This window comes from Vigna unguiculata, chromosome 11 (assembly GCF_037176805.1).
Source record: "Vigna unguiculata cultivar grain cowpea cultivar isolate G323 ecotype 2 chromosome 11, ASM3717680v1, whole genome shotgun sequence".
Classification (NCBI taxonomy): domain Eukaryota; kingdom Viridiplantae; phylum Streptophyta; class Magnoliopsida; order Fabales; family Fabaceae; genus Vigna; species Vigna unguiculata.
In genome coordinates, this window is record NC_140802.1 from 36,668,740 (window position 1) to 36,729,284 (window position 60,545).

At 31.1% G+C, this 60,545-nt stretch overlaps 4 protein-coding genes across 19 annotated transcripts; 1 reads left to right on the plus strand and 3 right to left on the minus strand.

Annotated features, from left to right (window-relative positions):
* Window positions 1-1,520: 1,520 nt before the first annotated feature.
* Window positions 1,521-3,767, minus strand: LOC114168344 (epoxide hydrolase 2-like). Its single transcript, XM_028053125.2, has 5 exons — window positions 3,539-3,767; window positions 3,237-3,451; window positions 2,720-2,893; window positions 2,299-2,534; window positions 1,521-2,013 (listed from the first exon to the last, which is right to left on the minus strand). Exons 1-5 carry the CDS (start codon window positions 3,609-3,611, stop codon window positions 1,764-1,766), a joined length of 948 nt encoding a protein of 315 aa, XP_027908926.1. The 5' UTR covers window positions 3,612-3,767; the 3' UTR covers window positions 1,521-1,763.
* A 940-nt stretch (window positions 3,768-4,707) lies between these two features.
* Window positions 4,708-7,392, minus strand: LOC114170197 (putative polyol transporter 4). The gene is made up of 2 exons (XM_028055681.2): window positions 6,899-7,392; window positions 4,708-6,469 (listed from the first exon to the last, which is right to left on the minus strand). Exons 1-2 carry the CDS (start codon window positions 7,113-7,115, stop codon window positions 5,091-5,093), a joined length of 1,596 nt encoding a protein of 531 aa, XP_027911482.1. The 5' UTR covers window positions 7,116-7,392; the 3' UTR covers window positions 4,708-5,090.
* A 16,005-nt stretch (window positions 7,393-23,397) lies between these two features.
* On the plus strand, window positions 23,398-35,225 carry LOC114168620 (uncharacterized). 16 transcript variants are annotated; one of them, XR_014986188.1, is made up of 6 exons: window positions 23,419-23,746; window positions 23,881-24,104; window positions 24,196-24,519; window positions 33,519-33,597; window positions 34,195-34,284; window positions 34,909-35,225. XR_014986188.1 is itself a non-coding variant. In XM_085668476.1 (4 exons), the coding sequence occupies exons 3-4, from the start codon at window positions 24,481-24,483 to the stop codon at window positions 29,932-29,934; spliced, it is 582 nt and encodes a 193-aa protein (XP_085524602.1). In that variant the 5' UTR covers window positions 23,398-23,765; window positions 23,881-24,104; window positions 24,196-24,480; the 3' UTR covers window positions 29,935-33,509. The 16 variants fall into 16 exon arrangements, 2 of the variants coding, with proteins under 2 accessions (XP_085524602.1, XP_085524601.1); XR_014986186.1 differs by having other exon boundaries at window positions 23,420-23,746; window positions 33,516-33,601; XR_003600720.2 differs by having other exon boundaries at window positions 23,421-23,746; window positions 33,516-33,601; window positions 34,225-34,284.
* A 9,361-nt stretch (window positions 35,226-44,586) lies between these two features.
* On the minus strand, window positions 44,587-46,740 carry LOC114169124 (ethylene-responsive transcription factor ERF054-like). The gene has a single exon (XM_028054157.2). The coding sequence runs from the start codon at window positions 46,405-46,407 to the stop codon at window positions 45,139-45,141; it is 1,269 nt and encodes a 422-aa protein (XP_027909958.1). The 5' UTR covers window positions 46,408-46,740; the 3' UTR covers window positions 44,587-45,138.
* Window positions 46,741-60,545: the final 13,805 nt, after the last annotated feature.

Here is a 60,545-nt window from a genome sequence, read left to right on the forward strand (position 1 = left end):
TTCGGACACTCCTCTAATGACACATATTAGATTAGTTATAACCATTTAGATGATTTGGAAGATGAAAAACTATACCAGATTTCAACAAAATATTTTTATTCAAACAATAAAATTGGTTATCAGGTTGGCACGAAATGCCCTCAAGAATACTATGTGTAATGATATGGTTGATTTTTTGGTTTTGAAATCTTTTATTGATGTTGGTTGGGTCAAAATAAACATGGACAATGTATTGTGCTGGTTTGGTCAAAGGAAGTAGGGATGAATACATTGGGAACTTATCTTCTTTTATTGGGGTTCAAAACTCCTTGTATGTTGATATAATGGGAGATGTTATTGCTATTGAAGTTGTTTGGTTTGTTAGTATTTGATTAGAGAGTAACTCTTTCTTGTTATGTAAAATGTTTCTTTTAAACAAATTGTTCTTTGGTCTCTTAGAAGAAGATAGAAAAAGTGCATGAAGTTTTGTAAAGAAATAGAATTTAAGTGTTCTCATACTTTTAGAGAAGATAATTATTGTGCTGATAAGTTGACTTCTATAAGTTTAAGATTGAATATATATATATATATATATATATATATATATATATATATATATATATATATATATATATATATATATATATATATATATATAGTATTAATCTATGTCATTTAAGATAACTCTTGATATGTTTCAACTTCCTATGTCTAGAGTTGCTTACTTCTTTGCACTACAAGAACTTTTGTATTTACCCATAAAAATAAATCTGTTAGTAAACTCAAATTTGCTGACATATCTTACCAACGAATTTTAGAACTTCACTTATAGACAAATATTTTCTTCAATAACTAATCCGTCAATAAAATTCTTAATTTATGAGTCAAGTTTACATATGAGTTTAAGATTAGTTGATAAATTCAAATTTGTACTATTGACGAATATTTCTATTGGTAATGGTAATGTATGTTTGGGAGATGAATGTGAATAAAATAGATGAATGTGTGTGCGAGAGATGAGTGTAGATAAAAGATATAAGTGTGAGAAAATTTATGAATGTAAATAAAGAAGATGAGTGTGATGAGATTTATATAGAAAGTAACAGAAAAAAAATATAAATAAAAAAATGTATCATCTTTAAATCTAGACCACTATATTAGAATCACTAACATATAAAGTAAAATTTGTGCACTTTTCTTATATATATATATATATATATATATATATATATATTAATTATGATTTGAGAATATTTATAATTAATGTGAGATCTCCTGCACTTACAACTTTCAGTCAACTGTCGTTACAAGTTTATGTATATATACCATAACTAATTTTCATAAATCGTGTCTAAAGAAACGTCACTGAGGTAGTTCCACTAGACGCACTACTCTAACATTCTTTTGAGACTATTATCCATACAACGCAGGTCTTCTACCAAAACACTATGAGGAAATTAGACGGACTAGGAACTGTCATTAATTTTATTGAACTAATATATTCACAATTCTTATAATATACTCCTTTCATAAGAAGAAAGTTTAAGAACAGAATATTACCATGTTTGTCATATTAAACACCATTCGAAGAGTCCTGAAATTTCCACATCACAGAAATTCTTTTACACCCGTTATCAAATAGACCCTCTCATAACATGTCAAATAATTTACCACAACACAAGGTGCAAGGGATACAAAGAACAATAACGTAATCAAACTTTATTATTCTCCTAGATATTGCAACAAACTCATGGAAATTGCTTTTAGCCTGAAAGCAAACTTTATTAGACACTTTGTTTGTCAAGGAACTCAATGATGAGCTGGTTCACCTTCTCTGGCATTTGTTCATGCACAAAATGGTTTCCTTCTGGAATATATGTGATTTCCAAGTCAGGAACAAAGCTTTTCACTGCCCCACTTCGAACATAGTCCTCCATGCCTGGAAACTTGAGCACATAATCTTTCTCACCAACAATCAGAAGTGATGGAACAGTAACTTTTACATCACTTAAGCCAGCATCCGCATTGATACTCCTGAATGCATCATAAACACTCATCTTAACCCTCAACACTATTTATAACAGTTTTAAGGAGTCAGGAAAATGCTAGGTTTCACAAAGGTTAAAACTCCATACATCATATTTCTCTTTTGACAAAAAAGCAAATTTGATCAGTTAATGTAGTTTTTCACATTGTAAAAAAGCAACTAGTCCTTGATTCTGTCTTAGTCTTCTATCAATCAATTTGTTTCAAAAGTTAGTGTATAACACATGGCAGCTAACATTGTGTCCTAAATTGATTGCTATGTGTTTTGTTTACCTATAAGGAACCTGCAATGCATATCTGAATCCAGATTTTTCATATAAAGATGCATAGGTTTCAAGATCTTCCTCAGAGAACCATGGAGGTAAGGGAGTAGATGGATCAAACAAGTCCATGATTTCTTGATCATCAGCAGCAATTGGAATCTCACTTTTGGAGAAGAGAGTGTAGATGTTTCTTATCACAGATTTCACAGGAAAGCGGCCAAAATCTGCTTCTGCCCTCCCAGGCTCCTGAATTGGAATTGGAATCAATCAACAAATTACTACTAAACATTCCAATGAATATAAAAACACTGCTCTTTATACTTTCACAATCTCTGTATATATGTAAAGATTATGATGAACAGTTTCTAAATATAGAGAACAAAAGACTAAGTAAACTATACAAAAACTATGATGCAAGATAGAATTTGTACCCGCCACCTAGTAATATAAAACCCTTTGGGGAGCAGAAGGTGACCCTCCACTGCAGAGGGACCTGGAAGCATAAAAGGAATGCCTAAACTTATGATACCAGCAACTCTTTCTGGGTGCACTACAGTTGTAAGATGTCCTGGGATAGCACCAAAGTCCTTACCAACTAGAAAAGCCTGCTTTAAACAACGAAATTCATATCCAATTAGGGATAAATATTAGACTCAGACTCAATTGCTCTCTGCAAAAATTATTTATATTATCAATTGAATGCAGGTATTATACTTTCTAGTTTTGTTCATTCTAGCATAATATATATAACCCATTTTACAATTTCAAAGTTTTTAAAATGATTTATGATTAAGGTAAGCAATTTCTACATATTAGATCTGCATACAAACGATCTAAACCCAAGAGGGTGTCATTTCTAGAATTGATTCACATATACTTCTTCACTCTAGAAACCTATACACATTGACAAAGTCATGAAAGTGTACTGCAACATATTCATCTCCTTACCTTGGTGATGCTTAAAGCATCCAAAAGACCCACAATTTCATGAACTAAATCAAACATGGTTTCCTTTTCTGGCTCAGCTGGTTGCTGAGAGAGTCCATAGCCTCTGAAATCAAAGGCAATAGCCCTATAACCAGCGTTTGCCACAGCAATCATCTGGTGCCTCCACGTGTACCAGATCTCTGGGAATCCATGTAAGAATAGCACTGCCTTGGACCCTTCACACACACAAAAATGATTAATATGAAGTAGATGCAAATGAGTATTAGACAGTATTCAAGAGGGTGTTGAAGGAATTAGCGTACCAGTTCCAATCTCTGCCACGTGTAGCTTCAGTCCCTTCACTTCCACCTCACTGTGCTTGATCTTCTCCATCATACAAGGAGGGGTTTACTGCAACTCGACAACACTGTCTCAGAAAAACGAGTGGAACATCAAAGTGAAGAGTGTCTCAGAGATACAGTGAAAGAGTGAGGAAACGGATGAAAAAAGAAACACAATGAAGTGTCGAATATAAAGATCATCAGATAGTTTAGTTGAGGAAAATTTATACGAGTTATTATACATTTAATTTTTCATCTACCTTATTTGAATTTCCTTTTTGTTTTTTTACTTTTTTATTGTTTTATCACATTGTTTATATCTATCAGATTTTATTTGTCTCTTCCCTCTTATCCATCTATACTTTGTATTCATCATTTTCCAGTTTGAAATGAGAATATTATTGTAAGAGAAAGGATGCACATAATCTTAGAATAAACAGAATGAATTTTATAACTCCAATAGATAAATAGATAAGATAGGAATTTAGATGTTTAATTCAATCATAATTATTACAAACAGATATATTCCTCTGAATGGTGTGGATTGAAATAAGGATTTTGTAGAAAGAAATGTAAAATTGTATCGCATGTTTTCATATTTAGAGGTTAGTTGGAAGAAGATAAAGTTCAATATAAAAGAAAAACATGGAAGGTGTAAGTAGGTGAGATTTATATACAAATAGCACAACATTTAATATGTGTTGTAGCAATTTAGAGAATAAAAAATGGGATGTTATTTGGTGCAAAGTTGTATTGGACAGAGTTTGGTGAACTTTTTAATAAGGAAAGTCTGAGGCAGGACATTGTCCAGTGTTGAAAAAATATTTTGAATGTTCATTGCTCATTATTTTATTCAACTCTGTAAAAAAAATATCATCGTCACTTACTGAATCTTTTGTTAGCTTCTTTTTCTAAATCTTGTTCTGTTTTTTGTTTGTTTAATGATTATCCGTATCCACTCATACACCCACCTTCAAGTTATTTTAGAACTTACCTGTGGTTTTGTCCAATTGCAGAGAACTAATTACCACAATTATCCTTAATTACTAAACCGTAAGTAATTATTCATAATGACGAAACTGAAGCATAAATGCTCTTTGATATCTTAAGATTATCACAATTCAGAGACCAGAGTTGAATACAATACAATCTGTCAAAGAATCATCTTAATTACATCCCTCGTCGATACATTGTAATAATATAGGCACTATAAATGTCTCAGAACATACATTTGGAGACATGATCATCTCCACCAAAAATCTTTTTCAGTATACAATGCTATAATTGACTTTAATGTAAATTAAAAAAAAAAAAAAACAAGAATAATTGTACAACTAGGAAAACTTTGGAATGCATTATATCTTCATCACTTCATACTCCTTGTGTTCCCTACTCACATATCTCAATTTTTCTGGTAGCAAAAGATTATATTCAAATCTGTTATGTCCTCCCGATAACAGCAAGTAGCATGTCATGCATAGAGCCTTAGACATAACAGGTGGAAGAAGAGAGTAACGATGGAATAATTAATCAATTAATTTGTTAAATCAGTTTTGTTCTGCACAAGTTGTTCAACATCTCCTAGCTCCATTTCTTTCCCTTGAATCTCATACTCATTCTGAAACATCATCTCAATCTGCTCCAACGACTTCCCTTTGGTTTCAGGAACCAATGTGATGACAAAGGCAATGGCAAGAGCAGAAATAGCAGAAAACAGAAAGAATGTTCCAGCAACACTGATTGCCTCAGACACTGAAAGAAAAGACATGGCCACAAGGCCACTGCAGACTCTATTAGCGACAGCTCCAAGTGCAGATGCTTGAGCACGCACGCGCAAAGGGAAGATTTCAGATGTCAAAACCCAGCACACAGGGCCTAATCCAACAGAAAAGAATGCCACATTCCCACAAACAAAAAGAATAGCCAATGCAATCACAAATGAACCTTTTCCAAAGAGAGCAAGTGTAGCCCCCATGCAGAACAAACAAACTGTCATCCCAATTGTGCTTATCATGAGAAGGGGCCTCCTACCTAGTTTGTCTATGAGAATTATTGCTACCAAAATGAAAATAGTCTTTGTTATGCCTACAGCAACAGTAGCAGCTAGAAGTTTTGAATTGTCTTCAATCCCAGCTGCTTGGAAAATTTCAGGACTGTAATACACGGTTGCATCAATTCCTGAGATCTGTTGGAAACACTGAATTCCAAGTCCAGTGATCAGCATTCGGCGGAGAGGAGGAGGTGGAAATAGGAGTTCACGCCACACAGGTTTCTGCTCATACTTTTCAGAATTGGAAAATCCTGCAGCTTGTTGTATTTCTGCAAGCCTCTCTTCCACTTCTTTCTCATCTTCATTTGTTTTCAACAGCACTGATCTTGCTTCTTCAACTCGGTTCTGCATTACCAACCATCTTGGTGACTCGGGAATAACGAAAAGCGCAAAGCCAATGAACACTGAAGGCAGAATCCCCACTGCAAGCATTACTCTCCAGCTTGTGTGCACTGAAAGGCCAGAAAACGCATAATTTGACACATAACCAAGCATAATTCCTACATTTATAAAAATCTCTGGGAAGGTAGTGAGAGAGCCTCTATTCAGGTTTGGTGATATCTCAGCAATGTATATTGGGGAGATCATAACTCCAAATCCTATTCCAATCCCAGCTAGAAATCTTCCAATCATTAGAATTGCATATGAAGGAGCAAGAGTCATTGTGAGTCCACCCATTTGGAAGACAACTGCAGCTAAGGCCATCGTCCATTTTCTACCAATAATATCTGATGTTCTTCCACCACCAAGGCTACCAAATAGAGAAATAATGCTAAGAATACCAACCAAAAACTCTACTTGAACCTCAGATATCTTCAGATCTTCTTTTATAAATATTACGGCTCCACTCATGACACCTACATCTGCAAAAACAAACATTCTCAAAATGAATCACATAAACTTCGAGATTTTCCAAAATAGCCCGGAATTAGAATTCAAGTTCAAATTATTTGCCACAGAAAAACACCCATAATAGACTGGTTGAATATTCTTGCACTAATGCTGCCATCAATCAATCATAGTCAGAAACTGTCTTCTGTAGTGTTTGTTAATTAAAACGATAAAAATATACAGTTGACTTCTCACAATTGCCAGCTTTGAACCCAAAGTTTGGTAGATCTGTTTCATAGATACTAGAAATGCAAAGGTAAATCACAGAACAAAGATGGGGATTGAATGGATTATCTAAAAGCCATCACCGACACAGTAAACAGAATAGTCAAAGGAAAATGCAGCAACGAAATCAAACCGTTTCCACAATACTGACCAAAATAGATGATTTTCAATCATACCATAGCCAAGAAGGACATTGTTGAGAGAAGCAAAGATGGCACACGCAAGAACATATTTCCTGGTACTTCTCCTTCTTTCTTCTTGTTGTTGCTGTTGCAGCAAAACATCATCGTTGTCCTCAGGAAGCTCAGAGTTCATCCTCTTATACTTGTTCTTTGCTCCCAAGGGGATTGCAGACAACCCCATTTCTCCATTCCCGTTTTCTTGGAACCCCATCTCCTTGATTCGGATCCCAATTGGACCGTGTGCGTTATTTGATGTTCAAACTTGAAAACTGTCTCAAGTTGGTAGCTTTAAGTTAGAGGGGTGCTGTTTTTGGTTGGACTGTCATAAGACATATTGGGGTCTCACCAAAGTCATGACCATGGATTTGGCCTTTGGATCTGAAGCTCAAACTGAAACTGAAAGAACAAAAGAATAAACTCCCGAAATTGAAGGGTAGGACTAGCTATTCGACAACAGGAACCAAACCCTTTTTGTCACGCAAGCAACTTCAAATCTCAAGCAACCCAACTTGCAAAGTTTCTTCTATATTTTTATTCCATGCATCACACTTCACAACGATTCAGGATTTGACCCCCCACTTTATCAATCTTAAATGGCGCTTTCAGCGCAACAAATATGTTTGTAACTTTCTGTGATGTACTCAAGTTTATTACTTTTATTTTAGAAAAAAAACTATAAATATATTTTAGAGTTTTAATGCTTATTTTTGGTTATTTTTAAAGAAAATTGACAAAAAAGAATACTTTAGATGTAGAAACCTGACATGTGCTGATTTTGGCATCATCGTATACTTTTACAGAAACTATGTCGGTCTGAACGCTTGTTCCTTGATAGCATATACTTTTGCATTATATAAATTATAAGAATTAAAATATGATAAAATAAAAATAAAGTTCACAATTAGAGCCGAAATGACAAATTGAACTATTTTGTGATAGTTGGAAGAGGAAGAAGAAATCGCCTTAATTTTGAAGCTGTCGTGGAATCTATTCATTAAATATAGGGTATGGCTTTCATCAAGGAGAAAAAAAGATGATGAAAGGTCGAGTAGTATTATGCATACATATAATAATTGCTGATTAAATTGAAGAATGATAATTAACAAGATATTTTTAATAATATTTGTATTGGTTAAATTTTATTAAGAATTGTAAGTTATGAAAAGTACTAATAAATTGTGAGATTCTAAATTTTTATAATTTTAATAAATTTATTAATAATAAATTATTAAAAAAAAATTGACAAGAATGATTTCAAAATATTTCTGTTATTGATTTTGTTGTGAAGAAACTTTCTCTAACAAAGCACGCGTGGTTTCAAATATACTGCTTTGAACAATTCTAACAATATCAAAAGGAGGAAAATATGGTTTGATTGAAGATTTTTTGTTTTTCAAGATAGGTTTCTAGGCTTCTAAGTCTAGATGAAGATATTTGACTTTTTGCTAGAATAAATAATCTTGAAGAAAATTTCTGAGTTATGAGAACTCAAGACTTGTAGAATATTTTTGGTCAATTTTTTCGGCTAAAGAAATTATTTTGTGAGATGTTAAGGTTCTAATGTAATGATAGGACCCCATTCCTAACAATCTGGCAAAGTTTTTTGATTCAATTAGTGACTTTGCGCAAATTTATTTATTCATTCTAAAGTATGGTTGGTAACTAATAGTACACATCAACAATATGAAACTATAGAATTAGGCCAATTAGCATATACCAAGTATTGTTGACTTCACTAGACAGCTTAATTTATATAGGATAATATTTCTTTTAAATTGTCATCCCATCACCAAATCAAAACTCTATATAACTAATAAAAAATATCAAAACTATATATTTAGTTATTTACATATCTTAAGAATTCATTTGGGGAACATGATATAATAAAAGAATAAGATAAAATAAAATAACAACGTCATAAGATAATAAGATATTAGTATATAATTATATTTAATGTTTGATACACAAAATAATAAGCTGAAAATATTAAGATATAATATAAATTATATATAATTTAAAAAAATTAAAATTTTATAAATCATGAAAATTATTGAAAAATAAATTTTAAATAAACTATATAATATTATATTTTATTTATATAACTTTTTTAAATTATAAAAATAGAAGATTTTAAAATTATAATTAGAATTATAAATAGGTTTAATTCCTCGTTTCCCCACTTTGGTCGCAAAGTTTGAAGTTGATCCCCACTTAGTTTTTTGATTCAATTATGTTTCAATTTTTTTTAAAATGCTTCTATCTATAGGAACTATGCACACATATAGAAGAATGAATGGAAGTCTGTATATTATGTGAAATGAATGAACGTATTTATACACAGTACAAAAGCAAAAAATGAAAGCAACTATCATATAACAATACTAACTGTTTTAACTAATTAAGGTTCAGTTTTGACTTATTCCTAACACACCCCCTTAAGTCAAAACAGGTTTTACAACTCCAATAGATTGTCTCAAATACCTAAACCTCTCCCCTTTTAAGGCTTTGGTAAAGATATCTGCCAACTGAACCTCAGATTTACAGTAAACAATTTCAAGCTTCTCTTGATTGACTTGTTCCCTCAAAAAATGGAACCTAGTTTCAATGTGCTTGCTCCTACCATGAGCAGCAGGATGTTTTGCTAGGTCTATAGCAGATTTATTGTCCACCATTAATTTTGGACAGTTATTCATCTTCACCTTTAACTCTTCCAAGAGCATTGCTAACCATGCAGCTTGGCACGCAGCTTGAGAAGCAGAAATGTATTCTGCTTCACAAGAGGAAAGAGCTACAACAGGTTCTTTCACGGAATGCCATGAGACAGGTGACCCACAGAGGAAAAATATGTAACCAGCAGTGGACTTCCTATCAATCTGATCTCCGCACCAATCAGCATCTGCGTACCCCTTCAGTTCAACACTTCCTTCGCACCCTTTATTTGGAAACAGCAAGCCAAGGTTCTTTGTCCCTTGCACATAACGCATGATACATTTCACAACATTCATGTGGGTTTGTTTAGGTTCCTGCATGAATCTACTCACTATTCCAACTGAAAAACTCAGGTCAGGTCTTGTACAACATAAATACCTCAAGCACCCAACCATTTTCCTGAATTCTGATTCATCCACAGGTTCCTCATCTTCATTCTTTCCCAACTTCAACCCTGTTTCCATCGGTGTAGCTGCTATGTTGCAGTCTTGAAGCTTGAACCTGCTCAATAGGTCTTTCGCATACTTCGCCTGGTGCATTAACATTCCATGATCTGTCTGCATGAACTCAATTCCCAAAAAATAATTGAGTTCCCCCAAGTCACTCATTTCAAACTCAGTGGTCATCTGATGTTTGAACTGATTGATATATTCCGCTTTACTTCCTGTGACAAGCATGTCATCCACGTAGAGGCATACGAGCAACTTTTCTTCTTGACCATTGTTGATCCAATACTTCACGTATAATCCTTGCTCCGTGGTGCATCTTTCAAAGCCAATCTGATGCATAAACTGATCAATTCTTTTGTTCCAAGCCCGCGGGGCTTGTTTCAAGCCATAAAGAGCTTTGATTAACTTGTAAACTTTCAGTTTATCATCCTTAACCTCAAATCCTGGCGGTTGAGTTACGTATACCTCCTCTTCAAGCAACCCATTTAGAAAAGCTGCTTTTACATCTAGCTGATGCATTCTCCACTTATTTAATGTTGCAATAGCTATAATTACTCGGATTGAATCAAGCCTAGCAACGGGTGCATATATTTCTCCAAAATCAGTTCCACCCTTTTGCAAATATCCTTTAGCCACTAACCTGGCTTTATGCCTTATCACTTCTCCCTTGGGATTGACTTTAACCTTGAATACCCACTTCAGTGCTATGGGCCTTTTATGCGGTGGGAGATTAACCAATCTCCACGTTCCATTACGTTCAATGGACTCTATCTCCTCACACATCGCTTTTCTCCATTTTTCATCCCGCACAGCATCCTCAAATTCCACGGGCTCCGCCTCTGCTGCCAATGCAAAATGCACTGGGTTTCCTTCTTTAGTAACAACACCAAACAGTTCATAATCTCTGAAACGAGTTGGTTGTTGTCCTTGACGCTGGGATCTTCGAAGCTGCTGAACATCTTCTTCGGGTTCAATCTCGCCAGAATCTGCTACATCATCAGGTTCTAGCGCAATAACTGGGACCACCTCTGCTGCCTCATTCACCTTATTTTTCTCCCACTCCCAACTAGAGGCTTCATCAAAAACTACATTTCTGCTGATAGTTACACTCTTGGTTTCTAGGTCAAACAGCTTATACCCTCCAGTAGTGTGATAACCAATCATCACCATAGGCTTTCCTTTGTCGTCTAATTTGGTTCGCTGCACTTCAGGCACTTTATGGAAACACAGGGAACCAAAAACTCTCAGATGCTTGACATCTGGCTTCTGTTTTGACCAGGCTTCTTCTGGTGTAACTCCCTCCAACCTCTTCGTAGGTGTGCGATTTAGAATATAGGTTGCTGTTGCAATTGCTTCTCCCCACATATACATAGGCACGTTTTTACTTTTGAGCATACATCGAACCATGTTGAGGAGAGTTCTATTTCTCTTCTCAGCGGTTCCGTTATGTTGCGGTGTGTGAGGCGGTGTAACCTCGTGTGTGATTCCCATTTCAGCCAGGAAGTTTTGAAACTCCAGTGATTTGTACTCACCTCCTCCATCAGACCGTAGTCGCTGTATCATGCAACCACTCTGTTTTTCAGCGAGAGTCTTGAACCTCCTGAATGTGTCAAAGACCTCGTTTTTGCGCTTTAGGCAAAACGTCCACAACTTCCTGGTGTAGTCGTCCGTGAAGGTCACAAAGTATCGACTGCCCCCAGGTGTTTCCACAGGCAATGGTCCGCAAAGATCAGAATATACCAGTTCTAACTCCTTTGTTGTTTTGGTGGCAACGAATTTGCTGAACTTGCTCTTCGTTTGCTTGCATTGCACACAGTCATGACACGCTTCTTCTGGCACAGACACGCGAGGCATCCCTTCAACCATTCCTTTAACGCTCAGTTCACTCAAATTTCTGAAGTTCAGGTGACCAAAGCGTAGGTGCCACAGCCACTCTTCTCTGTTCACTGCAGCTACAAAACACTTATGGTTTAACGTAGTCATTTTTACCTTAAACGTACGATTGGATGATAGTGCAGCACAAATGGCAAGCTTCTTTGTTTGATCATAGACCCGAAGGGAATTCTCCTCCAGAACCATCTTGAACCCTTTCTGCATTAACTGGCCAAGACTCAGCAAATTGGTTCGTAACCCAGGGACATACAGGACGTCGTCGACTATGACTTCTTCTCCGTCGAAGCTTCTTAGCACGACTCGTCCATTCCCTTCTGCATGCAAACAGCCGTCGTCTGCAAATCGCACCCGTTCTTGAGTCTCATTACTCAATTTCACAAACCACTCCCTCCGGCCAGTCATATGGGTAGAACACCCAGAATCAAGATACCATGCGTCATCATCATTGTCTTCGTTCTTGGTCTGAACCATGAGTAAGACAGCTTCAGAATCGAACGACTCTTCTTGCGCGAGATTTGCCTGGGACTGAGGCTTGGGTTTGTTTTTCGCTCCATCACCATGCCAGCAGTCGCGTGCGAAGTGGCCATACTTTTGGCAGTTATAGCATTTCACTCGCTTTTTGTCAAACACCTTGTCTTTACTCTCATTCCCGCCTTGCTTTGATTCACCATCTTTCGACTCTGGATCAGTCTTTTTCTTGGATTTGTGACCCTTCTTGGTATCTTTCTTTGGCTTCGATGAAGTTCTTGCTTGAAGAACCAACTCCTGATACGATTTACGATCACTCATGCGTAGTTCGTGAGCCTCCAACGAGTGCTGCAATTCTTGAATACTCAGCTTGTCGATGTCCTTTGTTTCTTCAATTGTGATAACAAGATGATCGAACTTTGGATGCAAAGAACGAAGAATCTTGTTTACCACGTGTTCTTGAGACAATGTCTCGTTACAGCTTTTCATGGCGTTAACCACACTCTGAACTTTGTTGAAGTAACTCGCCACAGATTCGTTGTCCTCCATTATCAAGAACTCAAAGCTTCTACGTAGGGCCTGCAACTTCACTCGCTTGTGCTTGTCACTATCTCTGTAAGTCTTGATGAGAATCTCCCATATTTCTTTAGCCGTTTTAGCCATTGAAATTTTGTTAAAGATCTCAGAATTCACACATTGATATAGCAAATACCTGGCTTTGCTATCCATCTTCTGCATGTGTTTGTAATTCCTCTTCTCTTCGTCTGATGCCTTGCTACCGGGATCGACGACGCCAACTTCGATCACCTCGGCCACATCTTGGAATCCAAACACCGCACGCATTTTTATCTTCCAATCATCAAAACAGCTTCCATCGAACATGGGCAACCCTCCAGGAATGAATCCACCAAGTCCAGCCATGATTCTTGAACATTTCTTGAAGAATCACTATAGGTTTCTTGAACCTCACACGTGCTTCACAAAGAGCACCCTGAATCGTCAAGACACGCCACACACAGTCTGGCAGAATCACAGACAAAAGAACCACTTCTCAACTCACGTACTGGAAGACCCCCCCCCTGAACCAACCTTGCTCTTGATACCATATAGGAACTATGCACACATATAGAAGAATGAATGGAAGTCTGTATATTATGTGAAATGAATGAACGTATTTATACACAGTACAGAAGCAAAAAATGAAAGCAACTATCATATAACAGTACTAACTGTTTTAACTAACTAAGGTTCAGTTTTGACTTATTCCTAACACTATCAACTCCTTTCCATTAGATTTAAAAAAAATACATTAAGAGGGTGGTGATGTGGCAAAGTGTAATATATACTTGTCATATTTTTAAAATTTGACGTGCTACGTGTCAACTTTTGCCTTTTATAAAGAAGATGATGTTTGCTCTAATGAATGTTGTAGGCTCTTTCTTCTTCCTTGTTATACAAATGACACAACAACGAGACACAAATGGCTTCGTGCTTCCTCAACCACAATGTCGCCTTGGCCCAACCAGAATTGTCATTGCTAACATTGGTCATAATCGGAAGCTTCGCTAGCATCACGAGTGCTCCTTTGTTCTTCTTGTCTTCCATTTTCTTCCATTGGAGTTTTCTCTTTTCCTCCTCATTTATCCTATCTTCTTCTCTCTTTTTTTTTCTAATTTGCTTTCATGAGGGATTTTTGGTTGTAATTGAATGGTTGCTAGTAATTCCTAAAAGTTAGAGTTTTTCTTGATCCAAAGATAAGAAAAGCTAGTAATTCCTAAAAGTTAGAGTTTTTCTTGATCCAAAGATAAGAAAAGATAATAGTATCCAATTTTTGTTTTTCCCCCATAAGCATGATCATTCATATTAACAGAGGATTCATACAAACATGAAATAATATTAATCAAAATACATAAATAAAAAAAGGGGACCACTGAAAAGGTAGAAACTTTTTCCTTAAAGCATCAATGAGAGGAACTGCCATTGTTGTCACGAGCAAGAACATAATGGTGTCTACTAGTTTGAACACAACACCCATTTATTGATTTAAGGATTTGAAGGGGCACAGATCGAAGAGTGAAGGATGAAGGAGAAATGAGAGGAGATGGAGTGTTGTCTACGTGGGAGGAGTTTCAATTTTTGAGTTCTATATCAGTAAATAAGTGTACCATGTCTGCATTATTTGCAAAATAAGCATGCCTACTACTCATGCAATCGTTAATAATTTTAATGATGTTAACAAAAAAGGACTTAAGCATTTTAATAAATTTTGAGATGCAATTGAAATAAAAAGTTAAGTGAGAACCAAATTGAAACTTTTCGATCAAAGTGGATATCAAACTAATAATTAAGCCTTATTATATATATATATATATATATATATATATATATATATATATATATAAACTAATGTTATTATTTCATAATTTCATCTGCGTTCTATAAGAAATGTTGTTGTATAAATCATTCCATTCCTTTGATTTTTTTTATTAATTTAGAAATATTTCATTAGGAATCTAGAACTTTTAGTGTATTTTTTAACTTTTTGTTTCTATGGCTTGTGACAAAAAAAAAAATACTAGGTAAAGGGAACTATTTTTGAATTATAAGTGAATTTGTTATTATGTAGTAGAAATTTATTGAATACTATAACTGTTAAAATGGTCGACATGGTCAAATTTAGAGTGAGTAACCGTTTAATGATGTTATGTATATAAATATGAAAATTATTAGAACAAAAGTTAACACTATGATTTTAATTAGGTGTTAAAACAATCAAGTATGAAAAACGTTCATGTTTTGTCTCAAAGATGGTAGTTTAGCTCAACAATAGATTATGAATGCCACCAATGTTTCATCTAATATATGACATGACATTGTGCATGTTGTGACCCATTTAAGGGTTAACTTTTCTAGCAAGTGCATTGGGTCAATTGTAGCACAACAAAGTCAAATTTACAGGGATTTGGTTTGATAAAATAGTAATCTATGATCCATTCAAGTTTATAATAATAAAGTGATAAAGGTTTGATAGTTTTAAATATAAGTATTAATAATAATAAATATAAGCAATATTGGTTAAGGTGCTGGGATTAAACTTGGCTTCTTTTACTCAACTACACTACTCTTGATTCTCTATAAGTTATGTACTTTATTTTAGTGTTCCTAGAAGTATGCGCTTACGTGTAGATCTAACCACATGTTTGTTCATTAGAACCTAAGGGTGTTAGACGCAGGATTTCCCAATCTAGTGGAGGAACCATTGCTTTAAGAACAAGACTCTTTAAACCAACTAATCCCGCATATCCATGTTTACTATATGCTAAGGGTCAGGAGACTTGATTGGATCTAAATAATAGACCAGATGTCTCTGCATCTAGTGTTGATGAGGTATGTTGATTGGCCAAATCACCATGAAGTCAAATACAAATCAAGTAACCAACACATAAAACAAAAACATAATATATTAAGTAAAGTATAGTACAAAGAGTTTAGAAGTTACATCCAATCTCAGCTAGGAAGAAGTCAGTTACTTATAATGATGTTTACAATAAGCACAAGGAGCCACTTCCTTCCTCTCGCTGTTCTCTTTTAAATATATTATAATAAGTGCCTAAGAACCTAGAACAGGACTACTATATTGGTTCCTAAAACTAGCATACAAATGACAAAGGCATGTGCTATTTTTATAGAAAAATAGTGTGCAACTTGAGCTCCAACTTTTGTACTTGAATCGTAGATGTGTCATTCTAGATCTTTCCAAACCACCTTTCTTAGGACTTAAGCTGCACATTTTGGGCTCGGGATATTCCAAATCTTTCCTCCTCATGAGGGTTTCCTTAACCGCCTTTGTGACACTTAGCCCCATTTCTGCAACTCAGTCGCATCAGTTACAACTTCCTTCATTTAACATGCAAAAACAACACAAACACATCAATTTCCACTTTTTATAACTTCTCTACTCCTCATTCTATAATTAAAGGTAAATGGGGTTGTTTTTCTAAGATTTATAATCAAATCATGCAAGATAAGTGTCTAAATGATATGCAATTTTTTTAAAACTAGTAAAATTACATGTTAAACGAAGAGTTTCTAAGTGTTTTTGTGAACTGTGTTATCTAATTGAGTTGTGAATTGCAAAGGTTTTCATGTATTGCATAAGTCTCTATGGAAAGAGTGATATCTATTACTTACTACGTGCGACTGGTGCACTTGCCAATTTCCACTAATAGCGATGTGGTCACCATACTTGTTTTGATTTTAATCAAGATAATTTGTAATGGGTGAATATCGGTTAATTTTGAACATGAATGGATTTTTTTATGTAAAGGCTTTATGTTGTGTGTGTGTATGTAGTTGAATGAGTAGGATATATCAATTGAGTCAAATTGGTTCGGTTGGATGCTATTTTAGAACTAAACATATCATATTAGGTATGAGAAATGAAGAGAAAACCTAGTAAAAACCAATTTGATGTTGTCATATGTGATTTTTGGTTTTTGAATTATGCAGACTCTTTGGATGAATCATCCTATTGTTGATAAAATTTTATTTATTTAAAATCCAAATAGTAGCTTAAAAAGCAATGCTCATTAGATGAGGCAAAACTCGTTGGACGAACCTTTAAATAAGACTCTTAGTGTTTTGGTTTGTTAGGCGAGCCAATCTCTCGTTCGGTGAAATTAGATTAGTGAAATACTTGAAGACTCAAAAAAGATTGTTTATTATAAGAGTCAAGTTTCATTAGACGAATCAAGTTTTGTTGGACAAACCTCTTCTAATGTTTGAAGTTGTTGGGTGAACCATTTTCTTGCTCAAGAAACTAGATTTATAAAATCCCTTAATGATCATTTGTTTAGCAAAGCAAATTTTTCCTTAGGTAAACTAAAATTCACTTCTTGTGCCGAAGTCTTTGGCTAAGCGAGGGAATTTTGATCGAGTGAATTTCTAAGTCAAATACTAAATAAGTGAGAGAGTTTTTTTTTTTTATGAAATATAAAAGATAAAAATGTTTTGAAATTTAAAAAACTGAGGTAAAACGCATATACCAGATTGTCGGCGAACTGTAATCTAATAAGCACCGACAACATTGTTGTTCTCTACCTGGGCACTGTTACTGCAAATTGCCAGCTAATTTATTTATGTAATTTTTAATGACAAAAAAGAAGAAGTTATCATCAAAGGTTGAGTTGATAGCCATCCAAGTTTATGCCTGCCTCGAACATGAATTGCAAGATAAAAATAAATAAATAAATTATTTAATTAAATTTATAATAAAATTGTAGAATTAATTCTATCAGCATTTAATTTGGAATCATATTTATCACGCAATGTTAAAATAACATAAGTTCAAGCCCACAACAATTAAAAAATAATTGAACTTAAGTTTGGTCTTTCGGATTCTCATAAGACCAGGATCAGATTATGGTTAATGTCAAAATTAATATTTATGCATTATTAATTAATATGTTACTTTCTTTTACTCGTATATATATATATATATATAACATCCAATCTTAATAGTTTAAAATTAATAAAATAGAATGTTTTATTTTAGTGTTCAAAATAGATAAATAAATATATAAAGTATATTAATACAGTCTTATAAATGATATGATTGTATAATATATCAATTATACAAACCAAACATTTTTGACTTCTAGACACGATTAACCACTTACAACAACTTTTCACTGAAACCTTTTTTCGACCTAATGGCTCTTCAACCTCCAGAGGTGCCTCTGAAACCGCAACCACCGTTGCTTCCACTGAATAGATGATCATCGCAAAAAGAAAACAAACAACACAAGATAGAAACACGAAAGAATAGTAAACTAATGACGTTTAAATAGTTGTCTCAAACCATAATATATATATATATATATATATATATATATATATATATGTATATATATATATATACATATATATATATATACATATATATAAACTATGACTTAACTAAAATGGATACATGCTTTGATGTCGGATCCAATCAGTTTTGTACTTGTAGTGGCATCTCATGCTTTGTAGAGCGATAGATTAAGAGTGATAACTCTACCACATACAAGGTCAGTCTATTAACACCTATAGTTAAGCAAAAAATCCCTAGGCTAGGACCTTCTACTCCTCTCACCACATACCCTATTCCTTTCTAATTGAGGATTTGAATGGTTATTAGAGCGTCAGGATAACTACTAAGATAATCCTTACTTCAATGCATACACTACCACAACCACTACTAATCCTCCTTAGATTAGCATCAACCAATCTCAACTCCGTCTCATATAAACAATCTCATACCATATACTCATCATTCATAATAGTTACAAAGCTTCTATAATAACTAAAATATCATCCAATTTAACTCAAGAATACAAGTTTCAGGTTCTGACTTACTCGCCCAACGAGCACATCTTCTCGTTGGGCGAGAGGTGAAAGTCCCCCCTTCTTGACCGGCGATCGAATGGCTCACCCATTGAATTTGTCACTAGAGCTATAGTGGAAAGAATCTTCACATAAAGTGCCCAGCAAGAAATACTCGCCCAACAACTTCCCAAGTCTAGAAGTCCATAACATGGAAATTTTCCCAGCAAGTAATGACTCGTCCAACGAGTAATTACTTGCCCAACGAGTAATGACTCACCCAACGTGTTTGTGAATCTACATAATTCTGGAGATCAGTATTTTGCATAATTTTGTAGATCAACTCACTCGCCCAGCAAGTAATGCTCGCCCAACGAGTCTATAAAATTCTACAAAATTGATCTAAACATAATTATGCATATTCAGGCAGTCTAGACAACTCCAAAACCTTTGCAGAGGCCATTCAAATATCAAACATCAAATCTATCAAAACATTCACACCAATTGAACTCAAACGTGTAACATCCATATTTTTAATAAATTGTATTATTTATTTTAAATAAAACACTTAGAAAATTTTCTATTTTTATTAATGTTTCATATTTTATTATGATGTAGTTTAAACATTAAAAATATATTTTATCATGATGTAGTTTTTACTTATTATGAATAACAATAAGAAGAAAACAAAACAAATAAAATATATATATATATATATATATTAAAAAAATATTAGGCAAAAAAAATATTAATTTAAATTTTATTAAATAGGTGTGTGTAAAAAAAATATAGAAAAGAAGAAGAAGAAGAGATAAGAAGATAAGAAGAAAAGATAAGATGAATATATAAGGATTATCTCTTCATTAACATGGGTAATGATGGCTTTGAAAGAAAAATCTAAATAAGCACATGGCTTGCTTATATATATAGACATGAAGGAAGAAGTTACGGTGAGAAGGTAAGAAACAATGAGAAAGAGAGAAAGAAAGAAAGAAGAGAGAGAAAGAGAGAAGAAAGAAAGGAGAAAGAAAGGAGAGAGAGAAAGAAAGGAGAGAGAAAGAGAAAGAAGAGAGAGAGAAAGTTTAGAGCAAAGATTCAAAGAGATCAAACTCTTCTACAAATATTATTAGTGTGCCCTTCAATCAATAAGGTAAGGGGGAGTAGGGTTAAGCTCTTTTAATATTAATTTTGATAAATTCATGGGTTTTATATTAATCTTTTATTTATTTTGACTCATATATTATTCTATTTACTTTCATTTAACTTATTTTCATTTATTATCCTTTTATATTTATTGTATTTAATCTTCAATCATGCATTGATCCTGTTTATTTATTTTACTTAAATCTCCCGTTACGCACTGATCCTATTTATTTATTTTATTTTATGTTTATCTCTAGTTACGCAATGATTCTATTTATTTATTTAATTTAATTTATCTCCAGTTACACACTAGTCCTATTTATTTATCTCCAGTTACACACTGGTCCTACTTATTTATTTATTTAATTTATCTTCAGTTACGCATTGGCCCTATTTTTTTTATTTATCTCTAGTTACGCACTGGTCCTATTTATTTATTTTTTTTTATCTCCAGTTACGCACTAGTCCTATTTATTTATTTTATTTTTTTTATCTCTAGTTACGCACTGGTCCTATTTAATTATTTTATTTTATTTTATTTATCTCTAGTTATGCATTGGTCCTGTTTATTTATTTCAATTAATATATCTCCAATTACGCACTGGTCCTGTTTAATTTATATTTTTATATTTCGTTCTAATCCTTATCTAATTATTTATTTAAAATTCTTGCTTTGATTCTTATTTTATCATTATTTTATAAAAAAAATGTGAAGTGAAAGAAAATATTATTTTATTCAATGAACTTGGATAGAAGAAAATTGCATGTACATTTTATCGATGTTTTATATTCTTTGTGTATAGTTTATACAATGACATGAATTGATAGTTATAACATTTTATGACCTTTGAAAATATCTAAGAGTATGTTAGTTAAGTAAGAGTTAAGTCTGGTTTTAATAAGTTGAGATTAAACCAGTGTCAAAGTGTTTGTATTTGGAAAGTCATAGTTTGGTACACTGCGGGATGAAAGGCAGGGACCATGGTGGGGTCTAAGGAAGTTTTACCAAGTAGGTGAATATCTGGATAGTTCAGAATAGCGCACTGGACTAGGATATTCATAAGCCAAACTTGGGACTATCCGATACGTGCTCGGCATCGCCAAGGTTATGTAGTGAGTATATATCTCTTTTGTGAGCCGATGAATGACTAATATTCTTGAGAAAGAAATAATTATGATTGTACCAATGTTTTATGAGAAATACTCAACTACCTAATCACTTCCCAAAATAACTTTTGATGTTCAGATTGGATCATCAGAAGTGGAATATGGATCCATATGTCTGGTAAAACAAGATAAAGTTTTGTGGTTGTAGGTCCAAATCTAGGCCCCCGGTGTTTGTATTGTTTCTTGAGTTTATTAAGATTGATATTTAAGGCTTATAAAGACCTCACTCCTTTCATATTTTTTCTTTCATATGTACCTGTTGCATGAGCAGAAGAGGAACCTGCTCAGTGAGAGTTGTTCAGGATATTATTGGTGGATCTTCTGAAGATTGACTCATGGATAATTTCTATTAATATCTTTAGGAAATATTAAAAATATAGATAAATCTTCTATTCTGATGTAGGACTCTTAATATTTTACAAATATATATTTTTGTAATATTTCATGAACAATTACAGAGATGTAAACTATATATATGAATATGAAGTTATGTTATTATTAATGTTCTCTCAAGGAAAATTTTATGGTAAAAGAAAAATTAATTCCATATCTTTTTATCAAATAATAATTATTTAGTATAGTAGTCGGGGCGTTACAAAACGCACCTATAACACAATAATTATTTCTCAAATAACAAGTAAAACATAATTCTTCATAGCTTTCAAACATCACAAACAATACCACATAGCATATATCTCAATCAATCACAAAATAATCATACAATATGCATTCCTAACAGGTTTAAGAATTAAGACAGAGAAATTAGTTTCCCTTACCTAACTGCTTAAACAACTCCATGAACGCCGAACATCTCTAAATCCACAAGATGTTCTATCTATACATAGAAATATCACAAAAATGAGCGGGACATATCGTTATGATCACTGATCAGCAAAAACTCATACTGATAAATAAATTGACACATGCAAGCGAAAGAGAGCTCACATGCAACAAAAATAGACCAAAAAGAAGGCAGAAACTCAACTTATGCCAACAGGAAAAATAATCAGTCCAACTTGAAGAACTCATCGAAAAGATATACGGTCTCGGTTCTCCAATCAAACAACCAGAAAGGCAGAACTCTTAGAAAAAAGTCAAAGAGCTATAGAAAAGTGGTTTGTAGAGAGATTATGGTATGTTTTAAAATAATGAAATTCATTTATAATAATTCTATTTATACTAAAACTTTTTAATATTAAAATAATTGAATCTTACTATTTTTAAATCACTACCACTTTTAAAATATCATTTTCTAAGATTTTACAATAAATACTTACGCCATCATATTTATTATGTTTCCTAAAAATATAACTTTTTTTAAATAACAACCACACAGCTTTAAAATGTGTTTTTTAATAGTTTATAAACCAATTCATATGGAATCAAACTTAATAAGGTTTACTAATGAAAAAAAAAAGTAAGAGAAAAGTTTCTAAAAGTTCATTAATAATATGATTGGCGTAATAAATTAAAAAAATTAATCGGTAAAACTATAAGATTACAATTTTAATGTGTTTAAAAAGTAATTTAAAAAGTGATTTATTATTTAAAATAAAAAAGTTTTCATTGTTGAAAATATATTAAAATAAAATAAAATTAATAGAAATTAATTTCAAATAATTATAGGTGATTACTTTAAATAAACTAAAATTAGAATTAAAATTGATGAAATTATTTTATATTAAAATATGGTTTTTCAAAATTAATTTAAATTAAAATGACAGAAATTTGTTAACAAAATATGTATTATTTTCAAGAAAATAAATTAAACGTAATTGTCCATAATGAAAATTGATAAAATTAAATCAATTATTGTAAAATGTGATCAGTGAAATGACAACTGAATAAAAAATTGTTTGATTAGTTAACTAAATTGTTTTGGTCTATGTCATTAATCTTAAATAAAATGTTAACAATATATTTTCGTAAAATAAATTAATCAAAATTGTAATAATTACTGTAAAAGTATAGAAAGGAAAATTAGAAATAATTGAAAGTTAAGAAAAATATATATAACTGGCGTAAAAATTTGGTTGTTTGTCATACACGATATTAAACATCAAATGAGAAGTAAAAGAAAATTTGAGAACTCATACTTAAACTATATAATAGTTGAAATAATTGATAGAAACAGAATAACGATAACATTTATTCAAAAGATTGTCAAATTGTTGTTCCAAATGTTTAACTCTTTTAGTGACGTCACTACAAAAATTATTAATTTTAAGGGAGGTTTATTCTCAGAGAGGTTAGAATAACCTCCGCTAACAAATATAATACTCGAGGTTTCTCAAAGCCTTATTAAGTAAAGGAGGTTTTTTTACAAACCCGAATAAATTTGGTATTTTTTGAGTGTCTTACCGGTAGATATCATTTCCTCCATTTTTTTCATAGCTTTTTTTTCTTTTTCGAATCTCACCTTTTTAAAAAACGCAGTTTGCTTGCGTGACCTAGATTTCTCTCGGCAAATCTTCTATTAATGTGACCTAGGCTTTCTTTGCAAATTTTCATCCCTCTTCACGATCACCACTCTGAGCGTGTCATGAAGTGTTCTATGCTGTCACGGGAATCCCCTTCTACCCTCAAATCGACGCCATTTTCACTTTTTCCGATGGAAACTCCATCAGGAATGCTAAGTTCTTAATCAAATGTGAGCGCCCAAATATTAGGTTCTTAATTGAAATATTTCCTCCTTTTGTTTTCTTTGGGACTCCTATCTACAATTCATTATTCGTTTTATGATTGTCATTTGATTTTAACTTTATTTGTTTTCGGATTTTACAGCTAGGTGCTCGGGAAATCCCTGTTTGAGGCAAACGACTCTATCCTATGGGTTGGAGATGTATGAGAGAATGTTCGAGGTTGAGGAGAAGTTGAAGAGGTTTAGGTGGAGGGTTCAGGTTTTGGAGAGAGGGCTGGAAATGCTTCGCTTCACACCCGGTGGTAGCTTCTAATCAAATACTCCCTCTCTCTTCCAAGATAACCATCCTGAAATGGTAGCTCGTAAGGTACCTTGCTATTTATTTTGTTGGTTTTAGCTGGAAATCCATGATTATCAACTATGCTTAGTGATGAATTTCGATATCAATGTGGATGCAGTGTTCTTTTACTCGGTGAATTGGTCACGATTGTATGTCAAATTAAGCTTTTTAATGAGGCTCTGATTTGATGATCTATTCTACTGGAAGTTGCTAGATGATGGAGTTTTACCTTGTGGCATATTTTATCATTTTTTGTGGCTGCTTTGCTTTCAAGTAGAGGCAAATAGTGGGGAAGTTGCAAAACTCAGATACGGGAAGGGTCCTTGTTATGAGAAAGTGGGATTGAAGAAGGGGAGGTGGACAATGCATGAGGATGAAATTTTGACCAAGTACATTCAGGCCAATGGAGAAGGTTCTTGGAGGACGTTGCCAAAAAATGCAGGTACAAAAAGTAATTAATTCCACAAATATTATTAGTGCATTTATATTTTTCTTTTCTAAATACCTTTTTGTTGAGTGTGACCTTCCAGCTATAATTATTGTACAAGAGTCTAATTTGAGCCATGGATTGAATAACTTTTTCTCTTAGTGCTGCCATTTACACTTTTCGATTGTAAAGGATTTTTAGAATTTTGCAAGAGTCACAAGTTAAAGTGTGGCAACATCCAATTTCGTCCGGGAAAATAAATTTATTCTCAAAAAATATAAAAAAAAGTAAAAAAAATATGAAAAATTATTTTCTTCAAAGATCTCAAAACATTAATTTTAAAAAAAAAAGAGAAATAAAAAAAAAAAGAAAAAAAGAAGGAAGAGTCTATTTTGTTATCACACTCATTTTCTACCACCTTTTTTCTGATAGAGAAAGTAGTGATATAATTCTAATAATTAAAAGCAATATCCTTTCATATAATTAGAATCAATATTACTGATCTTAATTGATTTTGTGCTCTGATTTGCTATGATTTGATCCTATGTGTTGCTATCATGACCAATTCTTTCCTTATATTGTTCATTACGATTAAGGTTAGGATTGCATTGAGATTGCAATATGTGAATATAAATACGTAGTCTGTCATATGAAATCAAAAAAAAAAAATTCTCGATATTTCTCTAATTCTTTCTCATCACCACTCCTACACACCTCCTTTTTTATCCCTCTTTAAAAAAAAAACAAAAAAACATATTCATATTGAAGGAGGTAAAAAAAGAGAAGAAAACGTTCTCTCCACTCTCTCTTTCTCTCATTACCACCCACATAGATACCTCTTATTTTTATCTCTATTGGATAAACAAACACAAAAATATTAGAGAAGGAAGCCAGAAGAAAGAAAAGAGAAAAGGTATTTCAATTCTTTCATCTTTTGATTTAGTTTTTCAATTTTCATTTTTTTAAATCGTAAAAAATATTTTTTTCCTTTTCTTTAGTGTCTGCCCGGCCGCTCGCGTCGCATGACGTCCAATTTAGACTTTTGTTTTTTCTAAAAAATATATACAAATGATCTAAAAATAAAAAATAGATTTCTTTGTTTGCTCCTTTATATCTATTTGGTTACTCACGTCGCAATGACATCCACAACTACTTTAAAATAGTTTTAAAAAAATATTAAAAATTTATAAATGATTAAAAAAATAAAAAAAATAAAAGATTAGAAAAAAGAATTTATTTCAAATGTCTAGCCGACCGCTCGCGTTGCGTGACACCAATTTTAAAATAATATTAAAATTTAAATAAAAAGGTTTTCAAAATTATATAACAAATTAAATCATTTTTCAAATAGTTTTCCAAATAGTTTTTCATAAAGAACTACGTAATCCTGATTCTTCATTCACATGGAGATACGTAGGAGCAAGGATTAATCCTCTTCGGGCCAAAAAATCAAAAAAATAATTTTGTTTTTTGTACATTATTTTATTAATATTTTTGGGGAAAATTAAATATTTTGAAAAAAACCACATAACTTTTGCACATTTAATTAAAGGTACCGTCTTAGGACGGATGTTGTGGGGTGCTAATACCTTCCTCACGCGTAACCGACTCCCGGACCCAAAATCTATTTTTTCGCAGACCTTGCTCTTTTTTATGGTTTTTCATAGTTTCCTATAATAACTATGGTGGCGACTCCAAACTCTATTTTTACAAATTTTAATTTTTTGATTCGTCGTCCCGTCGCGATTTCGGTTGCGACAGATGGCGACTCCACTAGGGATGCTAGAGAGTCAGACAATTTATTTGGATGTGCAAAATTGATGTGATTTTTCTTCATATTTTTTCTTTCTCATTTTTTTTGTATGTTTTTATTTATTTATTTTTATATTTAGAATAATTGTATGTGTATATTCTTCTTTATTTTTGTATTTGGAATAATTGCCAAGTGTGGGTTTAGGTATACATTGTGTTCTCCCTTCACACACACATTTTATTCATTACATGAGTGGGGCCCTATACCCGGGTCTGAGTTGCTTAGAATTAGAGGAGATTGTGCAGCAGTGTCACAGTGGATGTACTTCCCAAGTGGTCATTGTGAGAACTCTAGCTAGAGTTTGTTTGCTTCATTGGTACTCCCACTTCTTGTTGTTTACCAACTGTCATGGGAAATGCCATGAAGTGGGCCATAACTCTAGTGACCTTAATATTTAGGTATTAGGGAACTATCTTTGTGAGCACATATACTTTCCCTTAGAACTTTAAGCATCAAACCCATGTTAAATAAAGACACTAAAGCGAGACTATTTGCGTCATTTACCCTCACCTTTCCTTGTATATAATAATAAATTCATCACAATCTTGCATATCATGTGAATAAGTGCCTTACGAGGCACAAACATGCATTGCATTCCATTCTGTAGCCATCCATGGTACCATGTTCACAGTTTCAACATGCATATGCATAATTTAAAAAAAAAACAAAAAAAATTGCACTAAAATAAATTCAAATTGTTTCCCATTTTGCTTGTCAATGATTTCTTGGAATATTTCTTATAAAAAATGAGTAAATAATAAAACTTTCTTTGGTCAAATCAGTGGATTTAATAAAGAAATAACATATTGTTTATTATCATTTCTTTTGAAATACCCATCTAATCTTGCATGCATGAAATTGCTCAAATCTATATTCCTTTCCATCTCTCTTCCAACATAAACCTTGTTTTTTTTTTCATGGAGAATTATCATAAAGGGGACACATGCCTTAAAAATGATTACAAGAAATTATTTCAACACAAAAAAATACAAAGGAAAGAAAAGTTCGCTAGACTAACAACTTTGAAGGACAGTCTAGGCAAAAAATAAGACAAAAAAAAGTGAAAAAAAAGAACCAAACAAGGGGCATCTTGTAAGATGAAATCAATTATTTTCCTGTGAATTAATTTTTTTTAGAAAAAACAATCATGTTTTGAAATGATGTGTGGCCATGTTTCTTTATCCAAAAAAATAAAAGTAATTATCCTTTGCTACCCAATTTGAGCCTTCCAAAAAATTTCTTTCAAATTATCCTAAACAAGGATCACCCTCCCATTGAGGGTTGACATAATGTTTGCATTTGTTTCATCCGACTTGTAGTTCACCAATACAAAAATATAAAAAAGAAGAAGAAAGAAATGACATGGTTATATAGAAAAAAGAAGAAGCAAAAGTTTAAAGAATGAGAATAAAATGTCAAAATATAGAAAGAAAAAAAAAGTGAACGAAATGAAGTCAAATAAATATTGAATGAAACATTATTCAAAGATACTTGTTTGAAACAATCCTCACATCACTTGTTTGGGCCTTTACTATCATTCACTTCCATACCCCTGACCTTAGCCACGATACAAGCCTAATAAAGTCCACACAAATCAAAGATTGGTTGTTATCTTTCGAAGGTTTTAATTTAGAGGAAAATTTTTATTTGCTAACAGGTTTGTTCTAAAAAAATTATAAAAAAAAAGATTGAAAAAGTATGTTAAGAGATTTTCTTTTAAACATTGGGGCAATTTATGTTTGGTTGACATGTTTTCAAAGCTCCAAAATTAGCATGAGCAATCAAGCAATTTGGTTAAAATTGGGTTGTCCTCTTTCAATTCATTCTTCATAAAACTCCATCTTTGCTCAAACAATAACCCCGCTCTAAGCCTAAACCTTGACCAACCTTACATAGTCCATCTTTATCAATCCCAAACCTAAACTGGGGTAGTCACTTTGTTTGTGATTCATATATTCCCATCATTCATTTTGAATTGGGGCATTTATTTACATTGAAGACTGTGATCACATTAGGGGCAACTGGTGAAGATCCCGTCATTTTTAATCTCCTCAATGGGAAAAACCAAATACACTTTTGTACCCTAAGACCATCCTAGGCTCTCACACAAGGGGCAAATTTTTGAAGTCCCCATCATTTCTTTCATACCATCAATAACTAGGGAAAACCCAAACACATTTTTTGCCTGAGACTAGTTCAAATTGGGGCAACTCCCTAGTTAATCTTCATCACCTCATCCAAACCTTTTCAAACCCTTGGCAATTTCATGGATGTCATTCACATAGTGTTTCAAAAGAAATTATTAAAAAGAAAGTGTTTGTTAGTAAACTGATTAGACCAAAGAAATGATTTGAAAAAGTAAAAAAATATCAAAGTAGAATGATTCCATGAATTCAAAATAACAATGGAATGGGATCAATTCGAATTTGTTTTCAAAAATATGCAAAAAGAAAATTCATACATAAGGCATTTCATACATCATACCAAGTCATCATCCATATATGCATTGAGTACATCAACTTCATGAATAACCAACTACATGGTCAACTCAAACTTCTTGATAGTCAACATTCAAGCCCAATTTCAACACTGGCCCCAAGCCCAGTTTTCACACTGGCCCTCAAGCCCAGGTCTTACACTGGCCCCCAAGCCCACTTCCCACACTGGCCCTCAAGCCCACTTCCTACTTGCCTCCAAGCCCAGTTTTCATACTAGCCTCCAAGCCCAGTTTTCACACTGGCCCCTAAACCCACTTTCCACACTGGCCCCTAAACCCAGTTTTTTCTGGCCTCACAATTTTTTTCTAGCTTCTAAGCCTAGTTTTCCTTGCTCTCAAATTAAAATAAAGGAAAAATGAAAAATGAAAAAAAAGCAAATTCTACCCATGCATCCACGCGTCCATGTATGCATCATTATATAGGTTCAAAAAGAAAATCATAACATGTCATGCATCATCAAATCATCCATCATACTCCACAAAATCATTGAAAATTATTTAAAAAAAAAAAGTCAGAAATGATATTTTTTGTTTAAGTCTAAAAAATGTTAGGTATTCACTTGGTGTTTGTCGACAGTTTAACAGCAAAATTCAGGTTCTCCTTTTTTACATCAAGACCCTCTGCGAGGCAATGGTCATTGATTTCTTTTGTCACATCGAGGCCCTCTACGAGGCAATGGTCATCAATCTCTTTACATCAAGACTCTTAGCGAGGCAATGGTCATTGATTCCTTTGTCACATCGAGGCCCTCTGCGAGGCAATGGTCATCGATCTCTTTACATCAAGACCCTCTACGAGGCGATGATCATTGATTTCTTTTATATATCAAGACCCTCTGCGAGGCAATGGTCACCGATCTCTTCACATCGAGGCCCTCTGCGAGGCAATGGTCATCGATCTCTTTATATCAAGACCCTCTGCAAAGCAATGGTCATTGATTTCTTCTATCACATTGAGGCCCTCTGCGAGGCAATGGTCATCAATCTCCTTACATCAAGACCCTCTGCAAGACAATGGTCATTGATTTCTTATGTCACATTGAGGCCCTCTGCGAGGCAATGGTCATCGATCTCCTTACATCAAGACCCTCTGCGAGGCAATGGTTATCGATCTCTTTAAATCAAGACCCCCTGCGAGGCAATAGTCATTGATTTCTTTTGTCAGATGATGACCCTCTACATGGTAATGGTCATCGTTTTTTTTTAGATATAGACCCTCTCCTGAGGATTGGTCTAATTTTTTTTTTCTCAAAAAGTCAAAATTCAAAAAGAATTTGGTTTTTCGGATTGGGACCCTCTACATGATAATGGTCGTTGAATACTTTAGATATAGACCCTCTCCTCAGGATTGGTCTAATCTTTTTTTTCAAAAATTCAAAATACAAAAAGAATTTGGTTTTTCGGATTGGGACCCTCTACATGGTAATGGGCGTTGAATCCACTCTCCTCGGGATTGGTCTTTTTATATTTCAAAAAGTAAAAAAAAAGGTGTGTCAAATTGAGACCCTCTACTTGGTAATGGTCACCTAGTTCCTTTCAGATGCAGACCATCTCCTTTTGAATGGTCAAGTCTATCTTCAAATTTGTCTTCTTTTGAAACCCAAACGAAATTAGTGTTTTTATCTTTACTTATCTTTTATTACGATAATATGAAAAAAATCAAATTTTCATATTATCTAGTAAAATATAAGTAAAGAGGGGCAGCTGCCAACACCCATTTTCGTCCGGGTAAATAAATTTATTTTCAAAAAATAAAAAATAAAAAAAATATGAAACATTATTTTCTTCCAAGATCTTCAAAACTTTAATTTTAGAAAAAAAAAAGAAAAAAAGAGAGATGAAAAAAAAAGAAAAAAAGGAAGAGCCTATTTTGTTATCACACTCATTTTCTACCACCTTTTCTCTGATAGAGAAATTAGTGATTAATTCTAATAATTAAAAGCAACATTTCTTCATATAATTAGAATTAATATTACTGATCTTGATGGATTTTGTGTTCTGATTTGTTATGATTTGATCTTCATAATGTGTTGATATCATGATCAATTTTTTCCTTATATTTTTCATTACGATTAAGGTTAGGATTGCATTGAGATTGCAATATGTGAATATAAATACGTAGTCTGTCATATGAAACCAAAAAGAAAAAATCTCGATACTTCTCTAATTCTTTCTCATCACCACTCCTACACACCTCCTTTTTTATCCCTCTTTAAAAAAAACAAAAAACATATTCATATTGAAGGAGGTAAAAAAAAGAGAAGAAAACGTTCTCTCCACTCTCTCTTCCTTTCATTACCACCCACATAGACACCTCTTATTTTTATCTCTATTGGAAAAACAAACACAAAAATATTAGAGAAGGAAGCCAGAAAAAAGAAAAGAGAAAAGGTACGTCACTTTCAGTTCTTTCATCTTTTGATTTAGTTTTTCAATTTTCATTTTTTTAAATCGTAAAAAATATTTTTTTCCCTTTTCTTTAGTGTCTGTCTGGCCGCTCGCGTCGCATGACATCCAATTTAGACTTTTTTTTTCTAAAAAATATATACAAATGATCTAAAAATAAAAAATAGATTTCTTTGTTTACTTCTTTATATCTATTTTGTTGCTCACGTCGCAATGACATCCACAACTACTTTAAAAAAGCTTTAAAAAAATATTAAAAATTTATAAATGATTAAAAAAAAATAAAAGATTAGAAAAATAAATTTATTTCAAGTGTCTAGCCGGCTGTTCGCGTCGCTTGATACAAATTTTAAAATAATACTAAAATTTAAATAAAAAGGTTTTCAAAATTATATAACAAATTAAATATTTTTCAAATAGTTTTCCAAATAGTTTTTCATAAAGAACTACGTAGGAGCGATGATTAATCCTCGTCAGGCCAAAAACTCAAAAAAATACTTTTGTTGTTTTTTGTACATTATTTTATGGGTTAAATATGTTTTTGGTCCCTCAAGTTTCAGCGAAATTTGGAATTAGTCCCTCATCAAAACTTTTGACCAATTTAGTCATTCATCTTTCAAAATGCGTGAATTTAGTCCTTTTAACAAAATTTTGTTAAGTTTATCTGACGTTTCAAGCGCATTTCATGATAGTATTTAAGTTAACATTGAAGTAAAAATGTGTCAAACAGTGTAAATAATTTAAATACTATCATGAAATACGCTTAAAACGTCAGATAAACTTAACAAAATTTGGTTAAAAGAACTAAATTCACACATTTTGAAAGATGAAAGACTAAATTGGTCAAAAGTTTTGATAAGGAACTAAATCCAAATTTTGCTGAAACTTGAGGGACCAAAAACATATTTAACCCTTATTTTATTAATATTTTTGGGGAAAATTAAATAATTTGAAAAAAACCACATAACTTTTTCACATTTAATTAAAGGTACCGTCTTAGGACGGACGTTGTGGGGGTGCTAATACCTTCCCCATGCGTAAGCGACTACCAGACCCAAAATCTGTTTTTTCGCAGACCTTGCTCTTTTGTATGGTTTTCCATAGTTTCCTATAATAACTATGGTGGCGACTTCAAACTTTGTTTTTACAAATTTTAATTTTTTGGTTCGTCGTCCTGTCGGGATTTCGGTTGCGACAAAGTAGATTAACTATTTGAGAGTTGATCTAAAGAAAGGGGACATTTGTGTTGAGGAAGAAAATACCATTGTTAAGTTGCATGCTTTGTTAGGCAACATGTTAGTTTCCAGATATTTCTCCTGCTCATTTCTTAGATTAATTGAATTTGTTCGGTTTTCCCATTTACAATGTTGCATCCTTTAAATTTCTCAATAACTAAATAAATAAAGATCAAAATGAAAGATAAATTAAGTATCAGCTTCTGTAAAATTTAAAATTCATAAAACTCCTACTTTAAACGTTATAAATGTTTCATAACCATTTCTTGTCCATACATATTTATCATTCAATAGACAAAATGTATATTTAAGCACAAAAGCACCTCAAACTAATGCATGCCAGTCTTACTAACCAAAATTTTATGAATATCGCTCTATTTTTTTTTTTTTGTTTGTTTTCATTTGCATAATTACACAAACTTGATTTTAAATTTACTAAATCAACGAAATAGTGAGAAAGAGACTCTGACCACAATTCTTGAAGAAGTTGTTTTCATTAAGCTTAAGTTTTTTATAATAATTAATGTCTTGTTTATATGAAATGAGAAAAGAGAAAAAGAGACTTGAGAGAAATTATTATAAAAGTTGTTTTCATTTGTTTAATTTAAGCAAACTTTATTTAAAACAATTTACCTAATTAGCGCATTAATTCTTGGTTCAACTGTAAAGAGATAAAGGGGAAAAAAAGAGACTTGGATAACAATTCTTGTAAAATTATGTAAAAAAGAGAAAAACCATGGTATGTTTGGATAATAAAAGAGAAAATAGAGACATGAAAATATAGATAATCATTGAGTTATTTGATTATAGTTTACAAATTTTATATATCACATAGCAATAAAAGTTTGGCATGTCACTATATTACAAAGCAACCTAGAACATGAAATATACCTACTAACATATGAATGTTCCCCACAAAGCATCCAAATATCTGCTACTGCTGATTCTCTCACGAATATTTACTTCCTTTTCGTTTTACTTATTCTCTGTTTAGTTTTCGGATGTGAACTTTGATTTGTTTTCGGTGAGTTGACAGGCTATAATTTTTTTTTCTTTCTAGAAGTTAGGAATCAAAAGTACAAGAGAAGGGGATTGCAACAGATTTTCTCTCCTCAACAAAAATAATGGATGCTAAAGTCAAAGTGAGTAAGTTGTTAAAATGCTGACATTTTATGATAAGCAATCTGATGCATGATAATCCAACATAGTGATTTCTGGATCAGGCAATCTCTAATTTAAATTTAGATGAGAGTAAATGATTAGTTTACTTAGCACACATTTAAATTTTGCACTTCAGGAACTTGGTTAATATATATAAACTTGGTTAAAGCTGATATTAATGCCCAAAGTTGGCTGTCTTGATCCGTGTGAGTAGGGGTAAAATGAGTTTGATTTAAGGGTATTGTCTTTTTAGTAATTTGGTGCATTGTTGATGGATAGATATCGATGTAATAAGTGAAATCAGGACAATTTGTAATCTGTTAACAGTTTAAGAGTTATTTGAAGAATTGCTTAATTGAATAAAGTAGTAAGAGGTAGAGTGTTTGAGACCTTTTTACTATATAATACTCATTACTGTACTATTAACAGTAAAATCCTTGGTTTATGATACTGAATGTTGATTGGTAATTGAAGCTTATTGTTTGGATTTTTTTAATGATAGTTCTAAAGTTATTTAGGTCTACAATCTGATATAGATTCGTTGAACTTCTCAACTTTCTTTGCATGCTTTACAAAAGGTTCATCGAAGGACATTTTGGTTGTAGCAGGATTAGTGGCTGATGGCAGGCAAATTGTTGCCCAAGCCAAGTCTGAAGCAACTATGACAGGTTTGCTTAATTCTTTTGCAATATAGATGCTTCCTCTCTTCACCCCTTTTATTTATCTAAATGTTTGATGAGTACCGTATTTTCTTATTACTGTTGTCATGAACTAATTTGACACCTTGTAACATGTCAAAGTTTAAGGGAAAAATGTCTCATTTTGTAACATGTTTTATATATCTCATGTTTTATAATAGTTATTGTATACATATTTGAATGCAAAACATAGTAAATTTAAGAGTGAATGTTAATTTGTGGTTTCTGCATAAAAAAATGAAGGGTTGTGTTGGGGACTAGTAAATGTTTACTGTGGGTGGTAGTACTGAGACACTGAGCAATTTTGGATTTGTGGAGCAGTGTCTGAAACAGTGTGGGGTATTTTAATTCCCAAACTTAGTGCTCTACTATGTAATATTTTACTTTTTGTGTAATATTTTGCAAATACATATATAAAAGAGATAACTTTGACAATTATCTCATATTTTACCATCATATCCACATATATGATAACTACTATGTACTTTGTCTTTTGTGTTCTGTTTCTCTAAAATGATAAATCACCATTGTTTATATATTTTATACTTGTTTCTTAAATAGTGGTTAACTATCTAATCAAACCTTTTTGTCAAGAATGCTGGAAAGTTTGGAAAGATCTTCAGCCAAGAAAACATGTAATCAAATAGGTTTGGACATGATTAATGATGCATTTGGGTATCATCAATACAATGATGGCATGGTTGATGATAAGGAAACGGGTGGGGAGTCAAGTCATAATATGAATGATGATCTTGGAGACCTTTTTCAGTTGATGCAAGAAGGTCAAGAGAGTTTATATGAAGGGTGTGATAAATATTCTAAACTTTCTTTCATTGCATTGTATTTTCTTTCATTCTAAACTTTCTTTCATTGTATTTTATTTGACTTTATACATGATTATTTTTCTTTCATTGTAGTTGAAGAATCTTATTAGACTTTCATTTTATTTGACTTTATAACAAGTATAACAAAGATATTGTAATATTTCATTAGTTTGAACGTTTAAACTTTATTATTTACTTTGAACTTATAGACTACGTTTCTTGTTTTTATGAATGTTATATTTAGTTATAAATAAATATCTAAATGTTAGAATTTTTTCTTTTTATATGTTTTATGAATTTTATGCATTCAAAAAGTATAATAAATAAAATTAAGGAAATTTGAAAAGTAAAAACATCAATAAATAATGAATTGCATTGCAGGGGTAAAAATGAACTTTTGATATTATTATACAGTATAAAAGATTTAAAACTACATACATCGAATAGGTACTATGGTTACAAAATTGTAATAAATACTAGGGTTCCAAAACCGTTGGTAATTACTAGGGGTTTTAAAACCTTAGATAAATACTAGGGATTTGAAACTGTCGGTAATTACTAGGGGTTTGAAACCACCAATAAATACCAGGGGTTTCAAAATCGTCGATAAGTGCTGCTTTACCAGGGGGTTAGTCAAAATCGTCGGTAATTCGTTAACGATGCTGGTTTTTCTAAGGGAAAAATAAACCGTCGGAAACTCCTTTAGCAGGGGTTAAAATCTCTGGAAATGCCATAAATAACCTCTGGTAAAAATTGTTTTTGTTGTAGTGCGTTGTCGATACTTTAATTAACATTTATGTTTAAATTAACTAAACAATCTTCCATTAGCTACATTATTACGAATTTGGATTTTCTATTGAATTTTTTTGTGTTATTCCTCTATTGTACCTTCATAATACTGATTACCATTAATTTTGACGTTTTAAAATATATTAAAAAGATATTTAAAATACCAAAACAATGTAATTTTAATGCTCAACAGAGAATAGCAACAAAAAAATAGTAGAGATTCTGGACTCTATTCTTGCTTGCATGTTCTGAATAATCCCCAAATTTATGATAACATTTAATCATCTTGGAGAGTGGTCTATATGTATCTTTGTGTTTATTTTAGTGATTCTCGAGGAGTTTCTCCAACAATGATACCAGAGTTGAAAGTTCATCTTGGTGATTGGCTCAGACTGATCCCTATATCGAAAGTCTTCTTAACAAAGGACCTGGCAAGTGTGTCTCGTTATGTGAATGACGATATAAGTACGGGGTACTCGTAAAATGCCTCCGCTCTGTGGCTTAAAATGCTTCAACTCGAGGGGAAAGTGCCAATATGAAGGGAGGGAAGATTGTTGGGAAAGATCCATAAACCTATTGCCTTATAGTTTTGGGTTAAGTGTGGTGTCAATTTCTTATGTCTAGGTTAGACTCATGTCTCATTGGTGTTGTATCTCCCCAGTAATTCTCTCTCGAAAGACCTAACATGTTCTTCTACCAAAGTAATGTGTCTAGCCTGGGTTGATGCTCAAATTCTTGGTAAAGTTGACACCATAGTGGGTCGTTATACCTATTGCCAAAATGGTGTATGAAAGATGCATGTTGTTATCTGTACATTTCATCATGTGTTTCATAATGTGATGTAACATAGGCAGAGTCATCTCAAGGATAAAACAAGTAAAGTATTTGTTTTAGGCCTCGAGCAAAAGAAGGCCTAAAAAAATTTACTACTAATATTTCTCTATTAAATTAATTATGCAATTATGTTTAAGAAAAAAGGTCTCAAAATTTGTTTAGTACTAATACAGCTCTATTAAAATAATTATAAAATTATGTTTAAGAAAAAAATCTCAAAAAAATATTTTGTTACTAATACATCTCTATTAGTTAATTAATGTTAGGAATAATCCAAGTGTGAGTCAAAAGTCTCACATTGGATAGAATAGACAAAGTTAAACACTATATAAGAATAAAGACCCATAACACAATTTCCTTAAAGTTTTGGGGTAAAAGTAGTGTCAAATGTCTTATATGTGTAAGACTTATGTCATAGATATATAGAACCTCAATTTCTCAATGACAACAACCCTATAACCCATATTAGAAAAAAAATCCCAATAATAAAAAATCCCAACAAAAAGGGATCACCATACACCTTGAGGGGAGATTGTTGGGAATAATCCAAGTGTGAGTCAAAAGTCTCACATTGGATAGAATAGACAAAGTTAATTACTATATAAGAATAATGACTCATAACACCATGGCCTTAAGGTTTTGGAGTAAAAGTATGTCAAATGCCTTATTATATGTGTAACACTTATGTCATATATATAGAACCACAATCTCTCAATGACTACAACCTTATAACCCATGTTAGAAAAAAAATCCCAACAATTAATTATAAGTTTATGTTTGAGAATAAAATTGAGTTAAGTTATCATTATTGTCTGTTAATTTTTATTAATATTAAAAATGATAATTAATGAGTTAAAATATTTTTTTTAGTAAATTATGATTTGTTTACGTAGAAGAGAATGATTAGATATCTTTATTCTCTTATAATTAATCTGGATTATATTTTCTTCTTTTATCTCTTTGGGACTTCTCTTGGCTATCTTTCCTTTCTTCTCTTCTGAGAGTCATTTTTTTAGGGTTTTGGTAGATTACATTCTTTGAATCTCATGTTGTCCGTGTTTGCCAATTTTTTCATCTTCATTTTTGGTTATTATGTTTTTTCTTTCTATTTGTGTTAACATTATTTTTATTTAGTTTTGGATTTGTATTAGAATTAGAAATGTATTTCTTTTGCCTAATTTTGTTTTTCGGTACTTTTTGATTTACGGATTTCAAGATTTTTTTATGCATAAATCTTGCTCATTTATTGTCGAGTTAAGAAGAACAATAATTTTTTTAATTATTTTGATTAATGATTAATCTTAAAATAAACTTTAAAGATTTGTGAAAAAAGTTGAGACATGAGAAGGAGAAAGAGATTTGAGACTTCAAGATACTATAATTCTATTGTCAAATTTACTTTTTTGACAACCAAAACTAGGTTTTATTATTTTAATTTATTTGTTTATATACTTATCTTTAGTAGTATTTTATATATTATAATTTTTTATTTCATATAAAACTATATAGATATGTCAAATAGAAAATTTGAATCAAACTATTCAAAAATCCAAAAGAAGAGAAGAATTAAGGCTTTAATTGCATCACAAGAAGGAATTATGAATAAATATATAACAATAGATAAGAAAAATGAATTACAAAAATACTTAAACCTTGAAGAATCTTTAAAACGAGATCATTTGTTGGATATTGGTGAATTTGATTTATTTTCATAATTAAATATCTAATAGAAATTATAGGTTTGAAAAATTATAAACCAATTGACATTCTTAATTATATAAAAAGAATAGATTTTTTATAAATGCATATATAACTTATAGAATAATGTTAACAATTTCATTGTTAGTTGCTTCAATAAAAAGAAGTTTCTCAAAACTAAAAAAATTAAAGATAATAAAAACTTATTTAAGATAAACAATGTCTTAAGAAAGATTAAACGGATTGACCCTATTATCTATTGAAAAAGAAATATTAAATGAAATTAATTATTAATAAACTAATAAATAATTTTGTATAAAAAAAATTAAAATAAAATGTCTCATTTTTATAAGTTTACTTTATGTTTGTCAAACTCTTGAGCCGTATATATCACATTAATTAATTACTATATCATTACGTATTTAAGTAATTTATACATATATTTATTTTGTGAGATGAAAAAAAGGTATACATATATTTCACTAAAATTGAAAAAATTACTTATTAATTCGTACAAAAACAGAAGACAGATAATATGGAACAACGTTAATATTAATACCCATCAATGTTTAGAAGTATGGGAAAGATTTTGTTAGAAGTCAAGGAAGTTGGGCCATAATGACGCGATTTATTTTTGGGCCCATATGTAGTTTCTCTATCATTGGATTTGTCACTTTCAGCCTCTTCTTAAACCCAAATACCAATAACCATAACACAACACAACCCCATTTGAAAATGTCACTCGTTCATAGAAATTTAGTATACATTGAATAAATGAGAAAAAAAAGGAAATAATAATAACAAAATACGAGAAATAATAAATATATGCTTCTATTTAGGATAAAAAAAAGGAAATAATAATGAATACAAGACAAAAGTTAGTTACCTTCAATAAGACAAATCCCTAGATGGACAAAATTTGTGAATACATTAGAAGATTTTTGTTTATGGAAACACAAACACACTGTGTCAATCAACGAAAATATAAGGACAAACCTTAAAGATGGTACATCTTAGGCAAAAGCCTTGACAACAACGAATTGACTTGATGAAGTTGTCAAAATTTTAAAGGTGAAAATATGTTAATAAAGGCAAATTAAAGCTAAAAGCCAACTTTAACAACACCAAAATTGCAAAAACATTTTTTTTACAACTTTCATGAAGAGGGTGAAACTCAAATCATTTAATTGTAATACGTTATAAATGTATTTTACTCTAAAATTTAGCTTTTATTTTATTTTTTAATAAATTGTAATTAGCCTACAACTTAACATGTAGTGGGGTCATGCTTTGAATATGGGTTTTAACAAATCCCCAAGAAGAGTTCTGATAAATTTGTTCTCATTTGACTTTTAATTTATGTTTACTTATTTTAGAGAAATTCCTATGAAAAATAAACACGTTTGGTAATTTCTCTTATAAGTTTAATTTATTGATCTTAAAATTTGACTTTAAATTATTTACACTTTTTCATTTGAAAAGAAAAATATAACTAGAGGTTTTCACTTGAGAGAAGATCTAGTTGTTTGGATGAATAAGAAAGAAAGACCTATTTATTTATCTACTCTATAAACTGAACATATAACGATTATTACTATTCACAAATTTTATGGTAAAATTTCACTCAGAAGATTACAATTTTTATAACGATAGTACATTCTTGAGAAAAACATATTGAAATTAAGCATAACTTTACTATAATAGGGAGCTATGAATCTAGAGTTAGTATTCAGAGAAAAATGATTAGCACAATATTTCTACAAAACCTTTAATAAAAGAAAGATTTATACATATATGAAAATTATTAGACATAATTTTTTTGTTAAAATGAATATACGATATGTTTATTATGTTATAAACTATTCATGTATCATCACATCATACCAAATGTTTTTCGGCAGCATGACCACTAATGAGCGCAATTATATATATAGATAGAAGAGATTAACATCACTTTTAACCAAAAATCATAAGGTAATAGGTTCATGGATCTTTTACCTTATATAATATAATGTTTGACTTTCTCTTTTCTATCCAACATGGAACTTAAAACTCACTTGAAATCCAACATAATCATGTTGTGAAGCAAGCGTTATAAACATTTAGATGTGAACGTTGCTACCAGCCATAAATTTTGCGTTGCTGCAGTTTTGTTTTGGTGCAATATCATGCTTCCGTTTTGATTCCATATTTAATGCAATTATTCTGGTTCATGAATATCCCAAAGCACGTTGCAATTTTGGATTTGAACATTAGTGAACCTTTATGTTTTCAGCCCATCCTTTCCCTTCATTCATACCTATAAATAGGTGGTTTTAGGGCTCTCCAAAACACACCATCTCTCAATCTTCTCCTTCATTCTTCAAGCTCTCTTCTCTCTCAAATTTCTTTCTTCTTTTATCTGGGTTAAATACTTAATACTCTTCCAAGAGTACTTGCTTGCTAGTTCTGAGATCCTCGGAAGATCCGAGAAGTTGTGCAACACACCACGGATAAGTCCTTAAGGACAGTGAATTTACACACCTCAGGAAGTACCTTTTGTTAGTGATTTGTCAATTATTTACAACAAATCACATTACATTACACAAACATCTTATGCAAATGAAGAGGAAAATTTTCAATGATGTGAACTATCATTTCAAACCTTGAGTCTTAATGTCTCTTTTCTAAATCAAACCACAAGTTTTATCACAACCTATACCAATCTCTCAAGTGCAAGTCATTTTACCTATTTCACCACCCCAAACAAAATAATTAATCCAAGCAAATCCTACACCACACTAACACAATAATACGTTGTTGTTTTAGACTCTTTAGGTCACACACACACACACACACATGTGTGTGTGTGTGTTTGTGTGTGATGTTATTGTAAGGCACACAAATTTACATCACATGAAAAAATACACAACATAAATTTATATCAAACACCACCAAATATAAAATAAATTTATATTGAAACTTACAGGTTCAACGTAAAACCACAATATTATGTCGGACTATACTAAGTCTAACGTAAACAAGTCTCCGACTAAAAAAACTATGTTGAAATGAGCATTTTTAAGCTTGTTTTAGTTTAGCAAGTTGCGTATCAAATGAAAGATTTTGATAAAGTTGAAAAATAATTGGTAAATAGGAAAGCCAAACTCAAAGAATAGGTTGAGTCACACTAGAAAAAGATTGAGTTGTACAAGTTCAAAGACATTTATTACCCTTTAAAGCTAGATACCTTTGAATTTGTTCAACTTAATCTTATTTCCTAGTGGCCCAAACTCCGAAATAAAAGTAATACAACTCATTCTATATGTAAATGCATGATAAAGAATAGCACATTCCAATATCCAACTATAGAGCTCTTAAAATGGGTTAAAAGTCATAAGCCAACCTAACTCACCACGGATTCGGATTAGGTTTGGTTAAAAAAATTTGCAATTTTCGGTATGAGCAAAAAATGAACTCAATCAAGTTGGCTCACGAACCCAGATAAAATAAATAAAAAAAAAAACTCACTAATTTGAGGTTTTTCCTACACCTACCTACCTTTATACTTCCTACATCTCACTCTTAGAAAACCCTCTCACTCTTAAAAATCCTCACTCTTAAAAAATCCTTCCTTTTTACTTCTTGCCTCAATCTCATTATTTCTTTTGGAATATAACGTTGTGTAGTCCTCTAAATTCTTTGAAAATATAGGAAGCCCAACTTTTCACATTGACATGCTACATCAAAATTTGTAGTATTTCTAGTATGTGGGGGTACTTCATGTCTTTTCAAAGTTAATGTAGAAGAGGGTTTAATAGTCTTAAGTTTTGCACCTCTATCGAAATGCTTTACCAAATAATGTTGTAAAGATTGGAGAAAAATATTACAATTTTTTTTAATTAAGTGAATCAACCCGTTTAATCCACCAACCTATTGTGAGTTGGACCAGGTTCAATTTGTTTGAGTTCATTAATAAATGAGCTGGATCGGGTTGGCTCAACCTTAGTAGGTCAGATCGGACTAGGTGATTTATTTTGACATCTCTACCCAACTACAGTTCTACATTCATAGAAAAGCTCGTAAACCTATATTTTTCTCTCTTTTAGTATTATAGTTTGGGAAAAGAAACTTTTTTTTTTTATGAAGTTAAACCGATGTAAGGATGCTTTTATTCTATGTAATTTTACGAGATTTATTTTTTGAGTCCACCTTGTTCGGTTTATTTGTAAGTGATAGTTAAAAAATACTTGGAATTCTTAGTACCCTAAAAACAATTCAAATGAGATATTTAAAAGTGGCTTTCCTAACCAATTTTTATTTAATGAAACTATTTAAAAAAATATTTTAAAGAAGAAATGAATATAATTCAATTAAATATATTAAAGTCATAATGATATACCAAAAAGGTTTTAAGTGCAACAAAAATCTTAAAATTTGCCTAATCAACAAACTGCTAAGACCTTTGAACAAATTATTTTCCCTAAGGTACATACTTACATTATTGTAATGATAACTGTAGAAAACCATAAAAAGTTAGTGCACACCAACATCACTACTTCAACGACAAGAAAAAAAAAATTAGAAAGCAGTACAAACACTTTTTTTTATTTTTTCTCTTTTACCAGTTACATATATTTTATAATTTTCACTTTATCTATGGTTAAAGAATTTCAGAATATAGGTTAACAATAATTTGTGCATACATGATACCTATATATAGATAATTACTAAGTAATGCAAAATTAAAAGTCATATACCACCAAAACATGATGAAGCTCAAAAGAAAACCATACATAAAAAATGCACATAAAGACGTTTGAAAATAACTTGAACCATATTTAGAAAGAAAAATCAAACTTATAATATATCAATTCCAACAATATATATATATATATATATATATATATATATATATATATATATATATATATATATATATATATATATATATATATATATATATATATATATATATATATTTTGTGTTCTACTCAATAATTTATTTTATTAAACATTCAATAAATAAATTTATATCACTGATTTATGATAATTTTTTTATCTAAAAGAAAATTAGTTTAAAATATATTTCTATTTTCATTATGAATTTTTTATCATAATATTTTTCAATAAAATTCATTCAAGAAAATTAAACTCCTCACTTTAATTAGTAAAATATTTAGAAATGCATGCATCTATTTAATATTTTCTACCTGGTAGATATAGATTAATTTTTAGTGTCCATAAATAGTTTTTGTTTACAATACTCAACTTTTTAAGATACCTACTTTTTATCATCATCACCGTCCTAGCCATGAGAGACAAATAGCAACAATGTGGCAAAGTTGACCAAACCATTGAAACCCAAAATTTCTTTCTAGTTAGATTCTTGTCAGTTACTACTCTACACTATTATTTTTTAATTAAATATTAGTATCTGAATAAAAAAATAATGACCTAATATAAGTACTATGATTAAGTTAATAGCGACAGATTTAAATATTTAATAAATATTTAGATACATAAATATGTAAGTTCAAACTTGTTATTTTCTTCATTTATTATAAAACTAAAAAGGACCGAAATTATAATCTCTTTAAAAACTATTTTTATTCAAATAAATATAAAATATATAAAAAATAAATAAATAATTTTTTTATTATACATTAATTTAAGATATCAATTTCTAAAACAATAATGATTTTATTTTATCAGATATTTTAACAATCAATTAACAACATTAAGTTTATATAACCTTTTTTCCACCCCACTATTGGGAATAACATATCTATATTTATTTATGAATGAATATGAAGGCAAATCCAAACTATATTGTAGCATAACATATCTTTACTTTTTTCTTATCTTGTAAACAATTTTGATTAGATAGTTTACTTGAATTTAAATGACTTAATAATGATCCAACAATATATAATATACAGACTGAGTTTTTTATATATAAAACAAATTACTTGAACCTTAATATTATAAGTATAATATATAATTTTATAATATACTTTTCAAGATAAATAATATAATCCAAAGAAGAAAAAGTTGAAGGTCTAGTGATAAAGTCGGCTTAACATTACATCAATTATCTATGAACTGGACAATCTGCAGAATAAACTAACAGCCATTAGAAAGGAAATCACAAAAACGTTTCCTTCTTGGTCATGCATAGTTAAAAGCAACAACAAATGGTACAAAAGAGCAAAGAGAATAATGATATTAATAAAACCCAAAATCAGAAAACAAACTATAACACTAGGAACAAGGTAAGCCCCACCACCAAGTACGAGTCTGATGCTGAAAGGCCATTTAAAATACGAAGCCTAATCACAGCAGAATTTTCCAGGAATAGAAAATTTTACGCCTTTAACATCCATGATTCATAGGTTGCTGTTCAAAATATCAGCAACCAGTAAGAACAAAATAAAGTTGGTGGGGTGTGGTTATCAGTTTTGTCCTCATATGTGAACGTGGCGAAGCTTCAGTAACCGACCGTGATAGAATATCTGATGGGGTTGTAGTTATCAGTTCAGGAGAAGAAAGAAGAAAGAAAGCTAATGGTTTAAGAAGTTTCTTTAATTGTTCATTATGAGACTTTATTATAGTTCTCCAATTCTAACCAAGAGAAGGACTAATCAAAGAGATTCGAATGCTGAATCTACTATCAGACATGAATTTTAATCTTAACCATTCAGAAGAAGGGCCTCATGGGACAAGAGGGAGAGGAAGAACCTGGTCCTGTGTTGTTGTTATCTTGTTGTGTCTGAGAAGAAGCAGCGGCGGCATCATGATGGAATTCTTGATGAGATTGATTCACGAAGGGAAGTTGTGAATGCAGAAGAAGATTATTGTTGTGATCCAAATCATCCCACACTGGACTCCCAGGACCCCAACCTGCAGGAATTGTATTGAACCACTCTCCCCAAACCAGTTCCTGAGGCTGCGAAACTCCTTCCTCGGTTTCAGCATTCTCTTCTGCTAATGTCTCTGTTGGTGGCATGTCCTCACTCTCAGTGTTGGTCTCTTCTGGAACTGGCTCAGGTTGCTTAGTGTTCTGGCTTGATGTTGATGTTGAACCTTCGTTGGAAGAAGAAGCAGGAGCAGGTGTGGATGCTTCTGCTTTATCTTTGTTAAGGAAGAGTTCTGGGAAATTGAGCTTAGCATTTTCTCCTCTAAGCTTAAAGGCTTCACGATCGTAAGCCATAGCAGCATCTTCGGCAGTGTCGAAGGTTCCTAGCCAGAGGCGAGTTCTATTGCGAGGGAGACGAATTTCGGCGACCCATTTGCCCCAATGGCGTTGCCTCACTCCCCTATAGAGCTTGGTGGCATTCAAAGGCTGTGCTTGAGGCCTTAACAGTGGTCTCCCTTCATGCCCTGACCGGTTCATCATCATCATCATCATCCTCCCTCTTGGACTCAAATTGAGCGCGTCATTCCAATACTGAAGAAGCTGCTGCTGCTGCTGATACTGCTGCTGCTGTTGCTGGAGCTGTTGTTGGTTTGGTATGGTGGAATCTGGGGACAGGAATTGCGGATACCCCATGTTCTGTTGGGACCCAAACGATATCATTTGTTGCGTTGGCTGAAGAGGGGGGCGAAAAAGAGGCAAATTTGTGGTTCCGAATGAGTGTGGGAATGATGGCATTGGGTGCTGAGAGCCTTCAAAAGCGAAAGGAAACACTATTCTTGACGACGGAGGTTGGAGAGAGAGCATAGAGGAAGATGATGAAGAAGGTTGATGATTGGGGCTTTGGTGTTCGGGGCTGCGGATTTTCTTGAGAGGCCTTTGCGAGATAGAAGCATCATCAAAAACTGGCTTCCACTGTCTCCTCCCTGAGCTCAAATCCACACCCTTTCCCTTCTCTTTCTCCGAATCCTGGCCTTCACTTTCACCAAACACCTTGTGATGATGGATCTCTTCAACACCCTCTTTGCTGGACTTTCCACCGTTATTCGCCATGACCACCACCAAAGAAAAGACAGAATTTTGGAGTATTGCGTGTGATTTACTAATCTCCGATCAGAATCAAAAATGGCAAAGGTGGTAGCTTTTTGAAAGACCCATGTGAAAATGTGTTTTTGTGTATAGACAAAGCAAATAGATAGAGTGTGTGATGGTGGGTGTGATTCGTGAAGGTTTGAGTTGAGAAAGAGAGAAAGAAACAGCAAGTGGTGAAAGCAGGGGAGTGGAAGGGGTTTATATGGGAGAAAGCAGAAAGGGGTTGAAATCAAACTTTTTCAAGTTAATGCAGCAAAAGTTAGACAGAATCAGTAACAAGTCTAGTCACTGGTTGGCTTGCGTGGGTCCCACGCGCTTCTTCTTTAGCTTCAACATCAATTTCTGACTCACCTCACTTCATTGGTTGTGTTGTGAGGTTCGAGGGAAAAAACAGTTATTAACTGTTTCTGTCACTGCCATGGTGCGCCAAACAGGGATTTTCTCACTCTGTTTCATCCAATTTCCAATCTTAAAACCATGGAATTGTGGAGAAAATACTAATTATGTATATATGAATACTACATTGAGAAAAGTTTTAAAAGTGTGTCCCTCAAGTGGATTCATCCCTGGGTCCGACACAGGTGACATGAGATGGAACCAAACACATGTTAATGTGGTTTCTCTTTGTTAAAAATCCTGTTGTCATGAACACAAAAAATAAAATAAAATAAAAGAAATTTTATTGAGTTATTCATATTAGAAGAGACTTCTGGCTTAAGGAAAGACATGTTAATGTGGCAGTTCTGTGATACTTGATGAAAAGAAGGGAAAACATATTAATATGATAACTCACTGTTCTTGCTATGTTGGAAGTGGAATGTTTCTAATAATGCTATTCCCGTTTGTGAATGTATAAATGTCTTTCAAAACTTGTTTGGCCATTTATTGAAAGTTAGGGAATGCCATTATAGTTCATAACATGGTGACTGGCTTAATGTTAATCTTTAATTTATCAAAAAAAAAAAACTAATTTTATTCCTTCATTTTGTAACATGTTCATGACTTTATGTGAGTGAATTTTTATGCCAAGTCTTGTTAAATAACATGAGTTCATTCTTTGTATACAGATTAGTTAGGATTAAAGTGAACTTCATTTTGTAATGAAAAATGTGTCATATAATAATAATTGTGAAATAGTTTTTGATTGTGGGGGGTATTCAGATGAAGAATTTTTTTTTTTTAATATTTGCTTATTTAAATTAAAAAAATATAATAGAAAAGAGTAAACTTATATGTTAATCAATATTTTTAATAACTTCGTACTTTATGCTCGTATATTTATTTCGATGATACAAGTTCATCCACTACAAAAAAATTGGTTATTGGTTGATAATTTTTTAAGTGAAAAAGTCAACTCATTTGATCTCATGAAGGTCAACTAATTAAAATAATAATAATAAATCAATTTTTATACTGACTTTTATAGAAAAAATGGCCAAGCATCGTATTTCATTTCAATATTGGTGAATCACAAGCATATACAAGTTAGACAATTAATGTTGAAAGTTAATAATTTAATACAAGTTAGACAATTTTTATGATATTTTTATCATGTGTTTATAAAATATTATTTCTTTTTGTATTTTTATATTTTAATTTTCATAAGTTGTTTATTTAGATTTTTGTAACTATGATATTTTTAAACAAATAAGGAAGAAAAAAAATTCACTTTATTAAATATAAGTGAAGTGAATATCATCTATTAAAAATACAACGAAATTGAAAATTTATTTAAAAATTAAAGAAGATATGAATCTTATAGAAAATATCTATTTTAAAATTAGAGAAAATATATTTACTATTTAGTATCACAGTATACGAGATAAATGTAACTTCTCCTAGATTATTTTGAAACCAACAAGTCAAATTTCTAATTAAACCTATTTTATGGATTCAAACTATAACAATTTCAATTATTAATTACAATCGATAACTATACTATAAAATTTATTTATTTATTTTAGGGCAATCTAACACGTACAGTGTTTGCTCCTAGGGAACCTAACAAGTTCAATAATTAAACCGACCTCCTCACCAAACTATGAAGAGCTTTTCAACAAAATCTGCTTATCTCAGATTCATTTTTCTTTTTCAAATCACTGTATTGTTAGCTATAAATATCAAGAAAAACGTTGCAGATAACTAATAAAATATCTTCATCATATATATTGTCAACTTTTACTGCTTATATATATATATATATATATATATATATATATATATATATTAATCTTCTTTTAGTAGATAGAATTCAGGGAAATAGGTACCTTTTACTAATCTTGCATATGTTATTTTTAGTAGAATTTAGAATTTATATTTAGATAACTGAAAGTATAAAAAGAATTATAGTGAATATTGTTATGTATGTAATATTGTTGACTTTTATGGCGATGAGAATAATAATAATAATAATAATAATAATAATAATAATAATAATAATTATTATTATTATTATTATTATTATAATATTTTTTTAGTACATAGAATTTAGGGAAATAGGTAGTGTACCTTTTATTAATCTTGTATATGCTATTTTCGGTAAAATTTAGAGTTTATATTTAGATAACTGAAAGTATACAAATTTTTATATGGTATATTGTTATGCATGTAACATTGTTGATTTTTGTGGCGATGATAATTTTAAAAGCTATATGATTGAAATTTTTATTTGGTTCACTGTAAAATAATGCATTTACTATAAAAATTAAACTCTGAACTTATATGTTAACTTCATACTTTTAAAGAAAATTAAAGCTTATAAATTGTTGGTTAAAAGCATAACTTTTTATAATATATTTACTGAATTAGAAGTTTAAAGTATACAGTAGATATAAAATTAAATAAAAAGACACGTGAATATATTTATGATAGAGTAGAGGATATAGTAAACATATAAGGAGAATGGAATTAAATGAAAGGTATTAAAATAGCAAGATAATAGTAGAAGGAAACTGTTACAAAACTATAAGATATATAAATTAATAAAAAAAACATGTTTACCAAAAAAAAATAATTTAATTGAAGCAATTAATTTATAAATTTATAAAATATAATCTGGCATACATTAATTAACATCAAATTAATTCGTGAATTATCCCATGAACATTTTGTTTGAGCTTTTAATGAAATACTTTAGGTATGGTTCGACTTGTGGTGCTTAATCTTCAACATATCAAGGTTGATCACATTATATCCTACTATAACTCGAAGAACTATCTTTGTTAAAGAATATGTATCATTTTTCATAAATTAATTATGCCCTTATTGATGGTTACTAATACATTACCATTATTTGGCTGCGTTTTCGTATATCATTACTAAAAATTATTATATTATATGAAAATTTTCTTATAAATTTATTAAAAATATTCGCAAAAAAAGATTTTTTCTGTTATTTTTTCTAAGAATCTTAATTGACAGGTAATTCCTTCGCGGTTAATTATTTCCTACAACATTATTAAATTTATAAGTATTTCTGACAAAATTTGTTGTGAAAAGCATTTTATATGAAATATTTTGTAAAAAAATTGACAGAAATTTCCTATAATTTTTTTTTTCAAAACAAAATTTATAAGCATTTCTTATGAAAAAAAATTCAAAACAAAATTGGCAGGAAATGTGATTTTTTTTAGTAGTGTATCAACTCCAAATTAGAAATGAGTTAAATATGTTTTTGGTCCATTAGTTCGAAGTGAAAATTGGAATTACTTCATCTTCAAATCTTTGGACTAATTTAGCCTCCCATTTTAAAAAATGCGTGGATTTAATTATTTTAATCAGATTTTATTAAATTTATTTAATATTTCTAACATTGAAACTGAAATGTGACAAAAAGTATAAACAACTTAAATATTATTATAAAGTATGTTTGAATCTTTAAATAAACTTAATCAAATTATATTAAAAAAAGTTAAATTTATATATTTTTAAAATTAGAAAGTTAAATCATATTAAAATTTTGGAAAAGGACTAATTTCGATTTTTTCTTCAAATTAAGTGATGAACGACGTATTTAACCCATTAGAAATTTATGAACTTTATTATTGGTTACGTGACACGTGTGTTGGTATCTTGTTTTCTGGAATTCTCGTCCCCCACCATTCAATATACTAGAGCTAAATAAATGAAAAGAAAAGAAAAGAAAAGAAGAAAGAAGAAAAAGGTGTATTATATTGTTTGATTTATTTCCTTCTCTCTCTCCCCGTGTCTGTGTTTGTGATGCTTAGAAGGTTGAAATGATGCAAATGTGTTTTGTCTGTCTGCTTTTGTGCTGATTATGCATCCATGCATGCATGGGTATCCCTCAAAGGGTTTTCAAGGTACGTAGACAGGGAAACAATGGTGTCGGGAACACAACACCTTTAATTAGATCCATCACCTTTCAATTACTCCCTGTTACTCATTTCCGGCATAGACAATTAACTGTTCATTTCCACTTAATTCATCCACCATCATATAACAACACAGAACAGGGACGTCTTAAATTTCAAGTATAATACACTTCTTACCATTTCAATAAATCAATTACCATTATACTACAATTATAACCATCTCCAAATTACTTAAGAAATCATTGTAAAGGTGTAATAAAAAAAGTTGTATCTTATAACAGGTTTCAATTTATTTGGGTAGTTATAAAATTTGGGTAACATTAATTATACAAAAAACGGTAATTAGAAAAAAAAATGAGAAAAAAAAAGAATTAATTTATTTTTAAGTTATGAAAGAGGTTAAATTGTAAGTAAAAGTTATAACAATTTATAATAACTATGGAACAAAATTTTAAAAAGTTTAATGTGAGTTATTGGTGAATAAGATGTCAAAGTGTTCATAGAGTTGGATCATCACTAGAGTTGGTTCATTAGGATTGAGCTAAATCTGAATCAATTTAACTTGATTTAGTTTTTAATAAGTAAAAACTTTTGAAACTCGACTCGACCTACGTGGGTTGATTTGCTTAAAATATTTTGTTCTTTCATTTTATTTTATATATATTTATTATAGTATAATCAAAGTGCATTGATTCAACTCATTATTTTATAGCAATACAATCAAAATGTTTGTCTATTTTGTCAAATATTATTATAAAGATAGTAGTTTAAAATTAAAATATCAACTTATATTGACAAACAAATAAATTAAACATGCTAACTATTCAAACATTATTGAACAATATTCTAGAATTTAAAAAGATCAAATTATAAATCTAAAAGGTAAATAATTATAATAAAAAACTTGTGAAAAAATGGTAAAAAACTAATAAAGGATTGTTGTTGATGGGTTGCAGGTCAACCCACCTTCAATCCGGTTCAAACATGTTTAACCCATGGGTTAAGTAATCGGGTCCAATTTGACTTGCATTTAAAAAACTATTTTTTTTAAGACAATTTGATTTGAATCCATGATGAGTCAAATTGGTTTACAAGTTGGAATCCATTTTAACATCTTTATAGTTAATCTCATTTAAAGTGAAATACAAAATATGATTATGTTAATTATAATAATCATTACGCAAGATGTTATTTCTAAGAATCTATATTCTATTTAAATTTTAGTTAGCTTAACAAAATTTAATTTGTGAAAAATTCATTGAAAAGAGTAATTTGTCAAAAGTAAGTTAGCATTGTATATTACTTTATGTAAATGATAATTTAGGTGACTACACAATACCATTGTGGTATTCTCACTTGCACTCAAAAGAAAAATACTCAAAAAAAAAATGTCACACAACTACTAAGGGACACACTCCCACAAATGATATATATATATATATATATATATATATATATATATATATATAATTATACATGTCAAAAAATTGTATATTAATATACATCCAACCATATATTTGTCAATCGGGAATTAATTTGTCTTTTTAAATATTTTCATATGATTTCTTAGAAATAAGCTACGCAATCATAGATTGATGTGTTTTCCTATTGAATCCTAGTTAAGGGTGTAAAATATCTAGCAAGTGCACTTGTTCGATTGTAGCACCCCACATGGATTTGGTTTGATAAAATAGTTATCTATAATCTATTTAAGTTTGTGACAAAACAATGATAAAGGTTTGATAGTTTTAAATATAAGTTTAAATAAAGATAAAGATAAGTGATGTTGATTAAGGTGTTAGGATTGAACTTGACTTTTTTCACTCAAATGCACTACCCTTGATTCTCTAAAAGTTATATTCTTTATCTTAGTGTTCTTGGAAGTACCCTTAAATGTATTTATAACCCCTTTCCTGTAGTATTAAAACTTAAGAGGGTCAGACGCATGGTGATTCCCAAAAAGGTGGAGCTCCATCCTTGGGACATACCAAGCATTAGGATGTTTGATTGCATCTAAACAATAAACCAATTCCCACTATATTTAATGTTGATAAAGTATGATGAATGACCAAGTCAAGCAATAAAAGAAAATTAAATAACCAACACATAAAACAAGAACATAATATATATTGAATCAAGTGTAGTACCAAGAGTTAGAGAAGTTACGTCCAATCCCAACTAGAAAGAAGTCAGTTGCTTATAATGATGTTTACAATAAGCGAAAGGAGTCACTTCCTTCCTTCCATGGTTTTCTCTAAGGAGCCACTTCATAATGGGCAGCAAATAAACTTGCGTGGCTTAATGCCAATTTTAGAGCTAAGCACAATCTTCTCAATTTCTTTCATTTTACCTGCAAAAAGAGCACAAACATATCAATTTCTACTTTTTATAACTTCTCTTTTTCTGTAATTAAAGGAAAATGGGGTTGTTTTACTAAGGTTTATATCAAAATCATGCAAGATATGTGTCTAAATGATATGCAATTTTACTAAAACTAGACACTTATCATCTCCCTAATTTTATATTACAAGATATTTTGTAATTATGAGTATATTTTGATATGATTTCCTAAGAATAAGCTAAGAAATCATAGATTGATTTGTTCTCTATAATTTAGATTATAGGACATTTTGTAATTATGAGTAATAATTATTGTAAATATTCCTAGCTCAATTTATAGCGGGAATAACAATAGTGAAAGGCATCACACTATTTTTTATGACATGTTATCAACCTAAAACACAATCATTTTTTATTTCTTGAGACTTTCCTATTTTCGTAGTTATTGTTCCTAGTTTCGTGGCATCTGTGGTCTCACTTATCGTTCTTGTTCATGATCCTGGTTTCTAGTCCTAGTTTGTGGTTTCTGTTTGTTGTTTTGTTCGTGGTTTCGTGCACTACTTTTTGTTGTGGTTCTTTATTGCGGTTCTGTTCGTGGTTTCAAACTTCTTGCTTTACACTCCAACAACGTTGTTGCTCGTTCTTTGACGGTCACTACTATTCTAGAGAAAGACAATTCTTGTGTTCGCTTCAATGGCAATAATTATTGTGCTTGGGAATTTCAATTCAAGATGTATGTCAAAGGAAAAGGATTATGAGGTCACTTGGATGGAAAAACATAGCCCCCCAAGGAGGAAGCTGCCTTCGCTACATTGAAGGTAAAAAATGCTCAAATTATTCCTTGGATCCTTAACACTATTGATCCCCAAATGATCAATAATTTATGCTATTTTACAATCTCTCAACAAATGTTGGATTATTTGGAACAATTTACATCCAAGAAAATTCAGCCAAGCATTTTCAGTTCGAATATGAGATAGCCAATTACAACCAAGGTAATTTGTCTATTCAAGAGTATTACTCTAGTTTTCTAAATTTATGGACAAAACACTCTGCCATTTTATATGTTGTTGTTAATCAAACTTCACTCTCGATTATTCAAGAAATATACGACACTAGCAAGCACGATCAGTTTCTCATGAAACTTCATTCCGAGTTTGAGGTTGTTAGAAGTGCTTTGTTGAATAGGAATCCAGTTCCATCTTTGGATACATGTGTTAGTGAACTTCTTAGGGAAGAACAACACTTACTTACCCAAGGATCCATGACTCGTGATGTTGCTCTTTCCAAACCTGCTATTGTTGCATATGTTGCCCACAATAAAAGTAAAGGTCGTGATATAGGACAAGTCCAGTGCTTTCCTTATAAACAATTAGGTCATATTACTCGTAATTGTCATAAGAAGTTTTTCAATTATTATAAGCAATAGGGTCATATCATTGCTAATTGTCCCACACGTCCTCCACGACTAACATAATGTCTTGTACAAGCATTTCATGCCACTACTAATGCAACCACTTGTCCTCTTACCCAATGTTTATTTGATATTGGTGGTCTTTAGTCTGAAATGTTCCAACAAATGGTACTTTCTACTGTTTCATCCTTGGTTATTCAGTGTAATTCCTCTTGTGTTTCTCACCCATGGTTCCTTGATTCTGGTTCATCTAATCACATGATTGGTTCCTCTCAAAATTTGCATAATGGTACTCAGAAAATACAAATTACCGATGGAAATACTCTTTCTATTACTAATATTGGTGACCTAAACATTGATTTTCGGAATGTGCTTGTCTCACTTGAACTTACTTCCCATTTATTGTTTGTTGGTCCATTGGTGGACAATAATTGTGATGTTCAATTTTCTCGGTCTGGCTGTTCCTTCAATCCTTTTCTTTGTCAATTATTTATAATTTTGTTGATATATTATAGTGTAATAAAGAAATCGGCTCATATGAGAGCAGTTACTTTGTTATGCAATCGATAACAACCATTATTCATACTTGTATTACAAGTGATTGACAAACGGTATCAATTTAATTGATTCAAATACTTTGTAACTATGTCTTTTTATGTATTAATTGAAATTATTATCTTTTTGTGTAAAGATTCGATAATTTCTCACTAGTGCATGATAATTTAATCAGTATGTAAGGGAAGTTTGTGTTAGATATATAATAAATACGTACAATAATGTGTAATAATTATTTGTAACATATACTTTGTACATTCTTTAAAATGCTTTGATTTAAAGTTGTTATCTATATATTGTTGTATATGATTTGTGTTTGGTTGTTTTTGTCCAAGTTCGCTATGTAGGTAGAATGAAAAACAAAAAAAAAATTAAAAGAAAATTTCTAGAATAGGTTTTAGTTGAGTTCTAGAATCAAAGACGTTAGTTGAATAGGCTTCGGTTACTATTAAAATTGAAGCTTATTCTCCTCTCAAGGTTTTAATTAAATTTGAATTATTTTTTAAATTGTAAGAGAATAGGCTTTGATTGAGTCTCAAAACTGAAACCTATTCCTTTTTTTTATTTGAAATATTTTTTTTAACTGTTTTATGCTTCGGTTTTGACGATATTTGAAGTTTATTATAGAAGTATAGGCTTCAGATCCAAATCGAACTAAAAGTCTCATCTTTTTTACTTTGTTTAGATATGTTTCGATTGTGGAACCAAACTACAATATCGAAAACAACCGGTGCCAAAATCCTTTGTTGCACTAGTGCGTAAAGTAAATACATTAACTCTCCTAACCTCTATTCTAGTTCATCAAAATAAGATTTCAAAACTAAGCTAAGAATACCTTCACTTACGTTCACAAGAAATTATTCAACAAAATACATCATTACTAATAATTTAAACTTGAATATTTTGTGTTTTTTCTCATCACACACAACCCACACAAAGGAAGAGAATTTTGAAATCTAAGAGCAAAAAAAAAAAAACTTACTAGAAAGCACAATCTAATTATATCAAATCCTAATCTTTATTGCGATTTACAGAATTATAGTAGAGAAAACACGAAAAGTAGAATCAATCTCGGGTAGAATGAATCTTGGGAAAAAAAATTAAAGACAATAAAATTTATAAAACAAAATTATAATTTATCTATTAAAAACAAATTAAAACTTCAACTTAGGGATGAACACAGGTAGGGCAAGGATGAGTTTCATTATCTCATATTCATCCCCAAATAAAAAATTCATCTTCATTCTCATGCTCATATCCAATCGGTATAAAGTTTTTATCACATCCCCAGTCCCTATCGGGTGATAGGTATAAACCCATACTCATGCTTGTACCCATTTTCTTACTATTTCAATATCAGTTAGTTATTTTTTATATAAAATAAAATAAAAAATTCTGACAAAGGAAATATGATATTATAAAATAGTCAATATCAAAGGGATTTTTTTTTAACATCAAATATTTAGAAATATATTATAATTGTATACATTTTAAATTAGAATACCAAATATAATTTTTTGAGAATCAAAATATTTATTAAATTTACAAACGTTAATGAAATAAAGTTAATGAAATTAAAAAAATAATTGTAAAATACTATATAAAAAAAATACAAGTATCCAAATTTAAAAATATTTTAAATGTATCTTTACTTCCTTTCTCTAAATTCTAATTAAAAGAGTGAGAAAAAAGTGTGTAACAAAAGGAAAATAAGGATTATAAAACTATCATGTAGGAGAATATATATATATAAATATATATATATATATATATATATTCTTTAAGTTACCTACTAAACTGAGTACTTTAGTAACTTAAATAGGAAGGTATGAGAATGGGAACGTGTATGCACATACTTATCTTCATCCTCATATTTAATTGAAAAAATTAGATATTATTTATACTCATATCCGATCAATACGAGATTTTTCATCAAAACGGAAACTATAATTTAGACAATACTCTTGAAAATAAGTTTATTTGTTCTCCTTGTTTCAACCTTATTCTTCTTGAAGCTATCGCTACTGAACACTAAAGTTGGATCTTACCACACTTACATTCTTTATTTAATTTAATCCAAAATCATATTATGAACTAGATTTCAGATAGAAATTTTAACTTAGTGTGAGACCGATTGTCCACACCGAGCAAGTTTACAATATTAAATCTAATTGGCATGCTTAATATTTTAACTTTGAGCTTTCACGTATTTATTTTAACTTGCATTTATAAAATCTTCTTTCTCAATAATCTGCACAGTTTTTGAGACCAATTATTCCAAGTTGGGATTGATAAAAACAAAGGTTAATAGTTAATGAGAACGAATTACCGATTAATTAATATCACACCATTGATAATTTGTTTTGTATTCTTAAATAACATTAGCAGTTTTTTTCTTTCTTTCTTTTTTCATGAAAGGTTAACATTATTTGCTTTATAACTCCCTTTAGAGGAGTTTGGTCTTCAAAATTATCTTATCATCTCTCACAACCTCTAAAACCCTAAAACATCATATGCGAGTGTTTTACAGAATTCACTCTTGTCTCACGATAAGTATTTCTTACGGTCCAGATTATTCAAATATTGAAAAACATTATGCAATCATCTTCCCTATCTTCAAATGATACACCTTCCAAGAAGAATGGCAGATACGAAAAAATAATAATAATAATGCGAAAGGTCGGTTAACACATGCAAGCAATTACATGATTAATTACTTTAATCTGATCAACAAAATAACTTTATTTCTCCTGATTGTAGATGATTAATTACTACAATATGGATACTAATTTATTTAATTATTTCTCGTGATTGATCACATACTTATCATTAAACTGATTAAAAACATGGTCGCATCGCAGCTGTTTCTATCAAAAACAACTTTCAAGAAGACAAAGAAGAAAGACCCAAATCTGTAAACTTATGTGGAAAATAATCAGAAGGTCATCTTCACATTATAAAAATCAATCCTGCAAGCATGTCTGTTGAAAATGAGAAAAATATTTAAAAGGTATTTTGAAGTGGTCAAAGTCAAAGAAAAGCATGAAGAATAGATTAGTGAAGCAAGAGGAAGAAAAGAGTTTATTTTGTATTTGTTTGAGAAGAAGATTTGAAGTGGGTTAACGATAGAGTGTGTGAGGTAAGACAGTGGATTTTTGTGTGTCTGGTAAAGGATCCACGTAATGCTCCATCTTTTCACTTTCGGTGCCATGCAAAGAGTTTGAAACAATAAGCTCCGAGATATGGTTGTCGTTACAAAGTAACCACCACAAGGGTGTCTCTCAAAAACAGGTCGGCGATAATCCGCACGCGTGGGCTCCACACTAATTCCCTATCATTTTCTTCATTTTACTATAATCATATTTTCTCTCTATTCTCATCATTTTATTTTTTTTTTATTTTCTTGCCCTATCTCCTAAATTTTGATGCTATTCCCATGAAAACTCTTTTAGGATTATACTAATGTGTTTTTATGTCTGTTTTAGCATTCAATCACTAATCTTTCTTGGGCATGGATTGAAAAGTTCATAAATGAATTTTCATGTTAAAAGTAGGATGGTAGAAGTTTGGAATGCAACATTAATTTTGGGGATCTTTGTTATAAATGCTTTAAGATGTCATTGATACCTTTAATAATAATAAAATATTTATCTATAAAAAATTATGTAAGTTTCTATATGAATTAGAACTACTTTTCCTCTCAATTTGTAAACTATATAGAGATTTTGATATGTTGAAATAGATTAAAATGATTTCAATTTTTAAACTATATAAAGATTGTAATATATTGAACTAAATAATGATATGGTGAAATTTACATTGAGATATTGTTTATTTTATTAATTAAAGGATTTTGTCACTATTCATGGTTTATATTAAAATATGTTTGATGCGTTAATAAAAGAAAAAGAGTGATTATAACTATTTTATCATGGAAATGGATTTAAGAACTATCAAAATTATTTTCATGGGGTGAAATCCACAATTTTTGGTTAAAAAAATCACTACAAAGATTTTAGTAATTAAAAGCTAATGACTAAAATAATAAATATTATAACTTTTTTCCAGGTATCGAATAACAAATATAATATTCTTGTTTACTACTATAACAATTACTTTTAAACTAATAAATGATTAATTTCTACCAATAAATTAACAATATTATTCTTATTAGGTCCAGTTTCCATCTTAAGTTAGAGAAAATATGTTAGAAGTCTTACATCGATTACACATAGGGTCTAATTAAAGTTATATTATTGCAAATCTCACCTTACAAGTCAATTTTATGGAGTTGAATTAGACTTGAATTTCACTTCTTAACACTACAAGAAAAATACTAAAAAGTGTCCCTATGAAACCCTTACAAAAGGTGAAAACACCACGCTTTTGCAACGCACCCACCCTTATACCAAGGTGACTAATTCAGTGAAACGAGGGTTGTTAGAGTCGTCTCCCAAAACAATGTCAAACCCACTCTTCATTCCCCAACATCTAAATTTTCATCTTTAAAAAATATTTGTAGAGGTGAGAGCCTAACCATCGCTCACATTTTTTTTAACAAAATCTTCTTACTTGCATGGGTTAAGACCTTGCTAAAGTTTCATTCTTTAAATAAAATTTGTTAGTGTGTAGGTTAAGCCCTTTCTCAAATTTTAGTTTTTTTAAAAATTGTTGTTAATTTTGTGGGCTATACCTTCACCAAGCCCTCACTACATATATAATTTAGAATGCAACTACAATCAAGTGCGTCAATTTAGCTATTGCACACATTTTATTTTTAAAATAATATTTCTACTAGCATGGGTTACACTCTAAAAATCATTATCATTATCACAAATGTTCTTAACTCGTCATGTGTAGGGCAAGTGAAGTAAAATATGAATGAGGAATTATTGAATATACACAAAAAAGGCATTCCAAGTTGTGAAACCACATTTGTATTCTTGACAACTACATTTCATCACTTTGCTTCCACTCACATTGGTCAATAACTATAACACATACCCCTTTTATCGACAATAACTCTCACACAAACCTCTAAAACATTAACACTTTACAATCTAAAATGGTTTAAAACAAAACTCACCTTAGGATGTCGACACAATGGCTTTCACCTCCACTAAGGACCCTTTTACTAAAAACACCACCAACTCCTTCTTTGCATCCATCGAATGACCAACTCCAGCCCAAATGCAAAACCTTCAATATACACTAGGTTTCTCAAACGCTAAAGACTTCGACCAATAGACAACTTGTTATAGTAGAAATGTTTACCTTATTTGTGCTATGGTGACCTTAGACCTCAGCAACAACAATAGGCATAGAGGATGGAAGTATGACTTTGCAAAATGAAAGCAGCATGGAGGACAAAAGCCAAAGTTCACAAAATGGAAGATGAAAGCATGAATACTAAGAAGGGAGGATGAAAGCGCGAGTTCAAAATGGAGGGCGAGTTTGAA

What these genes read in the sequence shown, in the direction of transcription:
- LOC114168620 (XM_085668476.1), top strand. Translation starts at nt 24,481, where the DNA reads ATGGAGAAGGTTCTTGGAGGACGTTGCCAAAAAATGCAG. An exon ending in GACGTTGCCAAAAAATGCAG is followed by an intron (nt 24,520 to 29,391) that starts GTACAAAAAGTA and finishes GTTTGTCGACAG; the next exon opens with TTTAACAGCAAAATTCAGGT.
- LOC114169124 (XM_028054157.2), bottom strand. Translation starts at nt 46,407, where the DNA reads ATGGCGAATAACGGTGGAAAGTCCAGCAAAGAGGGTGTTGAAGAGATC.
- LOC114170197 (XM_028055681.2), bottom strand. Translation starts at nt 7,115, where the DNA reads ATGGGGTTCCAAGAAAACGGGAATGGAGAAATGGGGTTGTCTGCAATC. An exon ending in CAATGTCCTTCTTGGCTATG is followed by an intron (nt 6,470 to 6,898) that starts GTATGATTGAAA and finishes TTGTTTTTGCAG; the next exon opens with ATGTAGGTGTCATGAGTGGA.
- LOC114168344 (XM_028053125.2), bottom strand. Translation starts at nt 3,611, where the DNA reads ATGATGGAGAAGATCAAGCACAGTGAGGTGGAAGTGAAGGGACTGAAG. An exon ending in ATGCTTTAAGCATCACCAAG is followed by an intron (nt 2,894 to 3,236) that starts GTAAGGAGATGA and finishes TGTTTAAAGCAG; the next exon opens with GCTTTTCTAGTTGGTAAGGA. An exon ending in TTTATATTACTAGGTGGCGG is followed by an intron (nt 2,535 to 2,719) that starts GTACAAATTCTA and finishes ATTCCAATTCAG; the next exon opens with GAGCCTGGGAGGGCAGAAGC.